General features: G+C 47.3%; 3 protein-coding genes across 4 annotated transcripts; 2 read left to right on the forward strand and 1 right to left on the reverse strand.

Moving 5' to 3' along the window:
- Positions 1–5,840: 5,840 nt before the first annotated feature.
- On the forward strand, positions 5,841–25,106 carry KEL (Kell metallo-endopeptidase (Kell blood group)). The gene is made up of 19 exons (XM_039243023.1): positions 5,841–5,951; positions 6,283–6,371; positions 6,643–6,805; positions 7,070–7,246; positions 8,980–9,104; positions 9,438–9,584; positions 12,379–12,441; positions 12,541–12,729; positions 12,973–13,121; positions 14,213–14,342; positions 20,184–20,294; positions 21,475–21,573; positions 21,809–21,886; positions 22,325–22,425; positions 22,604–22,714; positions 22,857–22,924; positions 23,136–23,305; positions 23,651–23,746; positions 24,814–25,106. The coding sequence occupies exons 2-19, from the start codon at positions 6,330–6,332 to the stop codon at positions 24,973–24,975; spliced, it is 2,181 nt and encodes a 726-aa protein (XP_039098954.1). The 5' UTR covers positions 5,841–5,951; positions 6,283–6,329; the 3' UTR covers positions 24,976–25,106.
- Positions 25,107–25,260: 154 nt separating this feature from the next.
- Positions 25,261–26,787, reverse strand: LLCFC1 (LLLL and CFNLAS motif containing 1). 2 transcript variants are annotated; one of them, XM_039243061.1, is made up of 3 exons: positions 26,652–26,787; positions 26,416–26,536; positions 25,261–25,566 (listed from the first exon to the last, which is right to left on the reverse strand). In XM_039243061.1, exons 1-3 carry the CDS (start codon positions 26,685–26,687, stop codon positions 25,424–25,426), a joined length of 300 nt encoding a protein of 99 aa, XP_039098992.1. In that variant the 5' UTR covers positions 26,688–26,787; the 3' UTR covers positions 25,261–25,423. The 2 variants fall into 2 exon arrangements, with proteins under 2 accessions (XP_039098992.1, XP_039098991.1); XM_039243060.1 differs by having other exon boundaries at positions 25,261–25,847; positions 26,652–26,786.
- A 4,761-nt stretch (positions 26,788–31,548) lies between these two features.
- TRPV5 (transient receptor potential cation channel subfamily V member 5) lies at positions 31,549–59,467 on the forward strand. Its single transcript, XM_039243049.1, has 15 exons — positions 31,549–31,676; positions 34,387–34,484; positions 34,639–34,761; positions 37,101–37,238; positions 37,536–37,634; positions 37,764–37,939; positions 38,285–38,431; positions 40,286–40,498; positions 51,229–51,315; positions 51,414–51,490; positions 51,736–51,901; positions 52,061–52,127; positions 54,437–54,705; positions 58,268–58,374; positions 59,094–59,467. The coding sequence occupies exons 1-15, from the start codon at positions 31,549–31,551 to the stop codon at positions 59,398–59,400; spliced, it is 2,202 nt and encodes a 733-aa protein (XP_039098980.1). The 3' UTR covers positions 59,401–59,467.
- The last annotated feature ends 10,530 nt before the right edge of the window (positions 59,468–69,997 follow it).

Below are 69,997 nucleotides of genomic sequence, written 5' to 3' on the forward strand. Positions count from 1 at the left end.
TCAAAGAGGCATACGTCCTTCCCCTACCTACCATATTCATTGGAATTTGAAATGTTTCTTTAACTTTTCAAAAAGTAAATGGTCTCTTGTTCACAAAACATGCTATTATACTTATGGTGGACATTTGTCATGTTTGTAGCTGACAAGTATCTTGTGAAAACCTTTTTAGAGCTGAGGACTTCCCATTTTATAAATCCCACTTCTCCAGGATAGAAGCCAGGCCGTGCTCTCCTAGACTCTGTTGTAGTCAGGCACAGGCAATGACCTAGGTTTTACCAATCAGAGACACTTGCACCAGACATCACTTACAGAGTGAAAAATAGGAGAAAGAGTATACATTGTGGGTCAACCTGGGGCAAATGTAGTGCCAGAGCTTCTGCTCTCTGTTCACTGATGGGAGCCACAGGGTCTGGGTACCAGTGGCTGCAGGAGAGGTACGATGGCCAGAGCATGGTGTGATTCTGGGTTTTTTGTTTGTCTGTTTTGTTGCATAGCCTTTGATTTTGTCTCTCTGCCCATCCCGTTGGAATTTGTGAAATTCCGAATATCATCATTGAATAGATTCCCTTACTGACTAAATTATCCAGAATAGATTCTGTTACTTGTGATAAAGAATCAGACTGAGGTGTGCCTGGGTGGCTCAGTTGGTTGAGTGTCTGACTTTGGCTCAAGTCATGACCTCACAGTTTGTCAGTTCGAGCCCCATGTCAGGCTTTGTGCTAATGCTGCAAAGCATGCTTCGGATTCTCTGTGTTCCTCTCTCTCTTCCCCTCCCTTGCTCATGCTCTCTCTCTCTCTCTCTCTCTCAAAAATAGACATTAAAAATTTTTTAATAATAAAAAAAGAATCAGACTGATACATTATCCAGTTAATTCTATGGGACAATTATAGGACCTATCTTGCAACTTAACTATCATTTTAAAATTAATTTTTATTTTGAGATACTTGAAGATTCACCGGCAGTTGTAAGGAATGACATGAGAGACCCATGTACCCTTTATTCAGTTTCCTCCAATGGTAACATCTTGCAAAACTGTAGTGCATTTTCACAACCAGGATATTGACATTAATACAATCAAGAATATTTCCATCACTACCAAGGATCCTTCGTGTTCCCCTTTTACAGCCATGCCTACTTCTATCTTATCTCTACCCTTTCTTAACCACTAGCAACCACAAATTTGTTCTCCACTACTATAATTTTGGCTTGTAAACTTTGTTATATAAATAGAATCAGTAAGTATGTAATTTGGGAGGATTGACTTTTTTTCACTCAGGGTATGATTCATCCAGGTATTGTTACTTTGTTCCTTTTTATTGCTGAGTAATATTCCAGGGTATGTGTTACCATGGTTTGTCTTACTGTCCATACCCTGAAGGACATCTGATTTGTTTCCAGTTTGTTTACTATGACTAAAGCTGCTACAGATATTTGTATACAGGTTTTATGTGAACATGACTGTTTCTTTGGGATACATGCTCAGAAGTATAGTTAATGTGTAAAGTAGTTTTACTTACACATTAACAGCTTATTTAGTTTTTAAGAAACTGCCAAATTGTTTTCCAGAATGGCTATACCATTTTACATTCCCATGAACAGTGTACAGGTGATCTAGTTTCTCTGTGTACTCCCTAGCACTTGGTGGCCGATATCCATTCTGATACATAGTAGTGATATCTCATTAAAATTTTAATTTGTGTTTCTCTAATGGCTAATGATGTTGAACATCTTTCAGTGTGCCTATTTGCTGTCTTTATATCCATTTTGGAGAAATACCTCTTAATATCTGCTGCCCATATTCTAATTGTATTATTTGTCTTTTAAAAGCAGAATTATGAAAGGTTTTAAAAAATGTATGTTTCTCATACTAGTCCTTTGTTGGATATGTAGTTTGCAAATATTTTCTCCCAGTCTTAGTCTTCTTTTCATCCTCTTAACATGGTTTTTTGCACGGCAAGCATTTAAAATTTTTTAAATGTTTATTTTTGAGAGAGAGAAGGAGAGAGACAGATACAGAGACAGAGAGCAAGCGAGGAAAGGGCAGAGAGAGAAGGAGACATAGAATCTGAAGCAGGCTCCAGGCTCTGAGCTGTCAGCACAGAGCCTGATGTGGGGCTTTAATTCACAAACCCCGAGATCATGACCTGAGCCGAAGTTGGATGCTTAACCGACTGAGCCACCCAGGTGCCCTGCACAGCAAAATTTTTTTAACTTTGATGAAGTCTAACTTGTTAATTCTTCCTTTTACAGATTGTGAGTTTTGGTCCAAAGACCTGAGAAGCAGGAGCACCAGTGTCCAAGGGCAGGAGAAGATGGATGTCCCAGCTCAACAAAGGCGACAAATTTGTCCTTCCTCTACCTTTTTGTTTCATTTGAGCATACGGCACATTCGATGGTGTCCACCCACCTTGGTAAGGATGATCCCATCCTCCCCCCGGTAAGGATGATCTTGAGATATAATTGACATACAGTACTGTGTAAGTTTAAGGTGTACAAGGTGATGATTTGCTGCACATATGAAGAGAAGGGAAGATGACATGGAAGAGTACTAAAAAATTAAGGACAAGGCCCTTCCTTTGAGACATTGTTGACATGTACACATTTCAAACTTCAGGCTTCAGGGCATTACTTTCAAGTTTTTGCCATGTTCAACACCAATCCAACTATTATCTATTGAACATATTTTTATTAATTCTAATTTTTAAAAATTTTTTATTTATGTTTCCTTTGAGAGAGAGAGCACACATGCACTTGTAATGGGGGAGGGGTAGAGAGAAGGAGAGAGGGAGCGAGAGAGAATCCCAAGCAGGCTCTGCACTGTCAGCACAGAGCCCGATGTGAAGCTCAAACTCACAAACCACGAGACCATGATCTGAGCCAAAGTTGGAAGCTTAACCGATTGAGCCACCCAGGTGCCCTGATTAATTTACTAATTTAATTAAACAGACATTATGTATTCTACTCTTGTGTCTATAGAAGAACACATATATATGGAAATTGGAATAGTAAAGGCAGTCCATCTAGACTTGTCACTTAAATTATTTCAAAAACATAAATTCTTCTTTCCCAGAGGTAATCTACAACTTTCAATATAGATTCCTTTGAAAAAGCAATTAGAATGCCCCCAGCCCTGACCCAGTGATGGTCAGCCTCCCCAGTGTTGCCTGTGACATCAAAGCTTCCTCTGGTTCATTCAGGATGGGATTTATTGCTCCTTAGGAAGAAGCTTCTTCATTGTTATCACTGAAATCGAGTAATCTGAGAGGTAAACTGTCACTGACATACATCCCTGGGAGTGCAACCATATGTAGATAAATGTCCCATCCTTAATTTTGATGCTTTAGGCACTGTTGATGCTAGCTGGTTATGGACAACAATAAAGACATGATCTTCAAAAGGTGAAATGGATGTTTGAGAGTCTGGGGAGTAACAGCTCCCAAGGCAGTCATAACAAGATCACAGTGAAGGATAGTTGAAAGAGTTTAGACAAAAGATTCTGCCCAGGAAGAGACTTCCAAAAATAGAACTTAATGACGGAAGGTCTAAATAGTGAAGGCTTTGCTTCAGTTCCCAGCTCTGATGATTGTTGACCTCATAACTTGGGGCAAATGTACTGAGCTTCATGTATCTGTCTTCTCTTCTGTAGAATGGGGAGAATAGCTCCCATGGCCCTCACAGAATTGAAGACTAAATGGAGAATATGTACATAAGCAAAGCATTTTTATTGGAGTCCTGGCACATAGGAAGTGCTCAGTAAAAAGTAGATACTATTGCCAGTATTATTACTAGTTAATGTTTTTATGGTATCAAACAACAGATCCTGGAATTCGAATAGACAGGACAGAACAGTGAAAGCAACCAGGAGGCAGTGTCTGCCAAGACGATCATGTGCCTGCTCTGTGAGCCGGCGGTTGCTCACTGGGGCTCTTTCGGTGCTTACAGCTAATGACGATGGCTGCACTGGAGATGTGTGGGGTGCTGGGGCCTGGCGGTGGCGGTGGTGGTGATGACTCACTGCACAGTGGGATGTGGGAGATAAAGGGGTTGTGCTTCTCAGGCAGCTCCCAGAACAGAGGCAGCAGGGCGGGCAGGGCAGAATGGCACCCGTGTCGCTCTATCTCCATGACTGGCTCAGCTTCTCTAGGACAGAGACACTAAGCCCAGGCCACATGGCTGTTCACAGTCACTAATGTAACACAGCACACCTGTGCCTCAACCTGTGCCTCTTATCTAATCTGAATTGCCCCTATTATCATTTTCCTAGAGAAACATCAGCCCAGAGGGTTTGGCTGTACAAAAGGAGGGACCTGGGAGGGACCTGGAAGATCAAGGTTGATTATCTGGGGAAGGGGAGGTAACAGAGAAGGCACAAGTGACTTGTATCCAAACAGACCGAAAACCTCTAAAATCCTGAGTCATCATTTTCGTCTCAAGATGATTCCTACAGCCACCCTTAGCCATGGTCCTACTTTGTGCCACTGCCATCACCATGCTTCTGGTCACCCAGAAATAAACTATGAAGCTCATCTGAGACTGATACACTCTCTGCCTCCTCCCTGACTTTATCAGTTTCCAAGACTTTATTTCCTCCCATAAAATTTTTCTTTCCAGGTATTTACATCCCCTCTGTCATCACCCTCGATCAAGTCTTCACTCATCACACCTGCACCACCAAAGTACCACTGTGTCTCTTGCCTTTCATCTAAGCAATCCAGACCCAGTACCACACTAGCTTTCACAGCTACAATGTTCATCATGTGGAACTCCTCCTCAGAAGACTTTAGTCCCTCCTTTTGCAATGCCCAAAGCCCTGACTTTTCTTCATGACCTTCATGATGCCCCATAACATGGCCTCCATAGGGCATGTTAGCTTTGTTCTTCTTCACTAACCGTGGACCCGTACTCATCTCCATCCCAACAAAGGCACCATAGCACAGTGTCAAGAACAACTGCCAAGGGGTCTTGAGTGTGACTTTCCTATTTTGCCTGGGAGAGGAGCACAGAGGGACAGAGGTGAAATGCCTTCTCTCAGAAATGTGCTCACTGCGACCCCAGGGGAGACCTCAGTGTGATGTGAGGAGGAGAATTTCCGGCTTGGAATGCAAGTCATCCCTACAAATATTTCTAAAGCATCTCACGTGGATATGAAAGAAAAAGGGACGCTGTCCCAGCCACTAAAGATTTGTAATCACTAGGGAGGTGAAGATGCCTGTGGAAGAGAGTGCTGAATGAAAGGTGTGGTAATGCCTCCTTCTTCTGTACCAGGTATCAGATCCCATGGCGGGGGCAAGGCAAACATCAGACTCATTTTCTAGATGATGAAACTTTCTTACCTGTACGAGAGTTTAAATGGCTTATTTATTGTCACAGGGCTAATAATTAGCTCTTAGGGGTCTCCAGGTTTGTTGGATTTTCTCTGCACTGCTCTGCCTGCAAACGGCAGGGCTGTGACACCCTGGGAGACATCAAGCATTCCCAGGAGCAGGAAGAATGGGCCCAGAGCTGTGAGAGGCCATGAGGAAGGTGGCATTTACCTGAGAACTGAAGGATCCAGGAGATTTCAGTCATAGGAGAAAGAAGAGAAGAAAGAATATTCCAGAAATAAAGAAACTCCATGAGCAAAGGCACAAAGCAGAACAAGAGAAGCCACCCAAGGGCAAAATTACTGGGGAGTGAAGACTCCCTCCCTTCACCTCCCCTGAGAAGCTGAGATAAAGGAGGAGGAGAGGTCTGGGTGTCTCTGGGCTGATAAACGGACTCCACCCAGAGGCCAATAGCATGGGTATATGGGGACAGGAGGGTCAAGTGGCAGAAGTTCCCCTTCTCCAGGACAGAGGAACTGGGGTGGGGTAGGAGGGAGGCCATTTCCTGAACCCCACCTCTCAGATTCAGCACCGAGAACAGAGCCAGGAAGAATTCTGAGAGCCGAAGCAGAGAGGACTGACAGACGGCAAGTCCCCTGGAGAAAACTATTCCCCTCTGGGGTCAGATGGCTAGGCTGGGGGTGGATGGCCACTGTGTGTGAGTGCCCTGCCCCCATGGGAGAGGAGGAAATGTGAGGCTTGGGGAGCAGAAACGGGAAAGGAAATGGAGGTGTCAGGAGAGAGAGGAAAGTAGGGGTGCATCCAGGGGAGGGGCCGTTCTGAAGCCCATCTGGGAACACTGCCCTGGGATGATAGCGGGTGCATGAAGGGAAGCGTCAAAACCACCTGATAAACCTGATATAACTCTTTAATGCACCCCCTTTCTGACCCAGCTTTTCTCTCATCTCTCCTCCTCAGTTCAAGAGGGTGGAGACCAGAGTGGGGAAGAACCCCGGCCGGGGGGAATGAGCCGGGCATGGGGAAGGGGGCCTTTCTTAAGGCAGGAGGTAAGTGCCATCCCTGACTTTTGTGGGTCAGATGTGTGACCTCCTTTCAGCTCTAACATCCCACACACTCTCACCCCTCACAGTCTGCCTGGTCCTTACCCTGTTTGTGCATCTCCCAGGGGTTGGAATCGGGTTGGGTTTAGGGAGAATGAGGAGATCATCTCTCTACCAAGGGGCCCTGGCACTAACTTTTTCTTTCTTTCTTCTCTCCCTCTCACTCCCCCACCCCTCTCTCCCAACCCCCTCTCTCTTGTGGTTTTTCACTTCCTAGTTCCCTGCACAGCAACCTCCAGTATCTCAAGTAGAGTGGCCACAGGAAACCGGCATAATGGCAGGGTTCATCATCAGGCGGGTGCTAATGGCTGGCCTGCTTTTCAGTCTACTCCTTGGTTCTTCTGTGCTTTTTGTCTACATCTTCCGGAGCTGTGGCCCTAGTAAGCACAATCCTGGAGTCCCCTAACCGAGTCGGGGTGGGCTCTGTGGTTTTGTGCCCACTGACTCGTTCACCTCCCCCCCTGCCTCATCATCATGTCCTCTCCCTCCCAATCTGGCCCCCGGGCTTGGTGAGGTCCTGTCCTTCTCCTGGGGGTCCCTTCCCTTCTCTCTACCAAGCTGCCCTTTGTCTAGCTCCTCGGGGGCGCCCCGGCCCTTTCTCCCTCTCTCAGCTCTGAGCTTCCCCCCCACCCCTCACCTGGCAGGGCCTTGCAGGACACCGGAATGTTGGGATCTTCAGGCTCATTACCTGGCCTCTGGGAACAGCAGTGTGGCTCCCTGCACCGACTTCTTCAGCTTTGCCTGTGGAGAGTCCAAAGGGACCCATAGTTCTTTTCAGGCTCTTGCAGAGGAGAACAAGAAGAGACTTCGTAAAATACTGGGTGAGGCTCACTGGGTGGAAGATTCTCCATGCAAGGGGGTGGCCCTGAGCCTAGAACTATCTTGCTGTCCCAAACCTGTGTGGTTGTGGCACAGCCGCTGGTTTGCTGCTCGGGCTCAGTAGCTACTACCTCAGTGCCTCCTCCCCCTCCTCTCATGGTTCCTGTCTTCATTTTTCCTTTGCCACTTGCCCACGACTACTGCGTTCTCTTTTAAATTTTTTATTTTAAATGTTTTTTATTTATTTCTAGCAGAGAGAGAGAGAGAGAGAGAGAGAGCACGTGAGCAGGGGAGGGTCAGAGAGAGAGGGAGTCACAGACTGAAGCAGGCTCCAGGCTCTGAGCTGACAGTCAGCACAGAGTCCGACGTGGGGCTCGAACCCGCGAACCACGAGATCATGACCCAAGTGAAAGTCGGACGCCCAACCGACTAAGCCACCCAGGCGCCCCTACTGCGCTCTCTTCAAGAGCCCCCTTTCACTAATCTGCCCCTTCTCTGTTGCTCTGCATAAATCTTCCAGCTCTCTCCTATGCCTGGGACCCCCCCTCACCAGTGGCCCTCAGCACCTGCTGTACTAAAAGTCCTGGTGTCAGTTGTCCCCAGCCCTGCCTGTCTGTTAGCACCCTGGTCACTGAGCATCTCCCTGCAGTCACTTCCCCGCCCCCTCCCTCGGACACTGGTGTGCAAGCTCTAGGGGAAGAAGTGGGGTGTTGGGGCTGGCTGGGAGGATGTGGCCATGCGGTGAGAAGGGGTGGCATCTGGCTGTGTGCCAGGGAATGGATCCAGACGCAGAAGGCATGCTGGAAGAGGAGAGGGCCAACCTAAAGCCCTGGGGTACAGAAGTCGCCTGTAGGCAGTGACTGTAGAGAAGACAGAAGAATTGAGAGTTGATCTCTGAGGGAGCAACCTAGGCCATCTGGGGGGTTGGAAGCCGGTCCCAGGAAGTTGGAGGATGGTGTGAAGGTGTGACGACCGGGAATAAGAACAAGTATGATAGGCATAGCATTTCCAGTGTAAGGGAACCTAGGAATGTGATGGAGTCCACTGGAATTGGGGAGGAATGAATGTATCCCTCTGCCTTCTTTATGATGGAGAAGGACTGGTGGCAGGCACTCTCTGGAGGGGCCATGCTTCCGGTTAAGGCCAAGAGATGAAAAGAAAACGTATGTTTAGGATAGAAGCTGTTGCTCACTACTGAGTGAAAGGTATGGGGGCTGCATGGGCAGGAGATATCACAGGGTGGGTGATTCCCATGCACAGGCATGCAGATTATTGCTGTGTGTGTGTGTGTGTGTGTGTGTGTGTGTGTGTGTGTGTGTGTGTTTCCTGGGTCACCAGCCAGGGTCTGGACTTTGTTTCTTCTCCTTGCTAAACCTGTCTGATTGAGTTTTCTTCCCTCCAGTCTCTCCAAGTTCTCTGGTTTGGCAAATGTTTCTAATTTCTTTACTCACCTCCGTCTTGCCTTCCATTTGCACCATAGGTGTTCCTAGGTGTTCCCATCTCTTCCTTCTCTCCCGTGTCTGTTCCTCCCCATCTGTATTTCGTGTCTCCTTTGCTCTCCCCCGTCTTCCTCCCCGCACTCACTGTCCCATCAGGCTGCTCAGCCCTCCCACCTTCCGACCTGTCCTCACCCCCATTTCCCCCACTTCCTTCCATTTCCCTGGGAGTCTTCCCCTTCTGTCCCACCTGCCCTGCTCAGCTCTGCTCCTCTAATTCTCCCATGCTTCTTTTCTAGAAGAGCTAGGTTCCCGGCACCTGGGCGGTGGGGAGGACAAAGCCTTCCAGTTCTACAGCTCCTGCCTGGACACAGGCGCCATCGAAGCTGCGGGGGCTGCTCCCCTCAGACAAGTCATTGAGGAGGTGAGACCAGAGGCAGTAGGGATACATAACACGTGGGACCAATGTATGCTCAGGGCGGCCCTCCCCCACTTTTTTTCTAGAAAGGGAGGAGGGTGTCTCTTTCCTAGGCATCTCAAAGTTCCAGGAGGGAGATGGAAATGGCAGTACCCTCCAGAAGCATGAGGACCCTGGGTGAGGGCAGAGAAAGGAGAGAGGTGGAGTCAGCCCTTAAGGCTCCTAGCACTCAGAGTAGCAGTCAGGAAGTAGCAGCTGTCTGAGGAAGGGGATGGGGGTGGGGGAGACAAGTCTCCCGGGCCATCCCCCTCTGCTGAGCCTTGTCTCTCTGCTTCCCAGCTTGGAGGCTGGCGAATCTCCGGTAATTGGACTTCCTTAGACTTTAACCGAACCCTGAGCCTTCTGATGAGTCAGTATGGTTATTTCCCATTCTTCAGAGCCTATCTGCGACCTCATCCCAGCCATCCACACAAGCCAGTCATTCAGGTGAGGGGTGCACCAACACACAGCAGGACCTGGGCCTGCCTCGACTTCCAGCCTAACATCTCCTAGAAGAAGGTTGCAGGTTGGACAAACAGGTCAAATGGGCAACGTAGATAAGATATCTATCTTAGGGAAAATCATCAATGTACACTAGGTGAGATCAGAGAAGGGAGCAGGAGAGTCAGTCCTGTGAAGACTGAAGTAGTTCCTATCTTCCTTACTGCCTATCTGGATCACCCCCACAGCCTCTTAATTAGCCCCCTCATCTCCAGTATTGTCCTTCTCTTATCTACTCTTCAGTTTTGCTGGAGGGACTTTTCTAAACCAAGAGCTATAGCAATTAGACTATTGTCTCTGTTTAAATGCCTCCAGTGGCCTCTCTTAAACCCCACATCTCCAGCCTTATCTCATGCCACATTCCTTGTCCCCCTTAAACCTCAAGCTATGCTCCCTCACTTCTAGCTTCAAGAATATTCCTCTGTGTTTTGTATCCATGTCTCCAACACTAACTCCCCAGTGTGTCACACAGCCTGGAAAACTCTTACATGTTTTTCAAATTTAGGGTTTGTTTATTATCTCTTCCAGGAATGATTCACTGACGCCCTAGCCATGAGTTAGGTAGACCCTCTGTCCTCTCACCATCCCAAGCTCTCATCATTGATACTGTGTTAAAGACTGCGAGCCCCTTGAGAACAGGACCATACCTCATTTAACTTTGTTCCTCAGGACCTAGCATAGGTTTAGGCATCTAGAGGCCCATGGCAGGTGTTTGTTGGGCAAGCAGATAAATAAAAAATGTCGAAGGCATCGATATTGTTGTAGGCAATGCAATGACATCTATTTGGCCCCTGCCCTCAAAAATTCAACAAAATTATAGGGGGATGAATATACAGGAACAGCTGTTAATCAGTATGACACACTCTAAAATTCAGTTCTAAAGGGTATGTTCAGGAGCTCCACTGGTATGGCCTTTAGGGAATAGTTAAGATCTGAAATGGTTACACAATGGCTCAGAGAGGGAAGAATGTGAGCTGAGCCTTGAAACATGGTTGAATCACATAGGTGAAGGTGAAACTAAGGGCATGAAACGGACTTCAGGAAAGTCCTGAGCTAAGGCTGGAATGGTATGACTCTTCTGTGGGGTCAGTGAGAAGGCTGGTTTGTTGAACAGAGGATTTGGGGTAGGGGTGAGGTGTGGTGGGAGATAAGAGTAGAGTAAGGCTGAAGATGTGAGGTTGGGCCCAATCATTCCTGGCCTAAGAGGCCAGATGGAGGTGATTGCTTCTGACTTCATGGGAAAAAATATGATGGCTATGCATTGAGCTTAAGCAGAGGGAACGACCTTCAGCAGGTCAGCCTTGAGGGGTTGAGGAATCTAGATGAGCAATTTGGAGGTTCTGAACTAAGGTGATTATGGTAGAAATTAGAAGGCCAGGCATGAAGATTTAGGTGACTTCATCCCAGTGGTGATGGTCCATGGTGCTTCTAAAGGACTTGGTGACTGGTTGAATGTAAATACAGAAAATGGAGAAGTTAGAAAAGAGTTTTCCCAGTTTTGATGCAGTGTGAGTGGGGGGAGGGTGGTTACCATCAACTGGAGACTGGATGGACTCTGAGGATAGACTGCAAAGGCAGTAGCCCAGTAAGGAGTCTGGGTACAGGGAGGGGGTCTGAGACAAGCATGGCTGTGCAATAGAGGGCAGGGGAGGAGTGTTTCAGCAGGGAAGGGTCATCGTGGTTTCTAGAGATTTTTGAGCTCAGAGAATAAGCAATGGTACCACTGAGAACCTTCTAGAGGAGAGTATTGAAAACCGTTTTGGAAATGGACAGATTGTACAGGGTTTAAGAGGAAGGCAAGGAAGTTGGAGCAAGGGCATGGATGAATTTTAGTTCTTCAAAGTGTGGACATAAAATGTGACAAGGGAGCCAAGTGAAAGATTTTTCAAGATAGGGGGAAGTATATAGTCCAAGGAGGGAGTGGGATATTGAAGTTGGTGTAGAAAAAGGCATAGTTTGGAAGCAAAGATCAGAACAGAATCAAGGACATGCCAGGACTAAGGTGAGGCAGGCAGGTGAGGTAAGTGAGCCACTCACCTGTGTGCAACATCAAAGACGATACCAAAAACAGCAACCAAAATAAATATTTTTAAAAATTAAAAGAAACAAAGCCAATACAAAAATCTATGATGAATAAAAAAAATATCAAAATTTTGTTCACTGTGGATTTTTTTGGAAAAGAGGTCCTTTCCCCTTAAAATGGACCAAAATTTTATTGCAGACTTAAACAAATATATTTTTTTTCTTCAAAATGGATAAAAAATACATTCTGGATTTTCAGGAAAAAAATGTATGATGAACAAAGGTTTGCTATTTTAGTCAGCATGGATTTTAGTTTTGATTTTTATTTGAAAAATATCAAGTAAGATATTTATCTTGATTACTGTCTTAAGTACCTCTTAAATTTTGCACCTGAGATGGTTTCCCCCTCCCTTAACTCTGGACCTGGACCTAGCACAGGGGATGGCTCCCTTCAGGACACAGATCAGTAGGCTTCTCCCTTGACGAGCACCCCAAAACTCGTTGAAGTACCCACCCTGTCTTCACATTTTCCATGTTTGTATAGTATAAGGGGTATTCTTTTCCCCAATGTCCCCAACCCCAGTCCCTTTCTCACTGTCCTCTCTCACGCCTTCTCTGTGTCCTGAGGCTGTCTCCTGCAGTACATTCCCCATCTCCCCACACCTGTCCTCTCCTCCCTCCACGCTCCCTACTTCTCTCCAGTATCTCTTGTGTCCAGATTGATCAGCCAGAGTTTGATCTTCCCCTCAATCAAGAACAGGAACAGAAGATTTATGCTCAGGTAAGATGGCTCCATGAACAGAAGTCAGGTCCTGACCTATAATGCTTGGAGAAAGGCCGGGGCCTCCGGTGGCTATGACTGAGGTTGCCCCTCCCCCAGATTGTGCGGGAATACCTGGCTTATCTGAATCGGCTGGGAACCTTGCTAGGAGGAGACCCAGACAAGGTGCAAGAACATGCCTCCATGTCCATCTCCATTACCTCGCAGCTGTTTCAATTTCTGAGGCCCCTGGAGCAGCGGCGGGCACAGGGAGATCTCTCCCGGCTGGTCACTATTGACCAACTGCAGGTGCCTTGAACCGGGGACTGGGGGAGGATGGGCAGGAGGGTCTCTCTCCCAAACTTTCTGGATCTCCTGAAATCTTTTCTCCTCATTCCCTAATTCCTTTCCATCCCTAACTTTCCCAGCCCCATCCCTTCCCCCAACCACCCCCTTCCCAACTCCTTCTCAAACCCTGAGGGAGAGGAAACCCCCTCTCCTGCCTCCTCTCCTCCTTTCCTGTCCCCCTCAGCCTTGTGTCCCTCCTCTAAGGAAATGGCCCCTGCCATCGACTGGTTGTCCTGCTTGCAAGCGACATTCAGGCCAATGTTCCTCAGCCCCACCCAGCACCTCGTAGTCCATGACCTGGAGTATTTGAAAAATATGTCTCAGCTGGTGGAAGAGCAGCTGTTGAAATACAGGTTTGCCTCAGGTGGGACTGGGGGAGAGTGAGGGCAATGAAAAGAGTCCAAGGACCTGGAGGCCTCAGGGACAAAGGAGATTGTGGAAACTGCATGCTGGTAAGGTCTTCCCGGGAAGATGGAAGAGATCCTCAGACGTGTGAGGGCAGAGAAGGGTTGGTATGAATGGCCCAAGAGGAAATGGAGGCAACAGGAAGTATGAGAGGCCTGAGGAGCACGGGGAAAGGAAAACACACACACATGAAATGAGGGATTCAGGTGCCCAGCAAGATACAGGGTTTCCTGGGAATAGAACCCAACCATTGAAGAGCCTCTAAGCTATAGAGATGCTGGAAGGCCAGTCACTAGGGACAGCTCAGGTATGTTTGTCTTGTCAACAGCTTGGGGGAGGGGGTTGGGATAGAAGTTGGAGGCCCATGGGGCCAGTGGATGGAAGAAGTGAAGGCTGGAGGTTCTCTTGGGGGAGAGGCCATTTCTAAGCTGTGAGAGGATCCTGAGGTCCTTGCACGTGAGACTCTGTTGGGCTCTCTGTCATCCCCAGTACCTACATGGCCACTGCCTGAAGACAGGGGCTTCCTTCCAGGCTTAGGAACCTTCTTCATAGTACCTCAGTGGCAGCACATCTAGAAATTCATTTTGAAGGAAGCAAAGGACCATTCTTGTGGGCATGAGCAGGTTTATATAAAGCTATAAATCAGATCTGGTGAGAGTTACCAGCAAGGCAGAGGAAGGTCTTAGGTCCCAGCTTTGTTGTGCTTAGAAGATACATCTTAAGGTGAGCTGAGATTTCTTGGATGTGGAAGTAGATGAATCTGTTTTGTTACATTTTTTAAAGCCTAGTCGTCATCTAGCCTAGACCCTTCACTCCCTGCGACTTGAAAAGTCACTTTTGCATCTAGTTCCTTCTATTACCATTCCCCGACTCACACCAAGAAAAGCTCTTCTTAACTTGTTCCAAGGTCAAGCCATTATTGTCCATAGACAGAAGAGAAGGGGCTTCCCCCAGGAGTATCCATGACTACACAAGGGGAAACTGTTCTCGAGGCACCCCGAGAGCCCTGAGTGTGTGTGTGTCTCTTTTCCCTCCACAGGGACTTTCTGCAGAGCCACATGATCTTGGGGCTGGTGGGAACCCTCTCTCCGGCCCTGGACAGCAAGTTCCAGGAGGCACGCAGATCGCTGAACCAGAAACTGCGGGAGCTGACCCAACGACCACCCATGGTGAGGAGGGGAGGGTGGAATTTTCCCATTTGGGGGCTAATCGAGCATCTGCCCTTTTGAGGGATAAATGTCGGTGTGTCTCTCCCAGGGAGAGGGCATGAGGGCAGATGCCGTTCCATGTCTGGATTTTCCATAGAAGCAGACAGGTTGGGCATACAGTGCTTATGTTGAGAACTGAGACGCCAGGTACCAGACCTTTGGGCACATATCTGGCTACTTTTACAGACTTTTTTTGAATATTAAAGTTTAAATATAAAACTTCAAAATTATCAGCAATTGCTTTTCCTTTGCCATGACCTTTAAACTATTTGCTTAGTTAGTTATCCAGAACTCTGTGATTTAAGGATGTGAACCTAAAGGTTGGGATCCATTGGGATGCAAGACATGACTGGCAAGGAGTGGCCTTTCCTCTGTCTAGGTGATTCCAGTGTTTGATGTTCAAAGGTGCTTCCCAAAGAGTTCATCTCTGACATCTAGTGAGATCTGTGCGGCCACAGCATATGGGTTTTGTGGTGCAGAGCCTGATATATCTGAGGTGGTAGTTCTGTACCATACACACTAACCAAACATCTACTGTGTTACATAAGATGTGAAGACACTCTTTACCAAGAACTTTGAAATCCTATGTCAGACACATCCAATGCAAGTGAAGGTATCTAGAACATTAGATATGCTCCAACCTCAGTAAAGGCTTCAGTGTAGTCTTGAAAACCACAGGTTTTTTTTTTTTTTTTTTTCTCTAGTAACTTGTGGACCATTTCTATGTCTTGGAGAAACTCACTGCTTTGACAACTTGAAATAGCTGTGGAATTCAGAAAGGGTAAATGAGTGTACAGGGACTAGCATGTAGTTATTGAGTATTGAGAGTGAGACATTTTTCTTTTTTTTATAGGTTATTTTTTAAATTAAATTAAAATTTTAAATGATTTTTAAAATTTATTTATTTTAAGAGAGAGAAAGAGAGAGCATGAGGAGGGGAGGGGCAGAAAGGGAGGGAGGGAGAAAGGGAGAGAGAATCCTAAGCAAGCTCTGCATGGCCAGCACAGAGCCTGACAGGGGGCTTGAACTCATGAACCGTGAGATCATGACCTGAGCCAAAACCAAGAGTAGAAAGCTTAACCGACCCAAGCACCTCAAGGTTATTTTTTTTTAATGTTTATTTCTTTACTGGGGGGGGGGGCAAAGAGAGAGGAAGAGTGAGAATCCCAAGCAGGCTCCTTGCTGTCAGTGAAGAGCCTGACGTGGGGCTCAAACTCACTCAGGTTCAAACTCACAATGAGATCATGACCAGAGATGAAATCAAGAGCCACATGCTTAACTGGCTGAGCCAGCCAGATGTCCAGGAATGAGACAGTTTTCTAAACCCTTTAGATAGATATAAACTGAATTAACCCTCAGAAGAATTTCGTGAGGAAGGCACATCATTGTAGTCCTGTTTTACTATGGAGAAATTGAGGCACAAAAGCTGAGGGACTTGGTCAAGGTATTATAGCTAGTAAATTGGTAGAGCTAGGATTTGAATTCTGGAAGTTTGGCTCCACTGTGTGCATAATCCTTTTGCTAAGCAAGAAACAAACAAATAAACAAAATGACAACAAAACACTCCTTTGTAGGACTTTCCCTCAGGTTGGTATGTCCCCAGGAAGCTTCTGCCTAGCCTTTCTCTTGACACAGGTGAAGCTGACGGAGCTCCAGCTGCTCTTATTTAGCAGTGCTGCAAAATCCCTGTCAACCAATAGCTTCCTGTCAACCCCACAACCATGGTCTGATGGCACTTCTTGAAGGATGTAAATGCAAATATTGAAATCACGTTTAAAGAACTTAAAAAGTCTTACAAATTGCTAAAGTTGCCATCTTTTGTATACTTATATACATCTGTTATATCTATCATATACATCCTCATGTAGCCATTAGGATTTATAGTTGTCCTTGGGCTTGAAAACTGAGTCAAGTTCTACCAACAAATAGAATAACAGCTGATATGCAGTGTTACTGTATGTCAGGCACTGCATGGAACACTTAGCGTGGATGATTTTATTTAATCCTCCAGAAACACTCTGAGGTCCTCAGAAAGGGCAAGTGACTTTCCCCAGACCACACAGCTCTTAACTGAAGGAACAGATTCCAAAACAGATCAGTCCTGCCCATGAGGCCATGTTGTTAATTACATGCTATCAGGATTGAGAAATGAGTGGGTAGGAAAACAGAAAATGAGTTTGAAAATTCTTTCTACAAAGGTCAAGATAGTAAATACTTTTGGTTTCACGGCCCATTATGGTCTGTGTTGCAACCACCCAGCTCGTCCTTGTAGCCCAAAAGCAGCTGTACGTGGACTGAATGAATGGGTGTAGCTGCGTTCCAAAAGACTCTGGCTCATACAACAAATGCTAGGAGTTCCCAAGAGGGAGACCTGAGGGAGGGTTTGGATGGCAGTGGTGGATCGCTGTGCAGGAGGCAGGACAGAGGCAGTTGCCTAGAGAGTTTAAAGGGTTTTCTGGAGGGGCGCTTAGGTGGCTCAGTCAATCGAGTGGCCAACTTTGGCTCAGGTCATGATCTTGTGGTCCGTGAATTCGAGCCCTGAATTGTGCTCTGAGCTGTCAGCTCAGAATACTACATGAACAAAAGACAGAAGTCCCTGCCCTCAGACACTTATATACTGATGTAGGAAGAAAGACAATGAACTAAGTAAATAAAATATGTTAGGGGGTGATTAGTGTTATGGAGAAACACTCCAGAGAGGTGCCATGCTAGGTGGGGAGTACATACAGTCTGGTCAGCAAGCTCATGTGGACTTGGAGTCACATGTTTCTTTATGGTTCAGCCAGTTATGAAGCCACACAAATTACACTATCTTCCGACACAGATTTCTCCATCTAATTCACAAGGACTTGGTCTGCAGCTTTATCAAATGCCTCCTCCACAAAACCAATGCCAACACAGTGAGGGAGTACATTAAGATTTACAAAATGCTTTAGATGCGTTGTTTCACCTGATCTCCTGAGTGGTGCTGCAAGGGAGGTAGCACGGGTATTACTCTTGTGGTGACAGTTCACATAGTTGAAGTGCAGGGGTTTAAGTTAATAACCCACATTTGGTAAATGCTGAATTCTCTGTTCAGAGGTAGTGCTTGGTGGCTCCTTGAGGATGAATCTGACCAATAGATGTGGTTTCCTAGCCTTAAAGCTTTTTACAAACTTTTAGTTAATCACCAACAGTCAAAAATTAGGAGGTGGCCCACTTCCAGCGTGTGTGTGTGTGCACGTGCACGCACACACGTGTGGTTAAATGGGAAGCTTGGGCAGCACAGGACCAGGCTTCTGCAGGGGTTGCTAGTGACTGGGGCTGAGAGATGCAGCTATCCACCTGGCTGTGCTGTACGCGTTGACCCTGGCCCTCCATGCTCCGCAGGCCTGATGCTGGCTGCTTCTCAGTTACGTCACCTCATGGCCCCTTCTTGAGCTCATGACTCTGGCTCTCTTGGGTTATCCTGGTTTGATGAAGCTTTTAACTAGAAAAATTGTTATTATTTTGGCATTATTTTATCCTCAGTGATCCCCAGAGATCCCTTAGTAGTGACATACTATTTTCCAAGTGTTCAAAAATGACCAGTTCAATGACTCATTCTAGAATTTTCTTTAGAAATTAACATTAAGGATTCCTGGCTGGCCTGTAATCTCCAAAATCTCTTTCCCTCTATGGCAGCTTAAGACAATGTTTGCTTTCCTCCAGACTCCTGGAATTTTTTGTTATTATTTATGGTTCTAAGCTTATATCTACAACTTTTCTTCAGTTCCCTGAAATGAATCTACTGGGCCTCAATATCTTGGATTTGAAGTATTTCTTTCATCTTTTATATTTTGGCAATGATTTTTCTCTGTATTTCTCTTTTTCTTTATTTTTAATATATATGGTATGCTCTGTCATTCCGTGTCTTGAGAGACAGCTTGGATACTCATAGCCCCCAGTAGATGAATATTTAACCTCCACCCCTGAGACTGACATTTTATTTATAGATTCTGGAAGTTATTTTCCTGCTCATGGGAGATGTGATCTAGCACAACTGAACCAAAAGAATCCCAGAGTTTCACTGGGGTTAGCAATGGGTATTCTGAGGTGGCATCTATGGTTTCCAGGAACCAGGTCAGAGTCTGCCATGGCCCAGGCTGTGGGCACAGGCATGGAGAAGGCAAAAGCTTTTGGAGAAATGGGTGGGCATTAGCAAAAGGGATCAGGAAACAGCTCAAACCAGGAGGTATGGGAAGGACAGGCAGATCATACTACCAAGCTCAAGGCTGGTGTGTTTGCTGCTGCTCCAGTGGTAACCCCTACCTCCCACACCAACAGGTTGATGAAAGGCAGTCTCCGATCCAAACCTGTCATTAGGAGGCCTGTGGGAGATGGACAGACATGGAAAGCAGCCAGCAGAGACTGCCCTTGACCCAGTCATGGCTATCAGATCCACGTTTCCATTCACTTCATCTTTGCTTTTCACAGTTGTGTTTTAGAGCTGCAACTAATACACTATAGAAAGCATCTGAGTCCTTATCCTCACAAGAGGAGAAGGTCCTCAAGGTCTCACAGTGAGGAGACAAGAGCACAAAAATGTGGGCAACTGGGTCTGGAACAGCCTCCAAAATGGTAAATGTCCTAACAGGCAGAGGCCTGGGAGCTCCTTCTTCCATATCACAACAATACTGGCCTTCCCTTTCTGTTTTCTCTCTTGTGGGAAGCTCCATAAATGCTCTCTAATTTTGGCACCAGAAAGCATGGTAGCAGCCTAACTACCTTTCCTGTGAGGAGCTCTGTGAGGAGTAAATAAGTTACAGGAATGGAGTCTTGTGATTTCATCCCACTTAACCCAAATTAACATGTTAGTTGTGTTTTCACACTTCCAGCTCAGCTCTCCCCTAGGCTGGCACTCTCACCCTCAGCCCCTTGGGCATGTTTCTCTGTTTTGTGTCATCTCTGGGCCCCCTTCATGGCCAGCTCCTCAAAGCCATCTAAGCTCACTGCAAACACTGCCACCACCACCCCCAGCATCTCTCTATTGTTTTGCTTATATTTTTCTGTCCCTGTGCTAAAATCACCCCAGTTGCCCAAGGCCCTACTGAGCTTTTGTCTGTCTCTCTGCCTTTGAAGTTGACATGTCCCTGATCTCATCCTATTTTCCCTGATTCGATCCAAAGTTTCTTAGCTCTCTGAATTCATGTTTCATCTTTTCTTTTGTCCCCTTCTCCTTCCAAACAGTATGGCATCTAAAACCCATTTTCACTCTGTTCATTTTCTTCTTTATAAGACAAGGTCCTACCATATGATCCATGATAAACATTTGGAGAGTCGGGGAAGGTGGCAGAAAAGGAGAGAGGAACTACCTTCTCCAGTTTCCATTTTAGATAAAAAGACATGGGAAGGTGGCTGCCATTGCTGGGCTACCAGCGTAGCGCATGTGGCAGGAGAGGATGGGGTGGTCAACAGACCTGCTATGGTAAGAGGTTTGGTATGTAGTCTTCTCCTATCCAGGAGTCTTTCTGTTCTCCAGAAGAATGCCTCAGAGAGGACTTGCTTTCAATTCAATAGTCAATAAATAAGGATTATTTACCCAATCCAAGCTCATGAGACTGATCCTGGAGGACATAACCCCCCCCCCCTTTTTTTTTTTACCAAGCAGCAATAGCCCCATGTGTATCACCAAAAGGGAAAATGAAGGTAAGTGGGACAAACCCAGAAAGACAAGGAAAGAGAGCATCCTGTGGGTGTAAAGATCTAGGCAAGATTGGCCTGGAGAGATGGATGAGGAAGAACTCTTGATGGGAGCCATTCATTCCAGCTTTGTCTCTGCAGCCCACCAGCCCTCGATGGATGACGTGCGTGGAGGAGACAGGAAACTTCTTCGAGCCTACCCTGGCAGCCTTGTTTATTCATGAGGCCTTCAGCCCGAAAACTCATCGTGCTGTATGTGAGGGCTCTTCCCCAGCCTATGTCTCTCTAACCCTTCCCACCCAACCATTCTCTCCTAATTCTATTCACTGTACCATTCTTGATGGTCTGCATGGTCACCACCATGGGCGGGGGTAGGGGGGGGTGTTGAGGTGTCAGGCAGTCACAGAGAGAAAAAGTGCACTATGAGAGAGATGCCACAGAACACCATGTTGGGTCCTTAAGATTTGCCTTGTTTTGCTATGAGACACAAGTGTATGTAGCATGCCTGAATTTGGACAAGTTATCCAACTTCCCTGCTCTTATGCTTCTTAAACCATAAAATGATAAAATTAAACTCCATGGCCTCTATGACTACTCCCTGTTTATCTATGATTTTTTAACAACACAGGAAATGGTATGAGAAGGGAATGGTATCATCTTAAGAAGTGCAAGTAAATGAGTACTGAGTAGTCTTTGAGTGCCTACTATGTGGCTAACAGTCTTGTAAATACTTGGCATGAACTACTTTAATTCCTATTATCATCCTAATGTTAGAGAAGAGAGAACTGAAACGCAGAGAGGTTAAGTAAGTTGCCCAAGGTCACACATTGACCAAAAACTAGAGTCAGGATTTGAACTCAGGCTTCAAATATTGTCATCCATTTTCCTCCATCAAGAAAGGATACAAACAAGATGGTAGGTTTCTGGGAAAGCAGTAACTACACAGTCAGTTGTGAATCTGGGAAAACTTCAGCTTATTGGAAAGCTGAAGAGCCCAGAAAGATAGAGAGAGGAAATGCATGCTTTAGTAAAGAGAGTATGAGGACAGGAGCCTTCAAGAGCAGAGAAAGGAATGATGGTCCTCTTCCTTTGATTCTGAGTGGATTGTCTGGCCAAAGGTAAGGACAGCATCTCCCTCCCCTGGCAGGCTGAGGTCTCCCCATGGAGAGGAGCTATCTCCCCTGTCAATCCTCAGGACTGACCAGCTCCCACCTTCCCTTTCTCTGCTTGGCACCTCCTTTCTGTCTCCACAGATCTCTGTGCCCTGGGTTTCCAGTCACCTAGTAAATCTTACTTTCCGCTATCTCTTTTGGAGATCTTCCCCCTTCTCTGGTGGCTCCTTGGGGTCAAGGCCCTTCCTAGAGGCCCAGTGGGCAGGACCCCAGACCAAGGCTGCCCCTGATCCTGTGTCTCCATCTGGGCCCCTTCACAGGCCATGAAACTATTCACTGCTATCAGGGATGCCCTCATCACGCGCCTACAGAGGGTTCCTTGGATGGATGAGAAGACCCGGAAAGAGGCCCAGAATAGGGTAAGTCCAAGAGTGAGAGACAGGAGCAAGGGGTGGAATTGAGTTTTGGGTCCAGAGATCACAGTGACAGGAGAACGCAAAGGCACAAGAATATATAGCAACTGTAAACACCCATATGCTGCACACGCATCCTGGTGAAAATATAAACAGTGAGACCAGGGCAGTGAACACGAGAAATTCCCTCTGATAGACTTGGGGTAGCTAGCTTTCTTCTACCTTTTGTTTCTCTCCCCAGGTCACTCAACTGCAGGTGAAGATGGGGGCCCCAGAATGGGTCCTGAAGCTATCACTGGACAAACAGGCATACAGCGATGTAGGTCCCTGCCCTTGTCAGCTCATTAGTCCTCAGCTTCTCCTCAGCCCACTGACCCACCTGAGTGGCAGACAATCTTTACCCTGGGCTATCCTAACCAACCCCTTCCTTGCCCTGATGTTGGCTGGGTTTTATGGGTGAATATCCACACTGTGGGTCTTGCCAGCAGAACAACAGAACCTTTTCAGGTCATGATAGGTGTGTGTGCACACATGCACATATGCATTCTTGGGACTTGCCTGAGGGTGTTTATCTGTGTGCCAATGTATGTGAAATCTGTCTGCACGGACATGGTGTCATTGTGCTGCTTTCCACTGTACTGTGGATGTCTGTATGTCGAGGCTTATCCATCTGTGTTCAAATGTACCCATTGGCGTATATCAGTGTGCACCCGTTATTTGTCTCTGTGTATCCGAGTCACCTCCTGCCTCCTCCCAGATACAGCTTGGACCCAGCTACCTGCAGTCCTTCCTGAGCTGTGTCCGATCCCTACAAGCTAGAATCACCCAGAGCTTCTTGGAGTCTTTACCCCAGCACAGGTATGGGAGCAAGGGAGACACACATTGAATCCCAGAGATGCCCATTCAAGATTAGCAGCAAAGAAAACTGAGGGCCTGGGGAAACAGGAACAGTGACAGTAGTTGGGAGGGACTTCATATGTCTGGTGGGCGGGGCCATACGTGACAAAGCTGGTATTCATACATGCTATTCCCATAGGTGGCAGGTGTCCGCTTGGGGGGTCAAAGCTTACTATTCAATGTCTGACCATGTGGTGGTCTTCCCAGCCGGACTCCTCCAACCTCCATTCTTCCACCCTGGCTACCCCAGGTAGGGGCCATTCTATGGGGATGGGCAGGGGATTTCCCAAGTGTAACGGACAGACATTATGATGGATAGGGTTTGTGGTTGGAGAACTGGGGTCAAAAACTTTGGAGGACTCTGGGAGTAAGACAAACCTTTGTCTCCACAGAGCTGTGAACTTTGGTGCTGCTGGCAGCATTATGGCCCATAAACTGCTGCACATCTTCTACCAGCTGTGTGGGTAACAGTGGGCCATTGGAAGGTGGGGCCATTGGAAAGCCAGGTGAAGGCCCTAAAAGAGGCCGCAGGAGGAGAAAGGGAGGGCTCCAGGTGGCACAGTTACAAATCTTTAGCAATGTTCGGGGTGCTAGCCCAGTCTGTGGTACCCCCTCGTCCTCATCCTTACTCCATGTCTCACCATTTCTTTCCCTTGCCCCGTTTTCAACAGTACTCCCTGGGGGCTGCCCAGCCTGTGACACTCATGCCCTACAGGGGGCACTGCTGTGCCTGAAACACCACTATGAATCCATTCCATTACCCAGTGGACTCTCCTTCAATGGCTCTTGGACATTACGGGAGAATGCTGCTGACATCGGGGGATTGGCCATTGCACTGCAGGTAACTCGTATCCCAAGGGACAGGATCTACTAAGAGCCATTCTGTCTTCATGGTCTTTCCTTCTACCATCCCTTGTGCAAACATAGTTATAAAGCCTCTTGCCCTTCACACCCCCACTGAGCAGATGGCAGTTTGAGAATCCTCCAACCCTACAGATTCCTCTTTTCTAGGTTGTCCGTAGATCTCACAAGTACATTTTCTTCCCTGGCTCAGACCAGTGTGTGTGCGGAACTTGGGCAAAAGGGCCATGAACTGGTTTTCGGTATTGTGTGTAGGGCTTCAGACTCCCAAGTGGCTGTGGGTCTAGAGTCTAAGGGTTACTCACTACCCCACCCCCACATCCAGGCTTACAGCAAGAGGCTATTATGGTACCATGGAGAGACCATCCTGCTCAACCTGGACCTCAGCCCTCAACAGCTCTTCTTCCAAAGCTATGCTCAGGTAGGCAGTGGCCACCTCCCTCCACGGCTTGCTCCTTGTCAGATAAGTACCCTATTGCTAATGCTTAAAGGGGGGCTCCTCCCTGAAACACCTTCCCCCAAACAGCCCCAACCCTCTGCCACAGATGTCCGTGCTGTCATATTTTCATACATGCCCCTTGGGACCATCTTTTCATATTACTATAAATTCTTCTACCAAATCCAGCACCCTCTTCAAAAAAGGAAAAAAAAACCTCTACTGCCAAATCCCTCTCTGAGATGAGCCTAACTTTTCTTTCATTTCTCCTCAAAAATGAGCCTTCGACAGATTATCTATAGACCTCATTTCTTGTTGGAAACGACACCCCCAGGTGTGGACCCCACCTGAGTATTACATGCTCCCTCAACAGACACTGTCCCCAGTTCCTCAGTATACTTAAAGACCCTCTCAGGGCACCTGAGTGGCTCAGTTGGTTGAGTGTCTGACTCTTGATTTCATCTCTGGTCATGATCCCAGGGTCATGAGATTCAGCCCCAGTGCAGAGCTCACTTAAGATTCTCTCTCTCTCTCTCTCTCTCTTCCCCTTGCCCTCATCTTCTCTAAAAAATAAAAATAAATAAGACTCTCTCACAGAGTTCTTTACAATCCCCACCTTTCAGTCACTTATAAATGGTCTGATTACACAGTCCAGGCCCTCCCTAACACACATCCTGCCAGATAAATGATCTACAGGGGCATCTGGGTGGCTCAGTTGGTTAAGCGTCAGACTTCGGCATAAGTCATGATCTTGCAGTTTGTAAGTTTGAGCCTTGCATTGGGTTCTGTGCTAGATAGAATGGAGCCTGCTTGGGATCCTCTCTCTCTCTCTCTCTGCCTCTCTCCCACTCTTTCTCTCTCTCTCTCTCAAAATAAAAAAACTTATAAAACAATAAATAACCTACAAATGTGTGGCCTTATCTCTGCTCTCATCTCTGTCTGCTGTCCCTAGTCACCACACTGGCACCAGGTCTGCCTCATGCTCCTAACCCTAATATACCCTACTATTCTGCTCTTCTCCTTACCCTGCATGGACCTCTCTTTCTCCACAGGTGATGTGTGGGGAGCCCAGCACCTGGAAACCCCAGGATCCTCACAGCCCTCCCATGCTTCGAGTACATGGGCCGCTCAGCAACACCCCAGCCTTTGCCAGACATTTCCACTGTCCACGTGGTGCCCTCATGAACCCTTCCAGCCGCTGCCAGCTCTGGTAACCTGGCTACCACAGAGACTTCAATTCAGATGTAACAACACCTCCCTGCCCCATCCATGGAATCAGGCACTATCTCCTTTCCCTTTCCCTTTCAAAAATAAAAGCTGGCACTTGGCTTCGGCTATCCGTTAATGACCCTTTCCTAATATGTTCTATGCCTAGAAGTCAGAGAAGATAAGAGAAGTGACAAGAGAGTTCTATAGACACAGGAAAAGCGAAGAACCAATGGGTCTAAAGGTCAGTGGGCCAAAGGTTGGGTGATTAAACAGACCAGTTAGAGACAAAGGGCTTTGGTTAAGAAAGCTGCCCCCAAATGTTTTCAGGACTTTATTGCTATTACTTTTATTGTTGCTGCCTCCTTCCCATAATGTGCTGTCCAGAGCAGAGCCAGGAGAGATGTGGGAGAGAGAAGGCCATGGGTCTGGTGTCTCTGGCCCTGGAAGATGGAGCTAAGAGCATGGTGAGGTGGTCAAGCTGGGCAATGGACAGTTGAGAGGCCAGCACCACGATCTCTTGGATGCTGCATCCTGAGGTGAAGAGCCACTGGCAAGAGGCAAGAAGCTGTATGTACACCTCCCTTGGGAGTAGTGACCTGGAGCCCAGGAGGGAAGAGGGGATCAGTAAGCTATCATGAAGCGGAGGTAGATATCAAGGTCCTCATCCAGGAACCAGGCTACCATCTCAGCCTCAATGTCCCTCATAAAAAAACCATGATGCTGGCCAGATTGAAGCAGAAGGCTAGGTCAAAGAGGTGGTCCCGAAGGGCTGCTGTGTCTGACGTCTCATCTTCCTGCTGGGCCATGTCCACAACCTGCCACATCTCCCCCACCGAGGAGGCCACAAAGTGCTCTTCAAAATGCTCTTGCTCTTGGTCTGGAACAGTGGAGAGGGGGAGGCACTGAAAGGGCTGATCCTAACCTGCTCCCGCCGCGACCCTGGCCTATACCAGAAAGGTGATGAGTTGGAGAATCTGAGAAGTTAGAGCCTGAGGCTTTTGGCTCAACTGTGCATCCCCTTTTCCTTGCCCAGGGAGGCGGTGCTCCATCTGGAGGTCTCCTCTGGTCTGTATTGAATCACAGCCCCAACTCAGGTGCCCATACACCCCATTTCTACCTCACACTGCCTCCTCCAAAGGATTACAACACTCGGGGTGGGAGGGACCACCCGAGGGAAGGGATGGAAACCACAACCTCTTCCAAGACAAATGCACCCCTGCCCATTCACACAAAAGCCACCTTCCAACCAGCCCGTGGTATGCCCCTGAATACGTCCCTGGCTAAGAACCCTGCTCAAAACCCTTTACCTGACCCTCTCACACTAAGATGATAAGGGACTGGGCTTCTCTCCCCACAACCTGACCTATCTCAGGTTTCATGCCTGATAGGCCCTGGGGTGCTGACTCCAAAGAGATCTGACCCCTAGCCCCCGACACTCGTCTTACCTGTGGAGGGTGTCTCCTCGCTCTGACTCCTCTCTTTGGGATCCACGCTGCCTTTCTGAGGCTTCACCACCTTGACCCGCAGCAGCAGCAGGATGGCAGCCAGGAACACTGCCCTGCAGAGCTGGGAGCCCAAGGAAGTCATGGACCTGGCCACCCACCGCCTTTGGTCTTCCCTACTCCCCTAAGCACAGTCGGCTCCCCCCACCTCCCTCCCCTGTCCCTTTCCCAGCCCTTACCACTTGCCAGCACCATTTTCTTCCCTTCCCTTCCATAGGACCTCTGACTTCATGAGCTTTGTGACCTCACAGCCATGGGCCTGCCCCTCATTCAGGTCACTAGAGAATTCCATTGCAGGGCAAGAGAGTGGTGAGTAGCTAGGAGAGGCTTCTAGGATGATCCTATTGTGTCATCTTGTGGAGAACAACAAAATGACTTAAGAGTTTGTGACGTACTTTCACATTCATTACATCATGCAATCTATATAGCAACTGGGGCTTGAAGTAGTAGTATCATCATACCCATCATATAGATGAGGAAACTGAGGTTCATAAAAGAAATGACTCTTCTGCATAACATCACACAGACAATAAAAGGCAGAGCAGGACTCTAGACCACCTCTTTTTGTTCTAATGCTCATTTATTTATTTTGAGAGAGAGAGGGAGAGAGGGAAAGAGGATCCCAAGCAGACTCCATGCTGTCAGTGCAGAGTGCAACATAGGCTCAAACCTCAAGACCATAACCTGAGCCAAAATCAAGAGTCAGACACTTAACCAACTGAGCCACCCAGGTGCCCCTTGACTACCTCTTTTGATTTCAAACATCACATCTTCCTCTCTTCCATGCAGCCTTTCACTAAGGTAAGTGGCTTGTATAGGATGTGGCCCACAGCAAATGTAGAAATATCGGATCCTCAAGTCCTGGGCTATACATGAAACTCAGGTCCATCAAAAATGAGGAAGGTAGAGAGACACAGGTGTTGGGGGAGAAAAGGGTACACGGTGTGTGTGTGTGTGTGTGTGTGTGTGTGTGTGTGTGTGTGCGTGCACATGCATGCATGCACATGCATGTGTACATATGAGAGACAGAGACAGAACATGGGGTACCCTGTGCCCAAGCAGAAATCATTCCCTCATCCTTCGCCTTCCTCTAGACTTTCCTCTCTCTAATCCTTTGGCCTCTTGAACTGGTAGACAAACCCCTCTTTTCTAATTTTACAGCCCCTCATACTCTCAGACACAAAGAAAAAGTTGTTAGAGGCTCATTCTCCAAACTTCTTCCTTGATGGAAGCAGAATCTTTTTTTTTTAAGTTTTATTTATTTATTTTGAGAGAGAGAGAGAGAGAGCACACGCATGTGAGCAAGGGAGGGGGAGAGAGAGAGAGAGAATGGGCAGAGAGAGAGAGAGAGAGAGAGAGAGAATCCCAAGCAGGCTTTGAGCTGTCAGCACAGAGCTCAATGTGGGGTTTGAACTCACAAGCTGTGAGATCATGACTTGAATGGAATTAAGAGTTGGACACTCAACTGACTGAGCCACAGGGTGCCCCGTAGTTAGAGTCTTTAAGGAAGAAGTAGCATGGCAGCGAGGCCAGGATCCCAAATAACAGATTTCCAGAAACTTGCCTCAAAGCCCCAGTGCCTGCCAGGCCCATGAAGCTGGTGAGCACAGACCTGCTGGCAGTAATGGGCTGTGGCTAATTATCTGCCTCCTGGAGCAGAGATGGCTGCAGATGGGGTAGGATGGGATTGTGGAGATAGGATGGAGTCCTGCCCTGGTAAACCAGAACGAATGCAGGCCAGGAGCCACAGGGCAGGTGCTGGGGCAGGTGGGAGGGGGGATGGGCACCCTTGAGCCATCACAACCTGCTCACGCCACTCCTGGAGCCCACGCATCCCACATAGGCGTGAACCACCAAATGCATGTGCAGAAACATGTACCTTCTGGAAGAGGGCATTGTAGACGGGGAAGCGCAGGTGGACTTCTGCTAGCAGACGTGCTCACCAGAAAGCTCTCCTGGGACAACCACAACCTCTTGTATACTTCCTGCCGACACAGGCCAGGTGACCTGGTGGCTGGGGAGGGGTCCACGAGGTCCCGGGATGGTGAGGGAAGAAAAATCCAAGTAAGCAGATGACCTGGCTCACCCCTACCTTGCACTCATTGACCTTCAGGCCCAGGAACAATGCTTGGGTGGAAAAAAATCACTAATCTGGTTACTTTGGGGGAGGAGCTTCTTGGTTCCCAGCAAAAAGAGAAGCCAACCCAGGCTCAGTGCATGTGCACGCGGAGGGAGGCTGGGGGTGGGGCAGGCAGGCGTGGAAAGAACTGGGTTGTACTGACCACTGTTCCCTGCGTTTCCTCACCACCCACCTGCCCGGTTCCCTGTGCTGGAAGAGATAACTCCTGCAGGAATTTAATTTTTTTTTAATTACAGGAATATTTAAAAAGTATGGAAAACAAAAAGGGGTAGCAATTCCACTATTCGGTGCTAATCACTATTAATGTTTTAAAGTCTGGTTCAAATCCTTTCCCTACATGGCTGTGGGTATGTGAGGTGGGAGAGTATCTCCTAAAAAGATAAAATCCAGGGATGATGTACTTCTCTCCCCCTACATCACATCCGAAGAAGAGTTCTGACTGTTTAGACACCAAGGGGCTCTGGGGCCATCTCGGACTGGGGGGAGAGAGGTCCTAGGTGTTTTTGTCCGCAGAGGGTTGAGGGAGCATGAGAAGAAGGGGGGAGAAATAGGGTGGCGGAGGGGGGTATGAAAGAGGAGAAGCAGTGAGGGGAGAAAGCCAGCGGAGAGCAGGCAGCCTTTAATCCTTAAAGATTAGGGGTACAGTTGACCCTTGAACAACAGGAGGTTAAGGGCACTGACCCCCCCCACATACAGTCAAAAATCCAAGTATATACCTTTGACTCCCCCAAACCTTACTAATGGCCTACTGTTGACCACAAGCCTTACCAATAGCAAACTGTCAACTGGAATATATTTTGCATGCAATATGTATTATACATTGTATTTTTATAACAAAGTACACTAGAGGAAAGACATCATTAAGAAAATCATATGGAAGAGAGAATATGTTTACAATATTGTACTCTATTTATCAAAAACCATCCTCATAGGGGCGCCTGGGTGGCTTAGTCGGTTGAGTGTCCGACTTTCGCTTAGGTCATGATCTCGTAGTTCGTGGGTTCGAGCCCCGCGTCGGGCTCTGTGCTGACTGCCGGCTCAGAGCCTGGAGCCTGTTTCGGTCTGTGACTCCCTTTCTCTCTGACCCTACCCTGCTCACGCTGTCTCTCTCTCTCTCTCTCCTAGAAATAAATAAAACATTAAAAAAAAAAAACCATCCTCATAGAAGCAGACCTGTGCAGGCACCCTGGGCCAGTGAGAGGGTGAAGACACAGAGGTGGGGACTTGTTCCTGAGCCCCCCTCTGTCCCCAACGCCAGTCCCAAGGATGGGGCCCTTGGTGGCGAGCCCCCCTGCACCTGCTCCATGTGGCTGTGACTGGGCCAGCCCCTCCCTGCCCCCACTGCCTCCAGGATTAGCTTTATGGGTTGAGTATTTCTTAGGAAGGCCTCCTTCCTTTGCTAGTCCCTGCTTATCAGCACATCTACAACCCCCACCTCAACCTTATCGCTCCGTCCATCTCCTTAGACTGGAAGTCCCAAGGCTTCAGAGGCCATTACCATCCCACACAGCCCCAACCCCCAGCAAAGCAGAAAATTGCCCTACAAGGTGACCCCCTCCCCTCTCCCAGCTGGCATCTCCCCACCACCTGGGTGAGAACATGCTCTCGTCTCTGGCATCTCCTCTTCCTTTCCTTATCTGTTTCCCTTGCAATCTCCCTTCTCTAAAGGCCATTTTGTCCATCCTTCAATCTTATAATAAAAGAAGAGGGGGGTGCCCTGCTCCCAAAGACCCCCAGGTTCCTGCGTCCCCCCCAGATCTCTCCCATCTGTACAGCCAGAAGGATCCGAAGAAAAAACAAGTTACAGTGGTTAATCTGGAGCTAAGTTTCCAACTTTAAAGCCAGTCAAGTTTTGTTACTAGCCGTGGGCGATTACTCTCCCTCTCTGTGCTCTGCTCTTCTCGTTAGAAAATAAAGAGGACCCTCAGCCCATTCCCATGCACCTCATCTGTCTCGTGGATGACTCGAATTCAATAACGTGCATTTACAATCAGAAGAGAAATAGTAACCATCCTATCAGAAGACAACACAGCATGTCATGTGTCCTTAGTCCTGGCTCGTCATTCCTGAAGAGAGTCCCCCAGATTCCCCTGTCCACCACCTCGGCTCAACTCCTGCTGTTCCATTTCTGGGGTCTCCCCTGCCTGAGGCTCCAGGAAGCTGTGAAGGTAGAGAAGTCTCACTGAGGACTGCGTTCTGGAAGCCTCCGGGAGGCTGGCAGCAGGGTTGAGGACAGAGATGACCACAAAGACCACAATGCAGATAAGCAGCCCCTCAGGGCCTGCAGCCCATCTGTGAAAGGAGAACCAGCAGTCACTGAACTCTTAGGATCATGCTTTACAGACACAAGAGAGGGTACAATTATTGGCCCCATTGTACGGATTGGAAGACTGAGGCTCAGGAAGCTTGCCTAAATGATCTGTAAGAGGCCAAGAGCCAGAGTACAAAGCAGGACCTGCATGACTGTCAAGCTGGAGGGCTTTACTACTTTTCTCCGCTCCTGTATCCCAGTAAGTGCTCACCTTGCTCCCGGGGCCCCCCTTCTGGGCTTCATCCTTGCTCCCCCTCTACATTCCACAGCCTTCCTCTGACTTCCCGTCTCCAGCTGCAGCCCCAGCCCACTGCTGGAAGGGAAGATGCCTCCCCCACCCCGCTTCCCGGCTCTAGGGCAGGTTCTGTGTCCCAGGGGCTCTGTAGAGAGAGCTCCTCCCCCCCCCCCACCAGGTAAAGCCACTTTCTCCTGGCAGGGCCCCCAGTCCCTCACTGCATACACACACGCTCCACCCACAAACTGCACGCTGTATACACAGGTCACACGGGAGATATACTCACTCTCAGTCCCAACCCCAAACAGACCCCGCCTCCTCTGCAGTGGATTCCTAGACGGGCTCCTTTTACCACATTCCCTAACCTGCCAGTGCCTGAAAGGAGACGATATGGGGGCTCCTCCACCTCAGGCAGAAGGGCCCTGGGTCCAACTCCAGAAACTTCTGGCCTCCTGGCTGCTCAGAGAGCAGGACTGGGATCAGCATCTGGATGAGGCTCACATGCTGCAGCAGAAGAGGTAGGCTGCCCTGGTCATGCCACATTCCCCCCGCCCCCCCCCCCCAATCCCCCAGCCCACCAATCCACTCCCCCGTGTCTCCCTGTGTCTCTGTTTGGAGCAGCCCAGCATTCAGCCAGGCGGTTGGGTGTACCCGGCCCGCTCCTTACAACCCCCCGCTGCCTCTGAGTGGGCCCGAGGAGACTGGGCGTAGATTCGAAGCCAGGGACAAAACGACACTCCAGCTCTAACCTGCCTGGATGGTGGAGGAGGGGGGTGGGGGACAGAAGAAAGATAGAAGAAAGCAGATTGGAGGAGGGGGAGGCTAGGCAGGTGAAAGCTGGTGGGGAGCAAAGTGCTGGGGAAGGCAAGAGACCCTGGTGGTTTTTGAAGACACGTCGCCTGGAGAAAGAGCGGGGCATTCCCGTTAGTATGAATGAAAACTGATTGTGTAAAAAGGGGGAGGAGAGCTCTGTTCTGTATAACTTCTGGGGGTGGCCAGCTGATAAGGGAAACTCAGCGTATCTACCTTTTATCGAGCATCTACTTTGCACAGCGGAATGCTGGGTCCGGAGGATATGTAGACTGAATAGGCCTGTGCCCGCCCTGGGGGTGCCTGCAGGGGCTGGTATATTGCACTGAAAAGTGGCCGGGGCAGGGGCCTAGCCTGCAGGTGGGCCTCTGCCTCGGAGCATCTGGGGAACTTGTCACCTATCCGAGGGCTGCCTGGGGATGGTGTGAGCAGACGGCAGCAGGTCTGGGGTCCAGCCAGGGGGGCTCCACGGGCAGGTGGCCTCTAAGGCGGCACGGGATGCCATGCTACAGAAAACCCCTGCCCTTGGCTTAATGCGCTGCTGTGGTCAACTTGGAATTCTTAATTTTTGAACAGGGAGCCCTGCATTTTCCTCTTGCACCGGGCCTCACAGATGGTACAGCTGGCTGTGGCTGTGGTCTGAGCCCTCATTTGGAAAAGGCTCTCTCCTTGCTCACCAGCCCCCACCCCAGGCTCTGTGAGGGAACCTTTGGCCTCCCCATCTCCCTCCAAACTTCAGGGTGAGGCTAGGACAGTCTGGGAGAGAGAGCTGGGTTCTGGATCTCCCCTCTGCAGAGGGCGGTGCGTCCAGCACAGGGGGTGAATCCTAGCCCTGGGGACCCTGAGCTGGGCCTATTCACCCCGAGGGTCTAGGCGAGGTGGGGAGGGGGCTGGCCCTTACTGTGCTGGACCCTCCAGAGAGGACTTTTCTTTCCTTTTTTTTTTTTTTTTTTTTTTTTTTACAAATAGTTCATTGTCAAATTGGTTTCCATATAACACCCAGTGCTCATCCCCACAAGTGCCCTCCTCCATGCCCCTCCCCCCCCACATCCATCAGTCCTCAGTTTGTTTCTCAGCATTCAGAATAGAGTCTCTCATGGTTTGCCTCTCCCCCTTTCTCCCACCATTTCCCCCTTTCTTCTCCCCCATGGTCCTCAGTTAAGTTCCTCCTAATCCTCCTATACGTGCAAACATATGATATTTGTCCTTCTCTGCCTGACTTATTTCGCTCAGCATAACACCCTCAAGGGCCATCCATGTTGCTACACATGGCCAGATTTCATTGTTTCTCATTGCCACGTAGTATTCCATGGTATAGATAAACCACATCTTCTTGATCCATTCGTCTGTTGATGGACACTTAGGCTCACANTTTTGGCTATGGTTGAGAGTGCTGCTATGAACAGAGAGGACTTTTCTAATGGGCAGACCCGAGCTCCATCTTAAGATAAAAAGCTTCTTCTTTAAGTAAAAACATTCTTCCCCCTGGCTCACAGGGCGATTGGAGCAGAGGATCTGGGGGCCTGGGGACATCACAGGAAGCACTGGTCAGTGTGTTTGCCTTTCACCCCCCCCCCCCCCCCCCCCCCCCATGACCCTCCCGTGCCTTGTATTCACCTTGGGAGCCGATTTGTGCCTGCCCAGCAGCAGGAGTGGTTCAGCTTTATCTCTTGTTCAGTTCATCCAGGCAGGGGAGAAACAAAGATTAACCGACAAGAGGTACCTTAGGATGGATACCTCCACAGGGCTGCTTCAGCTCCTAGCGACTCGGTTCCCGGAGAAGCCCAAGGCTATGCTCCTCCTCAGTTACGAATGGGGTAAAACACAGAAGGAATCCATCCTCTGTACCCCCCACTCCAGAACCCTCCCTCTCCCCACTGCCACAGCGGGGGGTCTGACTCTGAGTAGCGGGAAGGATATTTAGAGTTTTGGCAGCTTGTAAATCTCTCAAGTTCCAACAGCTGGCCCCTCTCTGTCTCTCTGCCCCTCTGGTCTCTGACTCCCTTTGCCTCAGGAGAGCCGGTTCAGCCGGCCTGGGAGCACGGGTGAAGACATTTACTCAGCTTAGGTGGATTCAGCCAGGGCTGATGGTCTCCTGTTAGGGTCACCGGGGCCACCCACTCAGCAGCATGGATCCCTTCTGCCCCCCACAGAGTCTCCTGCCCACCTGAGCCTTGAGCCCCCACCCCCAGCCCCCCACCCCCACCTTGGGCAGAGCTGGCAATGATGCAACCACAGGGGAAGCTCTCCCCCAGTCTGGCCCTCAGCTAGAGTCCAGTTAACAACTCTTTGCAATGTGTCACTGCACACTTTGTGTGACTCTTATCTGTTCTGTGCAGAGAAGGTCCCTGGTCCTCTCTCTGCCCTTGGCCTCTCAGTGATTCTGTCTCTACTGGACTCACGTTCATCTTCTCCCAGGATCCAAGAGTCTCCATTGCTTCAGGCAGCCAAGAAAAATGACCTGTGTGCCTTGAAGAAACTTCTGCTGGACCGAAACTGTGACTTCCGACAGAGAGGTGGGTTGAGTGTGATGGAGCCAGGCCACCGGAGGCCACTGCCTCGCCCTAGGACACTGATGATTTCTGTGAGGGGTGGGGTAGAGTACCTCGAGCTGGAGCCCCTTCCTCAGGATGCTCTGAGTGTTTGACACCCTGTCTTACTCCCGTCCAGGAGCCTTGGGGGAGACCGCGCTGCACATAGCGGCCCTCTACGACAATCTCGAGGCCGCCATGGTGATGATAGAGGCTGTCCCGGAGCTGGTCAAGGAGCCCACCTTGTGTGAGCCATTTGTAGGTGAGGATCCCACACAGCAATTCAAGGTGGAGACAGGTATGGGAAAGCCTGATGTCACCTCTTAAAATGGGCCTCCGAAGGGTGACCTGGGAAGAGGTGCTAGAGGGTTCAAGAAGGTTGCCCTGGACTTAGAAGGCATCCAGGAGTCCCAGTCTTGGCCTTTAGCATCCATGACTTTATTTTTCTTCTTCTTCTTTTTTTCTTTGAGATTCATCTCTTGATAGAGGGCTCCAAACGCAGCTGTCCTTTTCCTTTTCCTTTCCTTTCCTTTTTTTCTTCCTTTGTAATTTAAATCCACGTTAGTTAACATGTAGTGTAATAATAATTTCAGGAATAGAATTTAGTGATTCATCACTAACGTATAACACCCAGTGGTCATTTCAACAAGTGTTCATTCCTCCTTCATGCCCATCCCCCACTTAGCCCACCCCCTCCCACCCAACACCCCACCAGCAAGCCTCAGTTTGTTCTCTGTATTTGAGTCTCTTATGGTTTGTCTCCCTCTCTGTTTTTATATTAATTTTGCTTCCCTTCCCTCATGTTTTGTATCTTAAATTCTACATATGAGTGAAGTCATGTGATATTTGTTTTTCTCTTATTTTGCTTAGCATAATACACTCTAGTTCCATCCATGTTGTTACAAATGGCAAGATTTCATTCTTTTTGATCACCAAGTAATATTCTATTGTATATATATATACATATATATACATGTATATATATGTATATATATATGTATATATATATACATGTATATATATATACACCACATTTTCTTTATCCATTCATCAGTCAATGGACATTTGGACATTTGGTTATTGTTGATAGTGTTGCTATAAACATCAAGGTGCATGTGCCTCTTCGAATCAGTGCTTCTGTATCCTTTGGATAAATACCTAGTAGTGCAATTGCTGGATCAAAGGATAGTTCTATTTTTAATTTTTTGAAGAACATCTATGCTTTTGTCCAGAGTGGTTGCAACCAGTTTGCATTCCCACCAGCAGTGCAAAACAGTTCCTATTTGGGGGGGCTGGGTGGCTCAGTTGGTTAAGTGTCCAACTTCGGCTCAGGTCATGATCTTCCAGCTTGTGAGTTCCAGCCCCATGCTGGGGATCTGTGCTGACAGCTCAGAGCCAAGAGTCTGCTTCAGATTCTGTGTTTCCCTCTCTCTCTGTCCCTCCCCCACTACTGCTCTGTCTCTCAAAAACAAATAAACATTTTTAAAAAAGGGTTTCTCTTTTTCTACATCCTTGCCAACATCTGTTGTTGCCTAAGTTGTTAATGTTAGCCATTCTGACTGGTGTGAGGTGGTATCTCATTGTGGTTTTGATTTGTATTTCCTTGCTGATGAGAGATGTTGAGCATTTTTTCATGTGTCTGTTGGCCACCTGGATGTCTTCTTTGGAATAGTGTCTCTTCATGTCTTTTGCCTGTTTCTTCACTGGATTATTTGTTTTTTTGGGTGTTGAGTTTGATAAGTTCATTATAGATTTTGGATACTAACCCCTTATCTGATATGTCATTTGCAAATAGTTTCTCCCATTCTGTCAGTTGCTGATTGTTTCCTTGGCTGTGCAGAAGCTTTTTATCTTGATGAGGTCCCAATAGTTCATATTTGCTTTTGTTTCCCTTGCTTCTGGACACATGTCAAGTAAGTTGCTGAAGCTGAGGTCAAAGCGAGTGTCACCTGTTTTCTCCTGTAGGATTTTGATGGCTTTCTGTCTTACATTTAGGTCTTTCAACCATTTTGAGTTCATTTTTGTGTATGGTGTAGAAAGTGGTCCAGGTTCATTCTTCTGCATGTTGCTGTCCAGTTTTCCCAGCACTGTTTGCTGAAGAGATTATCTTTTGTCCATTGGATATTCTTTCCTGCTTCATCAAAGATTAGTTGGCCATACATTTGTGGTTCTATTTCTGGGTTCTCTGTTCTGTTCCACTGATATATGTGTCTGTTCTTGTGCCAATACCATACTGTCTTGATGATTACAGCTTTATAATACAGCTTGAAGTCTGGAATTGTAAGCATATGTGACTTTATTTAGCCATTCACTATTTCCTTTCAACTCCTTTCATGTTCCCTGAAGGACAAAACTCTGTTTCTTTCTCTTATGGCAACATTACAGAGATTCCATATACACTCTACCCACACTAGTCAAGAGATGGGGACAGGGAGGTGGACAGCCTGTGAGATTAATTGGCATGAGTCCCAGGCCACTGCACTGAGTCAAGGGCAGAAATCTTTGCCAGGACTTGTCAGAGACCTCCTGCCTGCCAATGAGATGTTGTGTCCTTGAAGGAATTGGGAATAGACCCCATGACTGAGGCTCTCTCTGGGCCAGGTCAGACCGCACTGCACATAGCCATCGTGAACCAGAACGTGAACTTGGTGAGAGCCCTCCTTGCCCACGGGGCCAGCGTCTCTGCCAGAGCTACAGGCACAGCTTTCCGCCGCAGCCCCCGCAACCTCATCTACTTTGGTGAGAGCAGGGCCAGGGCTGGGAGGAAGGGGGATGGGGAGGTGGGCAAGAGCAAAGGGAGGGTGGGTGGAGGAGGGCTCCAGCCCTGGAAAAGTGGAAGGGGTCAGGCCTTCTAGGACTAAAGGCCAGAGCCAAGTCTCCCCGTGACACATACTCCGTCCCTGCCTCTGCTTCTGCTGACAAGTGTCCCCAGGCCCAGAGCTGAGATGTGGATGGAAGGAGGCAATCACTCGGGAACACTGCCCACCCCCCCGAGCCCATTGAGCACTCATGCCACGGAGCCCTCTGTGTCCACAGGGGAGCACCCTTTGTCCTTCGCTGCGTGCGTGGGCAGTGAGGAGATCGTGAGGCTGCTCATTGAGCATGGAGCCGACATCCGGGCCCAGGACTCCCTGGGTAAGAGCCGGGGTGCTGGGGGGCTGTGAGGGCAGGGGCCGGGACAGCCCGCAGGCCCACCCCAGGGTGGGCAGGGGAACAGCGGGGACTTTAGCCCAATGGCTCCGTGACGCCCGCGTCCTCCCCCAGGAAACACCGTGCTGCACATCCTCATCCTGCAGCCCAACAAGACCTTTGCCTGCCAGATGTACAACCTGCTGCTGTCCTACGATGGGCGCAGGGAGCACCTGCAGTCCCTGGACCTCGTGCCCAATCACCAGGGTCTCACCCCCTTCAAGCTGGCCGGAGTGGAGGGCAACAACGTGGTGAGGGGCACTCCCCCGGCCCCGTGGCGTCCGTCCAAAGACCCTTCCTCCCCAACTGCCCAGAGGGTTGGGAGCCTGCTCAGCCTCAGGGACTCCTGACTCGGAGGCTTTGAGAATGTCACTTCAGAGCATCAGCTCTGGGACCCCGGAGCTCTGTTCCCTTTACTTGTCTTCCTCGTTCAGATCTTTATAGGGTCCGTGGGAAAGAAGGATAACCAGAAAAAAGGAGGCTCACGCAACGAACCGTCCGTTAGTCCCAAGGAGTGGGCCACAGCCTTCTTAAGCGGTGTAGACCCCCAGCCAGCTTCTCACACTGACCCTCTGACTGCCCGCCGTTCCTCACAGATGTTCCAGCACCTGATGCAGAAGCGGAAGCACATCCAGTGGACCTACGGGCCGCTGACCTCCACTCTCTACGACCTCACCGAGATTGACTCCTGGGGGGAGGATGTGTCCTTTCTAGAGCTCGTGATTTCCTCCAAGAAGCGAGAGGTATGGGTGCCACAGAGGACCAGGGGCTGTCTGAGCAAAGCTTGTCCATTTGCTTAGATCCCAGGATCCAGACACTTCCCCCACCTTATAACAGTTGGAGGTGAGAACCCAACTGCGGGGCCTTTGGGAGAAAAGTCCAATCTGACTGTATGCTCCCTCTACCCAGCTCTAGCCTTTTCAGCTTACCTTTCTCATACTATCCTTTTAGCTGAGGATCTCTCCAAATGGCAGTCACTTCCTATCATTCATTCATTCATTCATTCATTCATTCAGCACATTGAGGGCCTTCTGAGTCCCAGCTGCTGTACAAGGAACTGAGGGTACAGAAATAAATAAGTCCCAGGTCTTGTCGCTTCCTCACAGTCCAGTCCCTGTCCTCAATAACTACAATGGAGTACAATGTCTGCTACGAGAAGGGTCTGCACCATGCCCAGTGGCAGCAAAGCTGAGGTCAAGTGACTTATCCTGGTTGGGCCAGGGAAGATGTCACAGAGGAAGGGCTTGAGCTGGGTCTTCAAGGGGGAGCTGGAATCTCCAGGAAGATGAGGGGCGGAGAACTCTCCAGAGAGGGGGAAACAAGTGTGCCATTCTGATAGTTCTGAACTGAGTGGCAGGTGGGAAGGGAAAATCTGTTGAAGACTCTAGGAGTGAGGAGAAAATGCTTCAGGTCCTCGTGAACCTCCAAAATAGTAGCAAGAGGGAATTTCTATTGTTTGTCTGCAACCTGACAATGTCCTGAGAGCCCTTCTAAGGCCATAAAATTCAGAAATTGTTAATACCCACAGAAAGAAGAGAACTTGAAAAGTCAGTTTGTGTGGTCTTGCTCAGAGAATATTCCTGGAAGCAGATAAACTTCCCTCAGGATTTCTTAGGAATTAGAATGCCAGTCCTGCTGTGTGAATTATGGCAACATTAATTCTTGATCTCCAGTTTCAGCGAGCTCTCAGCGTTCTCTTCCAGGTTTTATTCTTGTTTTGGTCAGCTACTTTTCCCCTCCTTCCAAATTCCTAGCCCTTTTTACATACCTCACAGCCTTCCCCCCTTAGTTCCACTGAAGCCCAGACTCTTACATCATGGCAAAAATTGAGGCTCTCCTCAAAAATCGGGCTCCTTCTACTTCCTGTCCTGAACTGCCAAACATATCAGAAACTACTCACCATCTCTCCTTCCCTCTGGGTTCAGCAGAAGAGATATTCTGTTTGCTAATGGTTCATTCCTCCAGCTATGCTTTGACTTTCGCCTTTTCTCACTTTCTCAGATGCCTCATCCCCTCCATCCTCCACTATCCTTTGTGCTTAACCCCTCACTGTGTTACTTCCGTCAGACCCCAGCCCACCATGGGGGCTTAGATGATTGCCTCATTCAACTTTCTGTGCCTCTACTGCTCCTCTCTAGTGCATAAGACTTGCAGAGAAAATAAGCCCACTTCCTTGCTTGGACCCCTCAGTGCTCCCTATTGCATTTGGAAAGATAATTCAAACTCCCTACTGTGCTCCTAATACCTGATGGTCTACCTCTTACCTACATCACCCCTTACAACTCCTGCCCACCACTTCCCATGGGTCCTCTCACATCCCCAGACACACCTCATTTGCAGATCACCTCCTTTCTCACCTCCTTGCCTTGGCACTTGCTGCTACTCATGGACCGATCTTTAACTCCTCTTTTCTACTAACTACTGCTCATCCCTCAAAGCCTCATTGGGGTTCTGGTGCCTTGGGTTTACTTCTGTAACAGACTGTATGGTGATGATGCTGTTATTGCCCTGCCCTCTGGGACCTGGTGGGAAAACCAGCACTCCTCACCCTGTCGGTCACCCCCCGCCCCCCAGCTTGTGCTCTCCTTCCATGGCAGGCTCGCCAGATCCTGGACCAGACCCCAGTGAAAGAGCTGGTGAGCCTCAAGTGGAAGAGATACGGACAGCGGTACTTCCACATTCTAGGTGCCTTGTACTTGCTCTATATGATCTGCTTCACCACCTGCTGCATCTACCGCCCCCTCAAGTTCCGCATGGGCAACCGCACAGATCCCCGGGACAACACAGTGCTCCAGCAGAAACTGCTACAGGTGACTCTTCCCAGAAGGGGGTGGAAGGGGAGCAGGGTCGCGGGGTGCTGGTGCTAGACACCAGAGGGATACCTACCCAGGAAAGGCGCTACTCCCTGGGCTCCAGCAGCAGGCTTCTGATCACTCAGACACAAATTTGGCATGAGAAGGGGCTTAATGAGTAAAAACATACTTATCCAGGGAGCTATGGTTTTTCTCACTAACCCTGAAAGAATACTTGGTATTGCAAACACTGTACATTTGTGAACTTCCTTATAATTTGCAAACCCTATTGTTTGAAAAGGAGGAAAATCATGCTCCAAGTACATTTCTGAGTCCATTTCTAGTCTGTTAGGGCAACACAGACATCCTTCCTGGCCTGCACTCTCTTCTGTGTACTGTCAATGTGATCTCATAGGCAATCCTGTGTCAGCTGTCAGACCACCTGTCAGGTCCCCTGCACAAGGTGCCCAGATTAAGTAGCAGGTTCTGAGGTTCCTTTTATGCCTGTGGGGTTGCCGTTCTGTAGTATTGTTCAGAGACCCACGGTGGTAAGGATGGCTGGGCAGAGGTGTAGAGTAGCCGTAAGAGTCTGCTGGTGACGGGAGCAAACTCTCCCTTGGGGGTGACGGCGTCTGTCAGCTCTAATGGGAGCCCCTGAGCATCTACGGTCAACGAGCATGGCTACTTGGGGTTGGTTTATGATTCATGGCTAACCACAATTTTTGTCTCAGTGACTTGAAATAGCCAAAGGTGGGTGCAGGTATGTGCGCAGAAAGCAAAGACAAAGAAGAATTTTGCCAGATGAGTAAGAGCTAGGTGATTGGAGATTTATGTTCCATGGAGGATGGGCCAGCCACAGGTATGGTGCAGCCTAGGCTGGGAGGAGGGGTAGTTTGGGTCAGAAAGAGAACATAAGCTGCTTGCCTAGTCTAGGAACAAAAACTCCGAGTCAAGTTAGACCAGAGAGAGTGGAATGTGCAGAGAAACAACAGGGCAGAACCTCACTAAACCACAAAGTCAGTCACGACACTTCGTCTCGCTTGCTCCTGTAACGGCCTCTCAGTATATATTCAGCACGCTCATGTAACCAGAGCCAGTCTCTGACAAAGGAGGGTTTGCTGCCTAGAGAGGACAATCCTGAGTGTGGAGGGGCTGCCCTGTTATGGCGGGCACCAGTGTGCTGGGGGGAGGTTATATTCCATAAGCCTCAAACTGGGCACAAAGGTTGGCCCTGGTGTGGAACCCACTTTGGGGGGGAGTAAGGACATTGAGAAGATGCCTAAGTGGGGTGGGCGAGAAACTGGAAATGGGGAAAATGCATGCACATGAATGAGCTGAGGGTGGCTGGGATTCTCCAACATTCCAGGCCCCATTTCTCAGATGCGTTGTTTGCCCAGTCTCCCTTGTCTCAAGCTTACCTGGGGATTTTCTGGATTTAGATTGTAGATAAAGGTCTGGCCTGAGAGTTGGGGGATCCTGAGCAATTGAATACTCTAAGCCTGCTCCCTATGTGCCCCTTTCTCTTTAGGACAGGACTAACATGTTTTTTGACCCAGATAGTCTATATTTAGAAGATCCCCTCCCCTTGCCTCAGGACTAGGTGAAGCATCTTTTTAGCTAAGGGTACCGCCCCATCCTTCTCTTTTCTTGCCTCTTTCCCTCCTTTCTTCCCTGGTACGACTTTTACCGTTTTGTCTTTCACTTAGACAGTGGAACCCAAATAGAAGACTCTTGGCTTTCAAATATTCTTTTCTTGGTTGGCGAGAGGGGCTAAGGGGTTAAGAATGCTCTTTTAGATGATCAGGTAGTGAAGACCACCAATGGAAGTTCTCTATTTTTTGGTGTTACCCCTGAGCCTTGTCCTGAGTTCCTCTTATTCAGTGAGTAAGTCAATCTGAATAATATCAGGGGCTTCTCAACTGATTACCATGATCTGAAAGATCCTGCTTTCTTGACATAGCGAGCTTGTTAAATAATAAGAAATTCTCTTTATTTTTCCTACGCTATATTACGTTAGAGTCTTAGAGCAATGAAAAAGCACGAGCAGTGTCTTGATTTGATTTTTTTAAGTTTATTTATTTATTTTGAGAGAGAAAGAGCATGGTAGCATGAGTGGGGGAGGGGCAGGGAGAGAGGGAGAGAGAGAGAATCCCAGGAGGGATTTTTAAAAAATGCTTATTTATTTATTTTGAGAGAGAGAACATGTGAGTTGAAGGAGAAGCAGAGAGAGAGGGAGACAGAAAATCCCAAGCAGGCTTCACACTGTCAGCATAGAGCCTGATGGTGGGGCTCAAACTCACAGACCATGAGATCATGACCTGAGCCAAGGTTGTGGTTAACTGACTGAGCCATCCAGACAGACACCCCTTCACTTGCTTAATGCAGTTGTTGACATGTTAGTTGGCCCATGGAGATTTATCTTAGACAAATGAATACTTTAATATCCAATTATACTAATAAATTGGTTGCACAGGGCTCTCGGTCACAGAAGAATTTCCTCTGTGGATCTCGTGGGATCCAGAGAAGTCACTGTGCTCCATGACAGCAGCTCAGCATCACCATCTCAGGATGGTTGAGATGAAAGGAAAAACTCATTGATTTATATGCAACAACACAAACTACACAAAAGCAGACATACACGAGGATGGAGTTAGTGTGTCTCTGTCCATTTTGGAGAGAGGGGGTTACTTCACTCTAAGATGCCTCGTTGTTCAGCCATGTAAGCTTTGCTTTTCCAGAGTTTCCTAAGCACTCTATTAATTAACTGAATTGATTTCCTACCTCCATTCAGCGTCTACTTGGTTTATGTAGAAGGACATGCATTCCAGTACTAGTTCTCTTGGGTTTCCAGGGGAGCAGAAAGATCAAAGTGTGGGAGTCAGGTGACTTGGGTTTTAGTCCTAATTTTGAAACCAAGTAAATATTTGACCCTGTACAGATCCTACCTCTTCCTAGATCAATGAATTTTAATCAAGATGGGAAACTGGTGAAAATATTGGTTCTTAAGCTACACCACACCTAATAAATCTGAATGTCTGCCGATGGTATTTTTAAGAGCTCTTTGAGTGATTCTAATATCCAGCCAGGGCTGAGAACTACTGGCTTCCATTTCAGACATCTATTCATCTCTAACTTTCCAGTCTTAAGTCAATCACTCTGGTCCTTCAGATTCCTGATGTGCTGTTCAGCAAAAAGGCATTGCTCTCTCATTGAATTTCCTTTTTGTCTCCTGAAGATTTCCTCCATCTCTCCTCTGCTTATAGAACTGAGACACTATTGTAGGTATTTGAAATTCAACATAATCTGAGCAAAATACACATTATCTCTCTGCCCTTTTGCAATCTACAGGCTGGTTTACATTAATTAAAGGAATAGATATTTCATTATAATCCATCATTGTTACAATTGACATTAGTTTTTTCCTATGATAAGGAAAAGGACAGCATGCTAAGAGAGCTTGTAACAGGGCCTGTGCATGCTGAAAAGCCAGAGAATGTTCCCCTGAGGAAGATACCTAAGCTGAGAGAGCTGGATACCAGTTAGAGGTGAAAAGTTAGTCCTAGGCAGAAAGAATGGACACACAAAAGCCCTGAGGCAGGAAGAACTTTGCCAGCATCCAGGGACTGAAAAGAGCTAGAACACAGGAGCTGAGGTGGAGGCCTCCAGGTGAGATTGTCCATGCAGATCCTTCTCAAATCATGAAGTGCCTTGTAGGCCATATTGAAGATTTTACCCTCTATCCCAAAGGTAATGGGAAGCTCAGAAGGATTAAAAAAAAATTCAATGTTTATTTATTTTTGATAGACAAAGAGAACACAAGGGTTGGGGGGAGGAGAAGTGAGGGAGGGAGACACAGAATCTGAAGCAGGCTCCAGGCTCTGAGCTATCAGCACAGAGCCCGACATGGAGCTTGAATGCACAGACCATGAGATCATGACCTGAGCTGAAGTCAGTCACCCAACCTACTGAGCCACCCAGGCACCCCTTAGAAGGATTTCAAATAGGGGAGGGACTTGACAGGACTTTTGGTTTAGATAAATGTCTCTGTAGGATGGAGAACAGATTTGAGGGGGCCCAGGTAGATGTGGGGAGACTAGTAAAGAGGCTGTTATAGTTCAACAAGCAAGAGATAATGGTGGGTTGGCCTAGGAATGTGCTGGGGGGTTGGCATCACTACTGCACAATGGATTTGGTGCAGGGAAGAAGTGAGAAGACTGTGGCAGGAATGACTCACAAGTTTCCATTCATTTACAAGAATGAAATCTTGCCATTTGCAACGACGTGGATGGAGCTAGAGAGTATCATGCCAAGTGAAATAAGCCAGAGGAAGACAAATACCGTATGATGTCACTCAAAGGTGGAATTTAAGAAACAAAACAAAAGAAAAAGAGAGAGACAGACCCCCCACCCCCCAAACCCCACTCTTAACTACAGAGGACAAACAGATAGTTATCAGAGGGGATGCGTGAAATTGGTGAAGGGAGAATAAGAGTTCCTTTATCTTCATGAGCCCTGGGTGATGTATAGAATTGTTGAATCACCATATTGTATACTCACAACTAATTTAACACTGTATATTAACTAAACTGGAATTAAAATTCTTAAAAAGAAGAATAGAAAATAACACTTCTCTAAGAGTAACTAAGGAAATAGCGAACAAATTGAATTATTCAGAAATTATTTATTAAATATTTGCTTTGTGCCAAAAAAAAAAAATTGCCCTCTACCTGTCATGGTTAGTGGGATTGGTTTGTCTACATGTCATTATTCCTCACAAGCTCTAAACAACCCAAAGCACCACAGCTATTTGAAATACCCAACTGACTTCCAGCTCTATACAACTTTGTTCAGGGATCCTAACCAACTTACCATGAGACAAGCATAGCAAATTAAAGAGGAAAAGAGGTGAGAAGTAGGGAGCCTGGTAGGTTAAAACAGCACCTGAGTGCTTGGTTTATGCACTTTACATGCATTTACCAGTGCTTGGGGGAGCTGGTTAAAATGCAGATTCTGGGAGGTGCCTGGGCGGCTCAGTCAGTTGAGCGTCCAACTCTTGATTTGGCTCAGATCATTATCCCAGGGTCATGGGACGGAGCCCCGTGTCAGACTCCATGCTGACCATGGAGCCTGCTTAAGACTCTTACTCTCTCACCCTCTGCCCCTCTCTCCTGCTTGCATGCATGCTCTCTTTCTCTCTAAAATAAAAAATAAAGAGGCACCTAGGTGGCTCAGTCAGTTAAGCCTGAGACTTTTTATTTCACCTCCAGTCCTAATCTCGCAGATCATGAGTTCGAGCTCTGCCTTGGGCTTTGTGCTGATGGCATGGAACCTGCTTGGGATTCTCTGTCTCCTCTCTCTGTCCCTCCCTGCTCTTCTCTCTCTCTCTTTCTCTATCTCTCAAAAATAAATAATATTAAAATAAATAAAATAAAAAATAAAAATGAACCCTTCTCACTCTCCGCAGATTCTGACAATAAAGCTCCAGTGAGACCTGAGATTCCTAACTAGCTATGGGGGTAGGGAGGTTGCTGCTGTTGTAATTCTATGAACCACATTTTGGATGACAAAGCATTAGATTATTTAATCCATATTTTATCCTAATAATTAAAGAAAAACGTCACCATTTTAAAGACCATGAATCTGAGGCCAGAGAGGTTAAGTGCTTTGGCAAAGACACTCAGCTAGTAAGGGCATCACTGGGATTTGGATTTTGGTCAGCTTTATTTCAGAACTTCACTTTAATACCAGTTGAGGTCGTTTCTCTCTCCAGAGTGATGTGCTGGACACCAGTGTTCTTTCTTAGCTACCCTGTTGTGTGAGAAATCATGTCCCCAGGCTTTGAGGGCTACCCATACTCACCTGTGTCTGGCTGCACTTAATCTGTGCCTGTCAAGACAAGGGACACAAAGTGTGAGGGGCACCCTGGCTAGGAGTCCCAGTAACTCCTCATTGTGATCCAGCAGGACTCTTTATGGGCACTTCATTCCTTTGCAAGCTGGAGTCTTGGGGTGGTAAAGAAGGTCTGGGACTGGCATTTGACCACCTTTTCTGCTGTATTCCTACTTCCCACAGGCTCCCTGCCTGTCTCGTAAGTGGTTCAGGTAACTTTGACTCTGCTATGCCCACCTGCTCTGGGCATTCCCTTCAAGGCAATGAGCTCAGCCAGCTGGTAAATGAGAGCAAGGCCATTAGGCTCACAGTGAAGTATGAATGACCAGCCTCCTCAGGGGATTTGGCTGTTGACAACTCTGAAAATTCCAAGCCATATGATGATGTAAAGAATTCCAGTCATTATTAAAAGACATTTATTTTTAGAGTCGGGTGGAGAATTTTCTTAGTGCGTTATTAGCCAGGCCTGCTTAGGTGACCTTGAGCTACAAATACGGAAATCCTGAAAAGGCCAAATTCATTGTGACCTTTTCCCCATTTGCCTCCAGATGGGCTTCCCAGTCCCACTTCCCGATTCTGTCTTTATCTCCCTTCTGCAACTTTCCCATCATGCTCAGCTTGCACCTGCCTGCTTATCTTTTCTTTTCCCTCCTTCCTCCTTTCAAATCAATGGAGCATCCACTACACTGTGCATTGTGGGTAAAAAGGAGTAGGACATCCCTGCTCTCAGGGAACTCTGAGATCACTAGTGAGGCATTTGTGGTCTTTATGAAAAGATTTCAGTGTACTGGGTGAGGTCTGTAAGCAGAGTGGTGCCATGTGCCTACGGGAGAGTCCCTGAGTGGGGTGTGGAGGGCCAGGAAAGGAGGTCCAGGAGGAATGCTGTGACCTGGGTCTTAAGGCTTAAGTAAATGTGAGCCAGTAAACTGATGGAGGAAGACATTCTAAGGAAAAGGCATAGTCCATGTGAAGGCCTGACTTAACAACTGAGAACCCAATAGTTCAAAATGGCTGGAGCTTCACACAGAATATGGGAACGCAGAGGAAAAGCCAACCAGCAAGACTTCTGCACTCCACGTTTGCTAGTCTGGGTCTTACTGTTTTTTTAGTTTCATCTGATCAAAAGAATTAAAAGAATACATGCACATGACTTAAAAACCACATGGCAGGTATAATGAAGAGTAGTCGTGTGGGGGCCTGCCTCTCCAGATCCAAAGTCTTATTCCCTGGAGGCAACCCAGGTTTTACTTCTTCAAGTTTTTCATTCCTGTTGTTATCTCCATGCTACTGAGTAGTACACTTTCATCTTTATTCATTAATTAAATCTATGCATTACTGGAATACGAATTATTGTTGGAATATATGGAATATCTGCTATGGTAAATATCCAGAGAGTTCCCTCCACTCCAATCTCCCCTTTATTTCTATTCTGAAGGCTTCAGGGAGCTAGGAAAGGGAGTGAGCAGCTCAGCCATGTGATGCCATTTGCATTTTAGAAAGACCAATCCAGAAACACGGTGACTAGTGGGTCGAATGAGGGGACATGGTTTCATGATAAACCAGATGACAGATGACATGGGTTTGCATTAAGGGAATAGTGCTGTGAATTGAGGAGGGGAGCCTTTGAGAAAGAATTGAGAGACTGAATGAACAGGACCTTGAGAATGAGTGTCTCTTCTACTTTGTCAAACATGACCTTGATTCCAAAATCCTTTCATAAAGACCACAAATCCCAAAAGCTGTGGATCAGCGTTTCAACAGAGAAAATCTTGAATACAATCTCCAGAGAATAAAGTTCTCAAAATTCAAGGGAAGACTCAATTCACAAAGGTAGTTAATTAAGGAGGAATTCTTATTATAAGTTCAAAGACACCAATAAGTCATTTATCAAAATTCAATGTTCTTCTCGAGTTTTTAAATGTTTTTTTATTTATTTTGAGAGCAAGGGAGAGGCAGAGGGAGGGAAAGAGAGAAACCCAAGCAGGCTCTGCACTATCAGCACAGAGCCTGATCTCACAAATCATGGGATCATGACCTGAACAAAAATCAAGAATTGGATGCTTAACCACTGAGCCACCCAGGTGCCCTGGTCCTGTCCATTTTTAAACCACTGAAAGATTTTACAAACAAAAGAGTATCTATTGCAAACCAAGAATCAACATTAAGCACATTGGTGTGAAACACCAGAATTCCTTTCAAATCAAAAGAAAAACAAAGTTTTTTAAAAACCCAATAGTTCCTTTATGTTTTTGTCTTTATTGATGTATAATTGATAAAGAAAGTTGCAAGGTCCATAAAGTGTACATTGAGGTGATTTGGAATACGTATACACCATCTAGTTCATTCTCTAAAGTGTACATTGCAGAGATTTGGAATACATATACACCATGAAAGGATTTCCACCATCTAGTTCATTAACACACTCATCACTGCACATATTTATCTTTTTTCTTTGCTTTTGGTGAGAACAATTAAGTTCTATTCTCTAAGCAAATTTCAATTATAGAATGCAGTGTAATTAACTACAGTTAAGTTTTACATTAGATTCTTGGAGACTATTTAGGTTATAGCTGAGAGTTTGTGCCTTTTTACCAACTTCTCCCTATTTCTTTTACCCCACCATCCCTGGCAACCACTTTTCTACAATCTGTTTCTAGGATTTTGACTTTATTTTTTTTTTAAGATTCCACATATAAGTGGTACTATGCAGTGTCTGTCTTCTCTGTTGGGCTTATTTTACTTAACATAATGCCCTCAAGGTCCACCCATGTTGTCACATATGGAAGCACTTCCTTCTTTCTTGTGGCTGAATGATATTTTATTGTATCTATGTCCACCGTATCTTCTTAATCCACTCATCCATTGATGGACAGTTCTTTTACATGGTTGAGCCAAGGAAAGAGGGGTTGGTGGCAGTTCTCCAGACATACTCAACCAAGGTTCAAAGTTTAAAAAAGAATTCAAAGTTTCTGTACAAACACATATATGGCACAGATGCAGTTATTTTATTTCTATATTTAATGTTATTTTGTTTCTGTATTTAATATACTTATTATTAATCCTACTACCCGCTACCTGATTCACAAAAGAGGTTGGAATGTTTTATAATTAAAGAGAGATACTACAGGAACATTAAGATAAAGAAAACGAATGAGGCCCATGAAGTGAATTTCAGGACAGAGGAGGGGAGATTCAGTTAGAGCTGAGGATTTAAACAAAACAAAACAAAACAAAACAAAACAAAACAAAACAAGATTCAAACTCAGAGCCTCCTTGCAGGCAAGGCAATAGGGAAACTTCCCATTAGATGATAAAATAAAATTGACCGGATTGTCAAGAGAACATCAATTCTCTAAACAATAACAGCAACAGCAAAAACAAAGTAACGGAAGTCTAGCCACAGTTTGTTAGATCACGTTGCTCACCAAGCACATAGACATCAGCTCTTTTTTGGTCTCTCCTGGTCCCATATGATTTACCTGAAACATTTTCACCCTTTATTGGTAAGTCTGGTTCTACTCTTCCATAAAGCTATATCTTTGTCTTCTTCTGAGCTGTCACTTTCTGAGCATCCATGGGACTCCTGGTGGGTACCTTCTTTATATCGTAGATCACCTCCTAATACATAGCATCTCTTCCTATTTCAAAACTATGTTTCTCACTGGACCAGAGAATATGCACTCCAAGTAGCCTGCTGAGAGAAGCTCAGAGGTTCCAGTTTAAAAGCAGAGCATAGATGATTAGCATTCCTTATGCCTAATGAGGGATCACATCCTTCCTAGCTTAGATCATCAACTTTTCCACTGGCCTCAGGGACTCTCAACTCCTTTCTTGGGTGCATTACTCAGAGAGGTGACTTTAGAGAAGAGAGTTCCTAAAATTTTGAAGTGTACTTGAATGTGTTGAAATTACTGGTACAATTTCACGGGGGGATTACATATATATGAAACATCGTTTTCTGGCAACAGGGTCCACAGTCTTAATGATATTCTCCAATGGACTCATAACCCCCCAAAAGCTGAAGATCATTATTGCAGCATTCTTTCACAGCATATGTGTAATGTTGTAAGCCCTTTACTGTGAAATAACATACCCAGAAGAAGGATGGTCTTGTTTTATCTTGACCTTAGGGCTATACCTTCTATACCTACTGCTCAGGATAAGGTGGCAACCCTTCCTCAAAACTAAAGTCCATTCAGTGTCTCTAACCCTTTTTTTCTGACCTTTTCTATATTGCCACATCATAACAAGATCACAATGAATATATATATCTATAGTGGTTTATGGCTTATAAAGTACATCCAGATACATCATCTAATTTAATATCCACAATAACACTAAGATATAAACATTAGAGCCTCCATTTTTTAGAACTACCAAAACTGGTAAGTTCTGGGTCCATTTTGGAATCTGAATTCTGTGATGTATTTATAGTCTAGTCTACCTTCCAAAGACCACATGAGATTGGAAAAGTTGGACTTTCAGCGTAGCTGAAACCATCCCAAGCCACTAATACCTCTTCCTGTTGGTTTAGCCTTCTTAACTTGATGCTCTGAAATGCACGTCTCTTGGTACACACATCATAAATTACCGCTCACAATATATATTACAGGGATTTTCTAGGGGGGTGGGTCCAGTTATTTAGAATGTATATTAAGCCTTAAATACATAGACTAATGGCCTGGTCACAAAGTTAAGCACAATTGACAAATACAGTGCAGGGGAGGAAGGTAATGGCGGTGGTAAGGGGAACTTTTCTCCATCCAGATTGGACTTTAGTTGCTTTAAACCACTTGCCCCCAAAGACTGGATTCTTAATCCATCAAAAAATACTTCTTACCCTGAATTTACTCCCACAGGAGGCCTATGTGACCCAGCAGGATAAAATCCGTCTGGTGGGGGAGCTGGTGACCATCACGGGGGCTGTGATCATCCTGCTCCTGGAGGTGAAGTACAACCAAGGTCCATGCTGAGGCCATCCTCCTGGGGCCCCAGACTGAACTGCAGTCCACATTGTCTTTTTGTTTTACTGGCCTCTTTCCAGATCCCAGACATCTTCAGAGTTGGTGCTTCTCGCTATTTTGGACAGACTATCCTCGGGGGACCGTTCCATGTCATCATGTGAGTGTCTCTTCCTTTCAGTTCCATGTCTTTCCTCACCAGAATTGTTCCATGTCTCCCATTCACTCTTTGGGACCTAGACTTCAGTTGACTCTCATTTCTAGGGATTTTTGTTCAGTGGGCTCATATGTGTGTTTTGGGTATAAGGACTAAGCCTCAGTAGGTACCACCCAACTCATTACCATGCTAGAGAGGACCTAGAATATTTCCTCTCTCATTCCTTGTTCCTTGCCCCCTCTCCCAAGCATCACCTATGCCTGCATGGTGCTGGTGACCATGGTGATGCGTCTCTCCAACATGAACGGGGAGATGGTGCCCATGTCCATTGCCCTGGTGCTGGGTTGGTGCAGTGTTATGTACTTCGCTCGAGGATTCCAGATGCTTGGTCCCTTCACCATCATGATTCAGAAGGTCAGTGCCTTCCCCAAAGCTTCCTCTGGCATCAGCAATAGGATCTTTCCAGACAGAGGGAGGAGGTGGAGCAAGGGGGCCTCCAGTTTAGCAAGATAGCTGCAGAGAAGCAGGTGAAGAAGGGTCATTAAACCCTCCATCTCCTTCCCTTTCCTGTAGATGATTTTTGGAGACCTAATGCGTTTCTGCTGGCTGATGGCTGTGGTTATTCTGGGATTTGCCTCAGGTAAGAGCACTATTCCCTCCACTACTAGGTCATGGGATCCAATTCTCCAGAAAGTTCACTCACTCTTGCTCTCAGTTTTCATTTACACTCTCTTTTGCTTTTTTCCCCCGGTGGATATTGAGTCAAAAAGCACACTCATATTCGTAGGATCAAGGTCACTTAAGTTGACCTGGGAGGTAAACCATGTGCTCTGAATTTATGGGCCAATAACATTATGTTGACTAACAGCCCACAAGATTTTTAAAAAGAGATAGATAAAGGACTTTAGAGAGACAGGGACATTAAACAGGAAAGATTGGCCAGTTGTGGAGCTTAGAAAACTATGTGGACAAACAGAGTTAGTGCTATATTTAACTCTTCTGTGTCTACACTTCAAAAGAAGAAACAGAGAATTCAATAACACGTAACGTCTTTTTTTCCTATGTGCATTTGAAGTTGGGAGAAAAAGAAAGAATTCAGCAAGGAGATACAGAAAATGACTTTGGAGAGTTTGAGGATGAGAGAGGAAAACGGAAGAAAAAGAGGTATAAAGAGAGATTGGGGAAAGAGGGAGAAGGGACTTAGTCGCAGCCCAAGGCACACATGGAATGTCGAGGTAGAGAGAGGAACACAGCCAGAAAATAACAGCCAGGGACAGAGGTAGGGTGAAGGCAGTGCAAAAGTAGGAGAAAGTTCCTACGGAAAGGCACTGAGAGAAAGGAAGAGCGGTGAGATATGGCAACTCAAGTCTAGTCTTCTATGTCTGCCACCAAATATCCGTAAGACAAGGGCATGCCCTAGGCAGTATCTGAAGACCTCTCAACTCTAAAAATGGCCTTTTAGAACAACAGGCACTATTCTTTTCCTAGGAATTCCCATTTAACAGGAATTCCCACCCAACAGTAGACCAAAAAAAAAAAAACAAAAAAAAAACCCCCAAGATCTCAGCTATGAAAAGGTAAAACTGTGGTAGTTTTGCCTATTTGGAAGTGTTCCTTATGTATTCTTTCTTCCCACCCTCTACCCCATCTGCACACATCATGAATTACTGCTCACAACATGTGTGCATATAGTTAAACTAAGCACATGTGGTGTATAGTACATGGATGTTATACAGCATATAGTATAAGTCATAATGACAGAGTAGTTTTCTGTAGATGTCCTATACCCAGGATCTCTTAAACCATCTCTTCTTGGTTGTTGCACTTGCCTTTCCTGTCAGTAAGTAGAAAATTGATGTTTTGTCATAGACCCTATTTTCATTCTTTTTAAAAAATTTTTTATGTTTTATATATTTCTGAGAGAGAGAGAGATATAGCATGAACAGTGAAGGGTCAGAGAGAGAGGGAGACACAGGATCTGAAACAGGCTGCAGGCTCTGAGCTAGTTGTCAGCACAGAGCCGGACACAGGGCTGGAACCCACTAACTGTGAGATCATGACTTGACCCAAAGTCAGACGCTTAACCGACTGAGCCACCCAGGCGCCCCTACGACAACCTTATTTCCATTCTTGAGATCATTTTGTTTATATTTCAGTTTCCCATACAGAGAGAAGTATTTTGAAGGTTTTAATGCTGTACTAATGTTCCAGGATGCCCAATATTATCCAGTAGGCTACACACTGAGCAGGGAAATCTTTTCCATGACAGTCCAAGCTCATCTATGGAATCTTAGAGTGATGGACGGTTATCCAGGGGCCACTTAGAAATTTTTAAAAGGTGTTTTTCTTTTGGCCAGTTCATATGGTCAGTTCTTTAAAATTGTTGGAAATTCCATGCATCCTTGTAACAAATTATCTTTTCTTTATTTATTTTTAATTAATCAATTAATTAATTTTTAAAGTTACATCCAAGTTAGTTAGAATATAGTGCAACAATGACTCCAGGAGTAGATTCCTTAAAGCCTGTTACCCATTTAGCCCATCCCCCCTCCCACAGCCCCTCCAACAACCCTCTGTTTGTTCTCTGTAGTTGAGTCTCTTATGTACAAATTATCTTTTAAATATTTGATTTTCTAAAATGTGAAAAGCAGTTAGGTGACTTATTTTGTGTATAGCTATTATATATATAATACACACACATACTTCAAGTACACATTTTGCTAAATGGCTGGGTATTACTATTGTCCAGAGTGATGAACTTGGTCATAAGACATCCTAAGGTTAGCCAGATGTAAAATGTGACTTATATGAATACAGTCACAAATGTACATGTATGGGCGTGTATGTGTATCTGCAAGTGTGTAAATGTATGGAGATATGACCAGGCCCATGCTTATTGTGATACTTCCCTATTTCCCCATCTCCATGCCCACTTCCTGGGCGGAGCAGCGTTTTATGTCATTTTCCAGACAGAGGACCCATCCAATCTGGGGCACTTCTATGACTATCCCATGGCACTGTTCAGCACCTTTGAGCTTTTCCTCACCGTCATTGATGGGCCTGCCAACTACGAAGTGAACTTACCCTTCATGTTTGGCATTGTCTACTTTGCCTTCACCATCATTGCCACGCTGCTCATGCTCAACCTATTCATCGCCATGATGGGTGATACACACTGGCGGGTGGCCCATGAGCGGGATGAGCTCTGGAGGGCCCAGGTGAGTTTATTAGTGTTAGTCTTACTAAGGGAAAGAGAATGGAGAGAAAAATCTAAGTGGAAAATGTTATGGTATATGACTCTTAGGAGAGTCACAGAATAATCCTGTGGGGTTGTCACCTCAACAAAGTTACATTTGGATCGAGGAGGAGACAAAAGAGGGTAAAATAGTACAGGAGGGGTAGATTCAACACCCAAGAGCTGAGGTGTTGATCACAGGGGAAAAGTGGATCTAACAGTCAACCTCAAGTCCAGTGAGAACTAGAGACTGTCTTGGCTTATATATTCTAGTGGTTTATTTTAATTTTTTAAATTTTATCTATTTTTTAAACATTTTTTATTTTTAAGTAATCTCTACACCCAGCATGGGTACTTTACTAACTAAGCAAGCCAGGCACTAGCTATATATTCTAGTTTTAAATTTTCATTTTTAATCTTATCTTCTATTTGCTTTCCCCTGTTTCTCTACGATTTTTTCTTTTTATCAGTGAAGATAATACAATTTTAGGATTGGAAGTACCTTTAGTGGTTCTCTAGTTGAGTTCCTATTCAGTGATTAATTATTCATTGGTCAAAGGGTCATTTAATATCTTTAATGCTGATTTAGGACCTTATTATCATATGGATTTGGGTAGTGGTTGGGGAAGAAGAGAGCTTTTTCATATTTCAGAAATTTTTGTTATTAGAAATGTCCATATTGTATTGAGCTAAAGCCTATATTTCTACAATTCCACTCTTTGGCCCCAGTCTTTTCTTCTCATATACACAGAACACACTCTTCTGTATGAACACCATTCAAACATTTGAATGAATGCAGCTATCATTTATCCCCTCAGACTTCCCATTCCCTTAACAATAATTATGTAGAGCCTGTTATGTGTTGGGAAATGTCTAGGAACTGGGGACAGCAGCATGAACACAACAGATGCCATCTGTGTCTCATGGAGCCCACAGTCTGGTTGGGAAGACTGCCATTAAACAAAGGACTTCATGGAAGCCTGTACAACTACAGTAGTGAAAGTATAACAGAGAAGTAGAAGATGCTAAGAACAAGAGACAACAGAGGAGTCTGATTGCAAAGTTAGGAAATGCTTTCCTGATGGAGTGACATTTAAGATGAGCTCCTAAACATGGGTAAGAATTATCCAGTTAAGGAGAATGACAGAAAGGGATGGAGGTTAGGATTTGTATCAGTCAGGACTGTTGGCTATAGGGACAGAGAACCAAACTCAAATATACGGAGAGGGGTGGGGGGAGAAGGAGGAAGGAAGGAAGGAAGGAAGGAAGGAAGGAAGGAAGGAAGGAAGGAAGGAAGGAAGGAAGGAAGGAAAAAAATGGCATTGGAAGGAGGATATGTTGGTCCTCACAACTGGGAAGTTTAAAGAACTAAACTAGCTTTAGCATATCTGGCCGGAGTCTGTATTTCCATCTCACACATTACATCAATTTCTCTGTTATGCTCACCTTTCCAGTCTGCTCTCCTAAGTCAGTCTGTCCCATCACATGGGTGAGATGTCTTTTAGAAGCTCCAAATTCCCAAAGGAATGAGCAGGTGTACTGCATTGCACAGTTCCAAGGGCCCCATCTCTGTTGTATTCTGTGTGCCTCCTGATAGTGTGCAATATGTAACCCCTCAGAAATCACCCCCCCCAAGAACCAAGTCTAAGTTCCATCTCACTGCAACAGGTTTGAGCTATAGGTGCATCCTTGAATTTGAGGTTAAGGTAAGGACTGGAGAGTGGTGATGGTGGTGGTGGTGTTTAGGGGAGAATCAGCTAATCAGTCAGGGTGTAGTCCCATCTACCTTAAATGATGGACACAGTGGTAAAGGGACAATGCTCTAAGCAAAAGGGGTCTATTACCGGAAAAAGGTGGGGGGCCTACTGATGGTACAACAGGACACACAAATGTCCTTTTCAAGATAAAGAAAGAGAGCTTCTTTATAAAGAAAGAGAACAAGTGATTAAAAGTCCTGAGGTTAGGGGCACCTGGGTGGCTCAGTCAGTTAAGTGTTGGACTCTTGATTTCAGCTCAGGTCATGATCTCACGGTTTGTGGATTCAAGCCCTGTACTGGGCTCTGCACTGACAGTGCAAAGCCTGCTTAGGATTCTCTCTCTCTCCTCTCTCTCTGTCCCTCTCCTGCTAATGTGCTCTCTTTCTCTCTCTCTCTCAAAATAAATAAACATTAAAAAAAAGTCCTGATGTTGGAGGGAACTTGGTCCAACTAAGAAATCAAGTAGAAAAATACAACATGAGAAATTGGGCTACTTTAAGTATTGCTAGTTTCTTCAACTAACCAAACTTTCTGCACTTGTTCATGCCTAAGAGATCATGGTCCTTTCAAAAGTAGAGTGTTCTGAATAGGATTGAAGGAATGCAATATAAAGAGGGGGCATGCCTTTCCTTGCTTGGACACTATAGTAGAAATAGCACCTCAAATTGAGCCAGGTCTTAGGGCACCTGGGTGGCTCAGTCACTTAAGCATCCAACTCTTGGCTTTGTCTCAGGTTGAGATCTCATGGTTTGTGGGTTCGAGCCCCACATCAGGTTCTGCACTGAGGGTGCAAAAGCTGTTTGGGATTCTCTCTCTCCCCTCCATCTCCACCCCTCTTCCACTACAGAGAGAAAGAAGGAAAGAAAGAAAGAAAGAAAGAAAGAAAGAAAGAAAGAAAGAAAGAAAGAAAGAAAGAAGAAAGAAAGAAGCTTAAAAAAAAAAAAAAGAGCCGGGTCTTTAAACAAATAGACATCTGGCCCTTATGAAGGTTATGATCAGCTAGAACCCCTGCAGCTTCGTTATGCAACTTAATTTGCAAAGCCCCTTTACCATTTCCTGTACTTACACAGATACTTTGTTCTTAAACATAAATGTAGTACTTTATATTTGGTTCTCTTTAATTTAACGTTATTGGTATTTGACCAGCATTCCAGTCTGGCGAGATCGTTTTTATATTGCTTCTGTCACCTCACATCATTACATATCCCTCCCAGTTTTGTGTCACAGTCATATTTGATAAGCTTGTCTTCTATGTTTCATTTAAGTAATTAATGAGGGCTGGGCAAAGGACAGAACATCTGACCTGCCACCAGAATGTTCCTTGCCAAGTTTGCAGTCACTAACCCACTCTTTTTCTTTGGAGGGTATGAGTATTTAACTTGCTGCAAATTCCCTGAACACTAACAGTGTCATTTCATCTCACAATCATAGAGATTCTATTTAATCATTTTATCTAAATCAAGATAACTAGTCTCTGGCTTTCCTATGAAAAAGAAAATGAGATTAGTTTGGACGGACTCATTTTCTGTGAATGTGAATAGTAATGTAGGGGTCACAGTTTTATTCAAAACACTCATAAAATATCCTCTCTCCTTTTATGATGAATGATGATTAAAGCAGGTAGCATGAGGCCTGGCACAAGCTAGGGCATGGCCCAATGGCTATCATCTCCCCAATCTCTGGTGTCCCCGTCTGAGAGATTCCTCTTTGTTGACTATGTCGGTGGCTTCTAGTGTTCCCTGAGACCTCACCACTCTTCCTGAGTTTCCTCTACCTCACTCCTCCCAGGTGGTGGCCACCACGGTGATGCTGGAGCGGAAGCTGCCTCGCTTCCTGTGGCCTCGCTCTGGGATCTGCGGGTGCCAGTATGGGCTGGGGGACCGCTGGTTCCTGCGGTGAGTGACTGTGACTGTGCATATGTGTAAACTACTAACAAGCGTGGGGCCATGGGAGTAGGATGACCAATTCCACATTTATCACACATCTTTCCATCCCCGAGATCCCCAGCTGGACCCAAAGGTGACATCATCACTCTATAAAGTGAGACTGCATTGGCCTGTTTAGGGGAGGGGGGGTGGAGCCGACGAGAAGGGTGACAAGATGGCTGATAGCTGATGCCAGGCTGGAGTACATCAGGGTAGTGATGTGTGTGAGGTTATACACGTGTCCATGCTCACATGTGGGCACGGGCTACCCAACTTGTTCTAGTCTTGTTCCTAGCTGACCCTCATTTCTAGTATGTTATTGCCCTGAAGCTAACCTTCTTCATACTCTACCTTCAGCTCCTGACCTGGCTTCTCTCTCTCTTGCTCTCTCTGTCTCTATTTTTAATTTCATATTCACGATCACATCATAAACACACACACACACACACACACACACACACACACACACATACACGCCCCATTACCTCCAAATCCTGATTGCTTACCTCGTTGGTCTCTATCCCACTTTGCCCTCCATTCCACTGCTCTTCCCTTCATTTGATCCTAGGACTCTGGACCTTTCCTTGCCTTGTCCTTTGGTCCTGTTTCCTACAGTTGCTCTTCCCACCTCTCTTCATGGCCCTTTTCCCTTCACCTCAACCGAGTCCCTCCTCCTTTGCCCTCCTCAGAGTCGAGAACCACCATGATCAAAATCCTTTGCGAGTGCTTCGCTATGTGGAAGCTTTCAGGGGCTCAGACAAGGAGAATGGACAAGAACAGCTTTCTGAGAAGCAGCCTTCTGTTTCTGTGACCGAACGTGAGACCCTAGCCAGAGCCTCTCTGCACCCCCCAACCCCGTCCCTGTCCCGGACCACGTCTCACAGCAGCAGCAGCCACCGGGGCTGGGAGATCCTGCGTCGCAACACACTAGGACACGTGAACCTTGGGCTGGACCTTGGTGAGGGGGATGGAGAGGAAAATATCTATCATTTATGATGAGGACCCCTGTCACTGTTGGCCTGACAAACGGGTGGGCCTAAATGGAGGGAAGTATCTGATTTTATTTTACTTTTTTGCCTGTTAATCATGAGAGGGGGTAAACAGAATAATTCTTAATGGTCAAGTCTCACCCTCCACATCAGCATTTCTGGAGATGGGCAATGGACATCTGTTGCTCCACATTCCTTCTGGTTTCCTGGGAGTCTCACATCTTGAGGAAAGACGGTATCTCTTCAAGCAAAGCTGGACTTAGCCATCCAAGATGTGAAGTAGGGATGAGAGACTAACATCTGGATCACCTTTCTTTCTGCCTCACATAGGCACTAGAAGGTAGTTACCTGTGAAGACTGCTTGGTTCCACACGGCTCAATGTGGGAAGAGCCAAGCATGGCACTGAGATTATGTCCCTTCCCTTTTCCCCTGTAGGACCCTCTCCCACCCAGCAACCAACCCCCAACTAGAAAACTACAATAAGAAAGCTTCTTTACCCCTGCTTTATTTTTCAGAGATTTTATTGTGGGAAGATACACATCACATAAAGTTACTGTCTTAACCATAATATTTAGGTATACAATTCAGTGGCATTAGGTACATTTACATTGTTGCATAATGATAACTACTATTCATCTACAGGACTCTCTCATCATCCCAAACTGAAACTCTGGTACTCATTGAACATTAACTCCTCACTGTCCCCTCCACACAGCCCCTGATAGCCAATATTCCACTTCATGTCTATGAATTTGACTCCTCTAGGTACCTCATATAAGTCAATTCATTCAATATTAATCCCATTGTGTCTAACTTATTTCACTTAGCATAATATTTTCGAGATTCATCCACATTGTAGCAAGTGTTAGAATTTTATTCCTTTTAATGGAAATAATATTTCATTGTACGGACATGCCACATTTTATTTATCCATTCATCCACTGAGAAACATTAAGGTTGTTTCCACCTTTTGGCTATTGTGAGTAATACTGCTATGAACATTGGTGTATAATTCTCTTCAAGTTCTTGCTTTAAATTTCTTTGGGTATATCCTTAGATGTGGAATTGATTGATCTTATGGCAATTATTATTTAATTTTTTGAGGAACTGCCACATTTTGTTGCTGTTTTTCTTCTCTCTCCTTCCTTCCTTCCTTCCTTTCTTCCTTCCTTCTCCTCCTCCTCTCCCTCCTCCTCTTCTTCCTCCTTTTTGATAATAGCCATCCTAATGGATACGAAGTGGTATCTCATTGTGATTTTGATTTGTATTTCCCCAGTAACTAATGACAATGAACATCTTTTCATATGCTTATTGGCCATTTGTATTTGGAGAAATATCTATTCAAATCCTTCATCTATATTTGGATTGTGTTGGGTTTTTGTTGTTTTTGAATTGCCTTATCCTTGCTTTTTGAGACTCAGAGTCTAAAGTGTTTGTATCTTATTTGTGTCCAGATGTATGTTTAAATAAGTGTGGTAAATTATGCCTTTCTGTGCTTGAACAGCTCAATCATTTCTTTATGGGACTGTTCCGGGTCAGTCCCTCAGGTGGCTCATTAGCGGCTAATCATCATTGTGCCTGGGGGTTGCAGACTTTGGGCTGTGTCTCCTGCAGCAGCCATCTTTTGCCCCCACCTCCCTCTGCCCCTGTGCTGAGTTTTGGGGGTGGACGGCAACAATGCAAGATGGGCCATCTCTCTCCAGGGAGGAACCTGGGCACAAGGTGTCCAGGGCACCCAGTACCAGGCTCTTGACAGGCCCCCTGTTCTCTCCAGTCCTTTACATCTCACCCCAGCTCTAATATCACCCTCACCCAAAAGCCATTAGAACTTTTTTTTTTTTTTAGTGCTAAAACATTTACTGAAGATTTTCAAATCTTTCAAAAATGTTACAAAAAGTGAGCAAACCCAGTGAAACTAATGACAGGTTCGACATTGAAAACCAGTATCTGGGTAAATCCATGCAGGGGTGTGGGGAAAAGGGAATATCTATGAGTATCTACTATGATCAAATAAATCATTTTTACGATTTACGATGATTTATCATTTACTATGATCAAAACACTGGATTAGCCATTAGAACTTTTAAGAGGACTGTGGTCTAGAATAGCAAAGAGGTAAGTGGGATTTGTAAAACCACAGGCAGGTTCATCCAGCTACTCATACAAAGCATAGATGAGTGCGGAACAGGGAGGGGTCACACGAAGATACAGGCACAGGGTCCTGCACACTGGACCACCGGTGGTATGATTTTTTAAAAGTGCTTAGTCATCATGACTCCTCTTATTTTCCTTACAACGGAAGCAGTTCCTCTCTTGCATAAAGCTAAACTCCCATCTGAGTCCCAGATTCAGTTTTCTTTCTGTCTCTTCAGACCTCTGTATCCATCACTGTTCTCTCTCTACTTCTCATTTGTGTATCTCTTCCCCTCCCTCCCCCCGGGCTCCAAGGATCAGCAAATAACCATGCTCTACTCTTTCCCCGTCTCCAAAGAAATGGAAAACACCCTCCCACAGCCCTTCCTCCTTTCAGCTGATGCCCTAAATTTTCTACTCCCTATTCAGGGCCAAACTTCTTAGAGAAGACTTTATTGTCTACTGATCTCACACTGAGTCCTCAGCCCATTGTGATCTGACCTTGCCTCTCCATGCTACTGACATCTGTGAGGGAAGCTATCTACCTCTGGCTAAGCCCACTGAAGAGTCTCAGTCTTGCTTGAACTCTTGGTGGCCTTCAGACTATAGTCAACTGCTTACTATCTCTCAGAGAGTCAGTGCCGTACACTCCTACTTCTTCTACCCTAAGCCTCTGTTTTCCTCACCACCTGGGCAGTCTCACCTGCTTCTGTAGATTGTATTAACACGCACATGTTCATGACTCCCCATTCCCTATCTTTGGTTCACATCTGTCTCTTGAGCTCCAGGCATGAACAGTTTGGATGCCTATCTATTAGACAGCTGAACCTGGATATTTTACAGACACCTCAAACTCAACATGTCCCAAACTGAAAACTGAACAGCTTTTTTTTCCTCACCAAACCTGCTCCTCCACCAGAGTTCCTGACCAAATAACAGGCAAAGTTGCCTAAGCCACAACCTGGGCGTCATCCTCAACATGTTGCTCTTGACTCCTAACTCCGGTAAATCTCAAATCTTGTGGATTCGGTTCCCTAAAACATCTGCTTTGAAAGGAATTAATTTTGCTTAGGTAATATATCACGTAGCACAAAATTCAAAGAGCACACAAGAAATACATAGAAAAAAAGCTTTCCTACTTTTGTCCTGGCCTCTTGGGTGTTCTCTCCAGGGACATTCACCAATAAAAGTTTATTTATCCTTCCAAGAATACTCTGTATATCCAAGCATATGGATGCCTATATTCCTCTTAAAAAGACATAGAATGGCGCAGTTTGTTAGAAAAAAAGTTTTTGGTTTTTTCACTTAATACAATTTGAAGATTATTCCATACAAATATAAAATCTTCCAGTTGTCTCTGCCTCTTGGGACCCTACTGCATTACAGAAGGAGGTTCCTAACTGCTCCCTTCGCACATAGTCTTCTTCAATCCATCATCCACACTGTGGCCAGAATGATCTTTTGTAAGATGCAACTCCTGCCCCTAAGTGTGGTCTTCTGGAAGCCCTCCATAAGCCGACCCTGGGCAACCCTCCAGCCTCCTCACACCTCTCTTCTCTCAGGCTCTATTTCACCATGCTGGATTTCTATTAGTTCCTGGATAATGCTGAGTTCTTCTTCTTCTTGGCCTTCACAATCTCTGGACCTTTCTACCACCCTGCACCCACTCTCCTTTCCATTTTTGTAACTTCTATTCACCTTGCTGGTCACAGCCTCACGGTTGTCCATCGGTTGTGTGTGTATTTGTGGGGATGCGGACCCACAGGCAAGGTGAAAGTCCACCTACTCTGTGTTTCCAGACTCCCTATATTTTCTTTTTAATTACACATCCTGCATCTTATTGTACTTATTTGTTCAATGTCTGTCTTCCTTAGTAAACTGTAAGCTTCACAAAGACAAAGATGGTGTCTATTTTATTCATCATTGGGTTCACAGTGCCTGGCGTAATTCCTAGTACAATGTAGCACGCCATAAAGATTCATTAACTAGATCTATGAATGATTGACCTGTTCTTATTCTAAGCTCTCTCACTGGCCACACTTGAGTCCTTTTCCCACCTGTCAAAGGTGGTATGAAAACACTTGCCTTTGAGTGGGGTTATAATAATTAAAGATAAGCACATAGTATGGGTAGAAACGCTTTGGAAAGGATAAAAAAACCAATGCAAATGTAAGTGATCATTGGGAAATTTTTTCAGGCTAACTATATGTGAGAGAGAGGAAAGGAGAGAGAGAGAGAGAGGAAGAGAGGGAGAGAGTGCGTGAGAGAGACAGAGAGAAGAGAGAGCGAAGGAAGAGGCTGAGGAGGAGCAGGAGGAAGTGATGTGCAATATCATAATGAAGAGAGAAAGGAGGGAAGAACCCCAGCAACAAAGCTCTGGAAAGGATCTTACTGAGCCTCTCGTGTGTGGTACCCTCTAAAAGAAGCATTCAAGGCAACAGACAAAATTCCACACCTGCCCCCGGAGCCCAGATGAGAAAGGAAAGGAAACACACCCAGACATCGCTAGTCGCACAGCAGATGCAGCAAGTGAACTGTGTGCTGAAGGGGTAAAATAGCTGGCAGATGTTTTGCGGTGCCAGGCAGATGCCAGCTTTATTTACGGGGCTTCAGAGACGGAGTTGGGGACCGGGGCGAAAGGAATGTTGATGGTGCTTCCTCAGGAGTTCTTCGGGTACCTGCAAACGGTTACAGTTCTTCTTCCCTGTCTCCCCGCCCCCCGGGTTACTTTAAAAGATAGAAAGCAGAAAACTTGCTCCTGTGTGCTTCATAGACCAGAGGCAGGGAGCCACAGGAGGGTTTGTGGTCACAGGTATCCCTGGACTTTAAAAAGTATGTCCCTGCCCTGCTGTTTGCATTGGCAAGTTGTATTGACAAGTGTTTTATTGACAAGTTTCTGGGTTCTGGTAAAGAATGGTGGTGTAGCCCTGAAGAATGGCCTGCCTGCAGCCTGGGGAAGGAAGGGCAGAGGTCAGTGTCCCTCCCTTGTGCTGCGTTGGAGGAACGCAAGATAAGGTCTGGGGCACTGAGACCCAGACGAGGGGAAACAGAACGGACAGATGAGGGTAGTTAGCGCTGACTCTGTGGCTCCCTGGGCGGATGCTCAAGGCAGAGACACGCAGCGAGACGCAGCTGGAGGGAGGGCAAACTCCGGGCCCCGGCACACCCGAGATCACTCAAGGGGCAGGGTGTCCACAGTCATTCTTAGAGGCTAATAGCCCATTCTCAGAGGCTAATGAAGGAAAAATGAGAAACGTTCAAGGAAAGGAATACTTTGACTGGCACGCTGAGTGCTGCCACAGCAACAAGAGAGGCCGGGCAACGTGGCCCCTCTCTGCTGGGGGTGGGGGGCAGCCAGGCAGGAGCCACCTGGGGCAGGACTGGACACACCCGCCTTTGTCTGTGCCACTTCTTTGTTAACCCTGGCACTGGGGAGGCGGCAGTTATGGCCGTGGGGCCCCAGGGAACGAGGCTTGTGCAAGGCCAGGCTGCAGCTGGAAGAGTGACTGTGGGTCCCCCGCTCGGGTCAAGGCAGTGCCGGGCTCCTCGGAGAGGGGGTCCGCGCGTCTGTGGACATGTACATGCGCATGCGCGGGGTTGGCTCTCCAAGCACCGCTCTCTACCAGGAGTTTTTCGTCCCTTCCAGTCCTTCTGCGGGACATGCTATCCTAACTGCTTCCTGAGCCGGCTGTGGAGCCCTTTAGGGATGACATGGGCGGGTAAAACTGGATTTCAGTTCCCCCCCACCCCCCGCCGGAGTATTAGCTGATGACTTCTGCCGTGTCCACCTGCCAAAGCTCTGACAGTAGTATCAGCACACACATGAGAGCGCGTGGGTCACTGAGATCTTAGTGCTGTCACGGGTTGTCACGGCAGTATCCCTGCCTTCCCCTAGTTCACTTCTGCGATGCGCTCGCTCCCTCTGCTGTTGCTCGACCCGAACTGAACACCTTCCTTCCGATTAAGAGACAAGGTCAGGGAGTCAGATAAACCAGTGACTGTGGCTTCATGGGGTGATCCCTGACCTTAGAGACTCTCTCCACCCTGGGTCCGAGGGCATCACCCCCAGATGGGTGGCTGGTCTCTCTTCACAGGGACTCCCAGACTCCAGCGCATGCTCACCCCGCATCAGCCAGGTGCAGAGAGGACAGTGGCAAATTGTTCTTCCTTTGCCGGGGCATGAGGAAGTGTCTGCAGCCTCACCTTCCCCCTGCCTCCAGGCGTGAGCCTGCTGGGCAAGAAGACAGCTCCCTGGGGTCCCAGTGGCCTCTGTCCCAGCACCCTCCAGACCTTAGGTCAGGGGTCTTCAGCTCTGCCTGAGTCCCCAGTCGCAGGCCAGCTGGGAGGGGGCGCTCAGGGTCAGAGGGTGGGATGATGGGAAGGGCTTCACCACACACACCACACCCTCGCCTTCACCCCAGCTGCTCACTCCTCACCTTTTGCAGGCTAATGAATCTTCCGAGGGCGGAAGTCATTTTCTGTGTGTGTGTGTGTGTGTGTGTGTGTGTGTGTGTGTGTGTGTGTGTGGGCTTGGGATTAACAAACACCCGCCCTCCTCCCAGGACACACACACATGCACACACAGGTTCCCTGCCACCTCCCCTTGTTCCCCTGTCACCTCCCGGGCCCCTTTCTGCACACTGACCCTCCTTTGCCTTTGGGGCCTAAGAAAGGAAATGTACCCACTAAATACCTTGCAATTTCCTTGACACAGATCATTCTCCATAACACACAATTCAACTTATATTCCACCCCAGGTATTCTGATGGGGAGAAAGGGGACATGATGTGCTTTACAGCCTCCTGTGAGGCTCTGCCTGCAGGGGAGACGGCCAGGTGCAGGACAGCGTGGACGCAGTGCTCTCCTTCACACAAGGGCACGAAGAAAGGAGACGGAGCACAGAGGAGGTGGGACCAGCCCCAGGAGAGACAGGATGGGCCCAGAGGGAGGACAAGAGAATGTGATTTTGGGTTGAGCTTCAAGGCATGAGCTGGAATCTATGAGCTGGATAATTAACGGGAAGCCTCTTCCAGAACAGGGGCAGGTTGCGAGGCCTGGTATAAGGGAAATGCCACAGACGCCGTTTCCTCCCTACTCGGTTCAACGGTGAGCAAAGGAGTTCGTTGGAACCGGCTCTTTGGGAGGGACGGGCTCGGGGGGGAGGTCCATGGGACGAACAGTACAGAAACCCACCCTGTGCAGATGGCAGCAGCCTGAGGTTGGGTCTGCTCTGGTCCCACGGAGGGGGCGGGGAGGATTTGCCCACGAGAGGGTAAGCTGGCTGCTGGAAGGGCTCCATGACACCAAAACAGCAGAAAGAGGGAGAAAAGAACAGGCCCAGAGGCTTTCACCATGCATTTGCCGAGGGCCAGGGGCCTCCCGCGGGCTCAGCCCGTGCGCACAGGGAGTCTGCGTGCCAGCTCATGTCAGCCTGCCACACACAGGCAGCTCGGGCCCAGAGAGGGTGAGTTCCTTACATAAGATCACATGAGTAGGACTGTGCTCACTTTGTGGACGGGAGACCGAAGCTCAGGGGTGGACTGATTTACCCAAGACCAACTGGTGATTAGCAGTCTGACTTCGAACCCAGATGTATCTGATCTCAGGTCCCGTGCTCCTTCCGCTACGAGATTCAGGGCCCCTGAAACAAGAGAGTCGACCGTTTTCTACTAGAAAGTTATTTCCTGGATGTTTTGATATCAAACACTCCCACCCAAGCCAAGATGATAAAGCAAATGACTTGCATTCATGCGACACCGTAGGGCACATAAAGTCTTTTGTGCCCATTACCTTCTCTAACCCAAACAACAATCCCCGTAGAGTAAATGGGGCAGGATCACTATCCTCATTTTACAGATAAGGAAGCCGATTCTCGGAGAGATTGCGTGATTGAGGTCACAGATATCACCAACGCAGAGCAGGACAATAACTCGGGCTTCTGGGCTTCTGGAGACACCTGTCCCACAATAGCTCCCTCGCTCACCTGTGTGGAGAGATGGGCAAATTTGGACCTGGGGGCGGGGAGCACCACCCTCTACACCCTGTCTGCAGCTAGGGCTGACTCAGAGTTACCCAGGTGTGATGCTAGTTCATGGCACTTGCATACCTATGACAGTAAACATTTTAGTACGTCCATTAGCCCCCCTTGACAGTGTGCACACAACCTTGAAGAACACACTGGCACCTTCGTCATAGACTCGACAGGCAGCCCTGTGCTCTGCTGTCTCCTGTACTCTGGTCTGTGTGTAAGGATTTTAGGCCCAGCCCTGACTGCGTAATGGTTCCTGGACTTCCCTGTAGCTTGGGGACACATCAGGGTCCGCGCTTGGGAGTTGGGAACCTCAGCAAGGCCAGAGAAGAGGGAGGGGTGAGGGAGGGGAGCCAGTGATCTGAGAACTGTCCCCAGGACACGGCTTGAGGATGGATCGCCTGCTGATTCCCCAGGGCGCGTGAGCAGATCCCTATCAGGGATTCCACCAAGTGCCCCCTATGCATGCTGGTTACCAGTGCACACGCGTGGAAATAACTCCCACACTCCCATGTGCACAGGATGGTCCACACAGAAGGCACCATGCGGGGAGGTGGGGGGAAGCCTGTGTCTTGTGGGCCCTGGGGGAGAGTACACAACAGCTGAGATCATTTTATTTGCTAGTCTCTCTTATTGCAGTGGCTGGCTGACCAGTGACCTCAGGCTCTTGGTGCCTTGGTGGGTCCAGTATTGCCCAATGGCCTTCTGGAGAACGTTCTGTTTGGCTTCAGTCCCTCCCTTGTATCTGCTGGCCCCCTGGCCTCCATGCCTCCACCTTGTTCCCAGCCTCCCACCACACCCTGCTCGGGTATCTGCCCCAGAATCTGCCATGTGGGGAGGCTTCCCCCCGTTCCTGTTACGATCCGTCCAAGCCCAGCTTTGGGACGAGAAGCCCCAGTTCCTGCCAAGGTCTGCCTCCCAGTGACCCGTCCCCGAGCCTCAGCACATTTCTGCCTTCCCTGTTCTGCTCCTTCCTAGCTGCTCCTTGAGTCCCCGTGCCCTGGGCTCTCGGACCTTCGGGAGGCAGGAAGCAGCCAGCTCGCCACCCCGTCCCTTCCTGGTGTGCACGTGCCTGTATGCATTCAACAACCACCCCAACTTTTAGAATGAGTCTGGCATTTTGCTTGGTTTTTATGACGGAGGTGCTGGGGTGTCTGCGTGAACGCTGGAGCTAAATAAATAGAATTTGAAAGAATTCTTATCGCAGCCTGTTGCCCTTTCACTGAGTTTGTTGGGGTGGAGACAGAAGCATAAGAGGTGCAGGTGGGGACAAATCGGGGGAAAATTACTGATAAAGGGCTGCCATGCAGGGCTGCTTCTGGAGAAGGCTGTGGCTTCCAGTTTGAAGACATGCTTTGGGTTTTTAGTAACAGTGATCCGGTTTGGGATTAATGACTAGACCCTTTCTCCTGAGCCCTCTACTGATGCTGTTTACTCTGGGCCTAGGGCCCCGCAGCTCCCCACCCCCAACACACCCTGAGCCCATTGTGGGGAACGTTGCCCAGAGAGCAGCGAAGTGGTGGGGAGAGCCAGCCCCGCCCCTCCTTGGCAGAGGACCACAGCCTCCTGCCTGGCCATCATGGAACTTGACCCTCTCCCCACTTAAAACGCTGGGGGTCCCGGGATCCAGCCATTTGTTAGGCTAGAGGGGGAGCAGAAGCCATGTGGCCCCATGTCCTGCCTGCCGACCTTCTCTCTGTCCTCTGCTTGGTGGCATCCTAGTGATTCAGAGACAAGGACAGACACGGGCCTCCTGAGAGATAGGAGGTGGCTCTGATCTCCATCCTTTCTGCACCTGGAAGCCGATGGGGGTGAGTGCTGTCTGGGGGAGCAGAGTGTGAAAGACAACAGAAAAACTTGAGAACTTAAGAGTCCTTCTTTTTGCAGATCAGGAAACTCAAAGGTAAGTGACTTGGCCAAGGTCTCACAGTGATTTCTGGCTCAAGTGGGGGTGGAATGCAGCCGTCCTGGTTACCCGTCTTGCTCTCTCTCATCCTTTCCAGAAACCAGCCTCATGGCACATGCGCCATATTTGGAAAGGCCTTTGAGGGCTCACGGTTGTCTTCTATACCTGTTAGAGAGGAGCCCGGGGCCAGGTAAGGTGGGGTGACAGAGGGTGGTGCGGGTGGCTGAGCAGAGGGGTCCGACTTTGGGAGGAAGAGGACTCAGGGTCCAGGGAAGAAGGGGCAGGAGCCTGGGGTAAGTGGCCGGCTGGAGGGGTGTGGACTTTGATACCCTCCTTCACAGGGCACTGTCTCCTGAGCATCTGGCCCAGGCCTTGGGCCACAGGACTCCAGCCTGTGGAGGCCTCAGGAGAAAGTTAGGGGCAGGTCAGAGCTTGGTGGGGCTCCTTCTAAAGCTTCACCTTCCAGAAGGGGGTTTAGGAAGCAGGATGCTTTGGGGGTGCAGGGGAGGGGCTGCGAACCCGGGGAGACGGCTCAG

This window comes from Hyaena hyaena, unplaced genomic scaffold, assembly GCF_003009895.1.
Source record: "Hyaena hyaena isolate Hyena2069 unplaced genomic scaffold, ASM300989v1 scaffold_220, whole genome shotgun sequence".
NCBI classification, from domain to species: Eukaryota; Metazoa; Chordata; class Mammalia; order Carnivora; family Hyaenidae; genus Hyaena; species Hyaena hyaena.

What these genes read in the sequence shown, in the direction of transcription:
- KEL (XM_039243023.1), top strand. Translation starts at nt 6,330, where the DNA reads ATGAGCCGGGCATGGGGAAGGGGGCCTTTCTTAAGGCAGGAG. An exon ending in TCACTATTGACCAACTGCAG is followed by an intron (nt 12,730 to 12,972) that starts GTGCCTTGAACC and finishes CCCTCCTCTAAG; the next exon opens with GAAATGGCCCCTGCCATCGA. An exon ending in TCTTCCAAAGCTATGCTCAG is followed by an intron (nt 23,747 to 24,813) that starts GTAGGCAGTGGC and finishes CTTTCTCCACAG; the next exon opens with GTGATGTGTGGGGAGCCCAG.
- LLCFC1 (XM_039243060.1), bottom strand. Translation starts at nt 26,687, where the DNA reads ATGGAAGGGAAGGGAAGAAAATGGTGCTGGCAAGTG. An exon ending in GAAAATGGTGCTGGCAAGTG is followed by an intron (nt 26,537 to 26,651) that starts GTAAGGGCTGGG and finishes TTGGGCTCCCAG; the next exon opens with CTCTGCAGGGCAGTGTTCCT. An exon ending in CGAGGAGACACCCTCCACAG is followed by an intron (nt 25,848 to 26,415) that starts GTAAGACGAGTG and finishes CCACTGTTCCAG; the next exon opens with ACCAAGAGCAAGAGCATTTT.
- TRPV5 (XM_039243049.1), top strand. Translation starts at nt 31,549, where the DNA reads ATGGGGGCTCCTCCACCTCAGGCAGAAGGGCCCTGGGTCCAACTCCAG. An exon ending in GAGTGGAGGGCAACAACGTG is followed by an intron (nt 37,940 to 38,284) that starts GTGAGGGGCACT and finishes CGTTCCTCACAG; the next exon opens with ATGTTCCAGCACCTGATGCA. An exon ending in TCCAGCAGAAACTGCTACAG is followed by an intron (nt 40,499 to 51,228) that starts GTGACTCTTCCC and finishes TTACTCCCACAG; the next exon opens with GAGGCCTATGTGACCCAGCA.